General features: G+C 36.2%; 2 protein-coding genes across 2 annotated transcripts; one reads left to right on the plus strand and one right to left on the minus strand.

Moving 5' to 3' along the window:
* Positions 1–4,258: 4,258 nt before the first annotated feature.
* Positions 4,259–35,067, minus strand: LOC145666164 (uncharacterized). The gene is made up of 2 exons (XM_081733244.1): positions 34,566–35,067; positions 4,259–4,386 (listed from the first exon to the last, which is right to left on the minus strand). Exons 1-2 carry the CDS (start codon positions 35,065–35,067, stop codon positions 4,259–4,261), a joined length of 630 nt encoding a protein of 209 aa, XP_081589370.1.
* Positions 35,068–36,374: 1,307 nt separating this feature from the next.
* On the plus strand, positions 36,375–45,916 carry LOC145666166 (uncharacterized). Its single transcript, XM_081733245.1, has 2 exons — positions 36,375–36,876; positions 45,876–45,916. The coding sequence occupies exons 1-2, from the start codon at positions 36,375–36,377 to the stop codon at positions 45,914–45,916; spliced, it is 543 nt and encodes a 180-aa protein (XP_081589371.1).
* The last annotated feature ends 26,173 nt before the right edge of the window (positions 45,917–72,089 follow it).

Genomic DNA, 72,089 nt, shown 5'->3' on the forward strand with positions numbered 1-72,089 from the left:
CACAGACAAAGGATATCCTTTGTCTTGCTTTACACTGTCTTGCAGGTTTGCATTTCCATTCATCTTCCTCCTCACTCTCAGTTTCATTATCTTCCTCTTCTTCATTTTCCTCTTTTTCACTACTATGAGCATATTGCTCGCTGCCATGCTCATTTCTTAAAATATCCTGCTTTTTACATATTGGTGGATTATAGTCCCTATAATGACGAGCAAATTGGAGCAGTTCCTCTTGAATTTGTTCTCTTTCCACTTTGCAATAATGTGGTAGAGTATTGAGAGCTGAATCAGGTAGTTCGTCTAAAGTACTTACCTCATGGAAACGGGTAGGATCCAGCCATGCAATGTCCTTCATGAGACTGTCATTGCAGATAAACCGAGAATGTAATTGCTCAATTGCAGTATCGAAAATAACATTGAAAACATTTATCTGAAACACTTTTGATGGAGAATCTAAAGTTCTTGCCTCATCATGGGAAAACTCGTCTGCTTGAAGAGTTGCTACTGGTATTCTCTCTATTCGGGTCATGAGTCGGGTCGGGTCGACGTTCAACTTGACCCGACCCTCTCGACCTGAGAAGGATTTAGCCGAAACGGCGCATAAGAAAGTTGACCCGAGCCGACCCGTGGCTAGAGCAGCCCTGACCCTAGCGTAGGTGACCTGATCCGACCCGTGTCTCAAGCAGGCTTGACTCGACCCCTGACCCATGAAAGCCTGATCTGACCCGTTTGAAAGCACTACGCGGCAGCAAACAGTTCAGTTAATTTTGAATTCGCCTGTTAAAGTTGTGTAATTTCAAATAAAAATAGCCATAAAAGATAAGCTACAACTGACTGAAATCATCCAAAGACGTGGTGTATACATTATAATTTATAAACATCTTAGACAGAAAAACAAACAAACAAACAAAAAAAAAAATACCTGGCAACTGTCCTGCAGTACTCGAATGAGTCACATCATGCTCATTTGTTTCTTGGGGCTTCACAGATTCACATAGCCTACGTTGTTTTGGGTCAGATGCAGCTTTTTGTAAATCACATCTTCGTTTGTGTTCTCGCTTTTTAGCACCACTTTTATATTTTTTTCTTTAAAGTAATCTTACAATCACTCCTACCATCCGTACTGACACAACCACATCTGTCTTCCACGATAAACGACACGTAACTGGTGTTCCAATAATTGAATTGCTGCTATCGGATTTGCTCTTCGATGTAATATATAAATAAAACACGAGCCGAGGGCAGCAACTTCATAGTAATTGTTTGAGGTTTGTATAAACAATCGTTGATAGTGGCGACTAATTTCTTTTCGCTTTACCGCACTGAAAAAAAAAAAAAAAAACACCGAAGCCTGATCCGATTTCTTTCTTCGAAGCTTGGTCTGAGGACAATGCAGTTCAAAAGCGTTCGGGCTCCACCTCCACTTTCCACAATAACAATATCTACGAAACTATTGTTTCTTTAAAACATCGCCACTCGCCGACTTGTAAAAGGACCGGAGTAGGCAATGGTGTCCAAATCCAGTAACAGCCTGAAATCTACTGTGTTTCTTATATTTAAAAAAGTAGTAGTTAACGTGCTCGTTTTTAACAGCTGCTGTATCACAAACCCCGCAATGTTTTAGGGCCTGATTGTCTCATAGACGGAACATTTTCAAGTCGATAAACGTGAAGAAGAATGAGGTCTGCTCATGAAAGTTTAACTTTATGTCTTTTTTATGCAAAACACAAGTTTGCGGGAGTTACCCTGGTATATTTTTGATGCTGGTAGGTTTAATTGTGCACATCTTTTTAAAATTGGTGGAGGGGGCCCACCTGTTTGGGGGCCCACCCTGCATTTGCAGGTTAGCAGGGTGGGCCAGTCCGCCCCTGTTTCCGAGCCCTCTAATTCTGCAATGACCCGAACAAGAAATGTGTATTGCTATCGGGAAAGAAAAGCTTCCGAAAAGACATAAGAAAAACTTTCTTTACAGTAGAGGTCATTTTGTTGATCTTTGGAAATCCTACTCTTATCTTCTCGTAACACTAAACCATGAGCGAGACATGTCACATGCACAAGTGAGGGATAGAACGTCTTCAGCAACTTCATTGCAGCAACCACGTATGATGCAGCATCTGTACGTACAGGCAAGAAGCTCTTTCTTCTCATCAAGATTGTTGAGGTACAATACTTTTAGTCCATTGTTCACACACAAAGTGCAGTGCCGTAACAAAACTCTTCGGGGCCCCGGTGCAACAGGATATTTGGGGCCCCCACAAACAATATTTTTAAATATATATGCAGGAATACTTTCCTGTAAAGTAATCTTAAGTAATGGAAGAACATAAGATACAAAGGGTATATTTACACACTTCAGCATTTCACAATGTACGATCATTTTACAGATCTTTTAAAGAGCACAGTATCATATCCATTGTGCAAACTAAATGAAATGTCTTTTGAATACTAGTCAAAATGAAGAGGTATTAATCACATAATTTTTTCAAGAGAAAACAAAAAATATAAGAAATGATGTTATTCATAGTGTACCATAGTTATGTTATTTACAGAAAAGAATATCATGATAAAGAAATAGAAAAGGAATTATCAGGGATGTTGCGCAACTGCTGAAACAATTTCAAAATAAATTTATTGTAATGGTTTCAAATATTCAAACATGCAAAGTACCATACCATACAACAAACGTTTAAAGTCGTTTCAAAAAGCTTTCTCTCCTAGCTTTAGCATCAACAACATCTGAAACAATCTTGTCTATGTTTAGTCTTGAAGTTTCTTTTTGTTCTACGTTCAATATATAAGGTAACCAAGAAAGATCTGCCGCTTTTTTTGGAGGTCTGTGCTCAATTGACCCTCACACCGTGAGTTGAATGCGAATGGAGGTCAGTTGTCGGTGAGGGTACGATTATCCAACATACTACCTGGTCTGTGGACATGAGACCTCCACAGATGGTCATAAGGTGTTGTATGCTGTACGAATTCAAACTGGGGTCAAACGCCGCTACAAAAGAGCGGAAAATACGCCAGGCCTTTGGTGAAGGTGTCTTGATTACACAGACAGTGCACCGGTGGTTTAACAAGTTTAAGGACGGTGACGAAATACTGGAAGACGTACTACGTGCCGGAAGACCACCACATGTACAAAATGAAGATCTTCTGGCAGCAATTGAGGCGAACAGTGGCCAGACATGTGAGGAACTGGTACTACGAATCATGTAAGTGGGGAAACCATTTAGCAAAACCCTCCATCAACTTGGGAAGAACTGCAAGTTGGGTCGATGGGTTCCACATGATTTGACTCCGGGCCAGAAGGCAACGAGAGCAGACACCTCTGTTTCTTTGCTGTTTCGTCTGAGGAAGTATCTATTTCTGGACAGGGTGTTGACATGTGATGAGAAGTGGGTCCTGTATGAATCTCCACGGCGCCGTCATCATTCGTTAGCATCCCATGAACCGGTTCCAAAACAGTCAGTCAGTACTGCATCAGAAGGAGGTTATCCTGTGTGTTTGGTGGATTGCTCGCGGCATCGTGCGTCGGGAACTGCTACTATCTGGTCAGAGCATGAATGCAACTGTGTACTGTCAGCAGTTGAGCCGTGTTCAAGAAAAAGTCAAAACTCTGGAGCCAGCACTTCTGAATCGCAAATTGGTATTCCTGATACAGGACAACGCTAAGCCCTACGTGGCTAGAATGACCTGGGGTACCATTCTACGGCTTGGATGGGAAACACTATTGCATCCGCCACACTTCCCAGACATTGCGCCGTCCGATTCTCATCTGTTCGATTCCTTGGACAATCACCTTAGAAGACTCCCTAGTAGAGGTGAAAAATTCACTTGATACCTTCTTCGCTGCACGGCCCACCAAGTTCAACTGTGATTCAATCCATAGCCTTCCAGATCGTTGGCAGGAGGTCGTCGATGCTGATGGCGACTATTTTTGATCTTCGAGGTACGTCTTATGTGACATATCGATGTTCGAAGATGGTGGATGAAAAAGCGACAGAACTTTCTTGGTTACATTTATATAAACATTTGTTAACCTTTGTTCCTTTCTTGTGAGGTACTACTTCTCAAGTAATTTTTTATGAGCTTTAATTTCAAGAACGAGCGAGAGTTCAGCACAAGCCAAACTTACTGGTATTGTTAGAAAAATTACACATATGGCAAGCACATCAGGAAAAGACATAGAATACGCATTTCCCACTGAGAACAAAGCTAACTTATTTCCCGAATTGTTTGAAGGTTACCTATTTCAGCCCTATTATGATCTCTGAATACCAGTACTTTGTATTTGCCATGGAAAGTCTGAGCTTACATCAGTATTATCCTTTGCAGCAAAGTCATATCCAGATTTCTGAAGGTCTTCCTCAGATGCAGCCAACAATGTTGCTGGGGTGAGAAAAGAAAAGCTGTTGGGCATTTCAGTCATTCCGTGAAAACGGGTGCTAAGTTGTGACGCAATCCAATCCAGAATAGGATAAAATACAGTGACACGAAATGTAAATTCTTGCTTGTAAACAACTATAAATTCATTACTGATGCTCCATCATATCCCTACCCTCTACACCGTTGTGTCTCGATTTAGTTTCTAAGTAAAATTTAACGAACGAGATGATCATAGTTCTCGGCACCATGCTTATCTAATCCCTAAAATCCTACGAAACTTTCTTTAATTTCTTATGTTGCTTCTTCATAGTTCACAACAACGTAGCGAAGGATGACACTAACCTTATCAGTATTTGTTATGTCCAATGTTGAATCCACGATTATTAGAAAAAAACTGAGATTTTAGAACATCTTCAAAAATAATGTTTCTGAAATTGCTAGGCAGGATGTTAATGAGTTCGTTCTGAATTGCGGGACTCAGATATTTAACTCCACTTTCCTGTTTATGTAGCACCGTGTTCAAAACCGGATCAAACTCTGCGACTAACTTCGCTGTTTGTAGGAAATTTCCTTCTGCAAACGAATCTTCACAAATTTTTTACCTTCATTTCCTCTCAAAGCTGGTTTCCAGATGTTAAAGAAAGTATTATTTTAATGAGAAACACCAAAAGTTTTCTCCAAAACGTGGAAGGAGAAGATTTCAATTGGTGTTTACAATCGGCTGTTATGTTCTTTTCCGTTTCATCATGAATAAAATGCAAATCAGTGAAATCAGTTTTACTTTCCAACATAACTTCCAATTTGAAAGGAATTCCCAAAACAGAACAAAACTGTTATATCAAAGTTGCAATAGTAAGCTAAATATTACTGAATACTTATATTCTGTTATTTCTTCCACATAAGAAGTAAATAACAGAATATAAGTATTCAGTAATAAGCGGGTTAGCAAGGGCCACTGGGCTTGGATGTCTCCAAAACAGAAAAGAATGCTACCAAAATTGCTAGTAATCTAAAATTTCAGAATGATTATTTTTCATACATAAGAAATGAATTACAGAATATAAGTACCTATTCAATACTGAATAATAAACGGGTTCAGTGGATCCCTAGGCTTGGAGGGCCCAAAAACAGAGAGAATATTACCAAAATTACTCATAATCTAAAATTTCACAATGATTACTTCTTCCACATAAGAAATAAATAACATAATATATCTATTCAGCACCGAGTAATGGGCCCCTAGTGCTTGGGGACCCAAAAAAAAAAAAATATATATATATATATAAATATATATATACGAAATTACTGGCAATCTGAAATTTCACCACAGTGATTATTTCTCATACATAAGAAATGGCCCTATAGGATTGGAGCCCCCCCCCAAAAAAAAAGTTACTAAAATTGCTGGCAATTTTAACATTGACAATGATATTTCTTTTCACACGTAAGAAGTGAATTACAACATAAGTATTCAGTACTGAGTAATAAACGGGTTCAGCGGGGCCTCTAGGCTTGGGGGCCCCCAAAACAGAGAAAGATATTACTAAAATTACTGGCAATATTAAAATTGACAATGATTTTATCACGCTCATAAGAAATGAATAATAAAATATAAGCATTCAGTAAGCCTACTGAGTAATTAACAGGCTCGACGGGGCCCCGGTGCATTGCACCGCTTGCACCGCCTATTGTTACGGCACTGACAAAGTGTGCTACTGCTCCCTGATTGGTTGTTGAAAGTTGTTTGGTGCAAATAAAGTAAATTTTGGATGGTGCCTCAGAGTTTAGTTTTCCGACAACTAAAATACAAATGGATCGTCCTAGGTCGTCAGTGCTTTCATCAAACGATAACCAAATATAAGAATGTCATATGTCATTTCGTATTCTGGGCATTGCTTCGTCATACAGGGGTTGCCCATAGTTCTTGCGTAACGTCGCAAAATAGGCAAAAATAGGATCTAAGGTTCAATTAGGCATTTTTTAGGCAAAATAAAACTTGGTGTTAGTGCTTTAATTTATCATAAAACCTTCATATAAGACTACTTTTCATTCTGAGCTAAGAAAAAAATAAGTTTTTACCTGAAGGTCCGATGTCTACTTATAATCAGACATATATTTTTATAGGATTTTATTACAGACTTCATAAAAAAAATAATCATATTATTACTAGCAGACCTGCCAGTTTTTCATAATGTTAAAGTGTGGTTTAATAAGTATAAAACCTGGAAATTTAAGTTGAGTTGATTTTGAGTTTAACGTCCCGTTCAGCAGCGAGGCTATATGAGACGTGGATCTACTGATTAACGTGGAATCCGAACCATATGAGGTCCCTCCTGGAATCGAACTCGGGTGACCCAACCCTCCTGGAAATTCGAATATTATTGAAAAAGTCTCTCTTTCCCAGTTTGGAGCGGAATTTATGTAAACAGTGAAACACGTATAACCTTGGGCCTCTGTGCTGGTCTACTGGCTAGCGCATGTGTCTTCGATGTACATAGTTTGATTCCCGGTGAAAGGGCATTAAAATTTGAACACAGTATGATGATCCGAATTTCACATTAAGCTGTAGGTCCGCGCTTCATATCCTCAATTCTGAAAAGGGACATTTACTTGAACAAAGAAACAAATGTATTACCTTATTTTTAGTTAAAATTTTAAATATCGAATTCTACAACTTCAGCTTCAGTAAATAATTACACATTGCACGTTCTCTGAATGAATAGTCGGAAGTTTTAACAATATAGAAATAGCAATTCGCCAACGTTTTTTCCCTTTAGGTGCGTACTTTACAATATGTTGGATGTATTCTGAGTTTCATCTTCTTCGCTTCAGGGATTCGGGAGATATTCTATTTCTGGCAAAAAGGAATTGAATATCCCTGTATACATCTCTCAGAATACGTACTACCAAACAAATCGTTCTTATTTCTTGCTTTCGTGACAAAATAAGTTTTCTGTTCACATTGCATTTTTCTATCTATAGTGGTGTATCTTGAGCGTTGGTGAGCAAATTATTATTATTAATGTGCTGAGATGAATATTTCTAGCAACATTTGAATACGGGTTATATTCTTAAATATTATGTGAAATTTTGTCTATAGTCATAAAATCTCCATAATTTGTAAGTAAAATTACATCAAACCGTTTCCAAATTGATTGTTGTTATATCTTTGTTAAACTTTAGCTTATTGTTTGATACGAGGACTACTTGTGAGAAAAGAATGACCAATGAGTGGTCATTCAACATCAATCAGTATTATTTTAATACTAACTAGCTGAACCTGCTCTCGCTACACAGCGCATCATTCGCATATGATCATAATTATGCTTCTCATTCCTCACAATATCTGTACATGTCTCTTTACAGACACAAGTGAAAGACGTGTTGATTAAAAAAAATTCGGTAAGGTGTATCATAAAGGGGAGATTTTATCGATTATTTTTTTTCTCAATATCTCGCACCGTTTGCAAGATTTGAGCCTACTTCCGGTTGGAGTTTCTAAGTCATTCATGACCAGTGTTTTCTTTCTTTTTGCATGCAGTGTGTAATAAGCAAATACATTACATACACAATTAATTATAATGGTAGTTATATATGGTGTTCATTGGGTACAACACTACAAAAATAAAGATTCTTCTTACACTGGAGAAATGGTTATCCTTCTTTTTTCATTGTTATTTGGCCACGAAACAAATGCCTGAGACATATGCAACCCCTATATACAACAATTTGGTGTTGGAATGTATAATGCATAGGATATGATTTTTTAGATTTTTTTTTTTAAATTTCAACGCTTCCAGTGTACCCTTAAAAAGTAATAAAGAAATAATGGCCATATTTTTTTAAACATTCAGTTAGAACTGGACAATCTACGCAAAATTTCCAATCGATCAGTGAAAACGTCATCTTTCTAGAGCCTGTAGTTTCCGAGATCTCATTGTCGAAAGGATTGACCAAAAACGTATAAACGTCCACAACATATAGTTTAAAAGAACTCGGAAGATGGAAGCACAATTCACGTGCATTGATTTTAGAGAAGGCTTATTAAAATACAAAGTCTTTGAACAATAATTTTAAAACATAAACTTTATGAAAAAGATGTATTTAACTAATTTATTTAAAGTACACATACTCAAAATGTTAAGTTTGTCTCTGTTAAATTCAAGCAAAATTGAATAGCTTAAAGAAGATAAAAATTGAGCGCAGGAACTTGGCCAAGAGAGAGAAGCAAAGCTGACTCGAGGCATAAAAAATAAAAGCAAAAACATCCAGTCCTTTTCCTTTTACATGGAGGAAAGTAGACGCCGTGGGAATCGAAATATGTCCTTCAAGGACACTCCTTTTGATTTTATTCATATCGACATATTGCTCTCGTAACTGAGTCAGAAAATTTTAAAACAAGATCAGCGTTACCTCCGGGCATTCTGGGACTTTTTTTTTGTCATCGTTTCAGAAATATATTCAGAGAGAGAAACTCCGTCTGTCTGCATCATCAATATCAGTCGGTGGAAGAAAAGTCACACCGCTTCTATCTTCTCCCTTCAGGCTGTTTAAGATGACGGAACAACTAGCAGAAGAATGAGATAACGCTGTTGTATATTTATTTCAAAATCTTTTCAAGATTCCAGCGTTCTTCAACAATGACAAAGAATATGAATAGTATACAGACAAACATAGATATAGATACAAGTATTGTTTTTAAATTGTACCTAGGTGGACAAAGACTACATTGCAGAAAACCGCAAATAGGTACCTAAGTACCAGTAGCCAAGGGTGCCAATCCCCCTAAAGGCTATGATGCCAATAATTCCTTTTCAAATTAACGAAATATGCACCTCACATTTAATTTTACATTTCTTCATATCACAACACTTTAAATCATTAGAAAAAAAAAGAAAAAAAAAAAAGATCAAGACACTCAAACAAATCACACGAACTTTAAATGTGGTTTATTTCTAAAATTGATAATTAATCTTTGTACACTTTAGGATGTGTCATTTTGTAAGTGAAAAAACAATATATATATATATATATATATATATATATATATATATATATATATATATATATATATATATATATATTTGTAATTTTTTGCAGACTTTGTTTACATCCCGAGTCTCAGTGACGTAAAGGATATATAACATATGGAAGGTACACGAAAAGAAGGGGCTAATAGACATTTTATATTTTAAAATGTTGATGGGCATCTTCTTTCCCTGTACGACTTTGTTTCTTGTGTGTTTTTCTGCAACGAGTCACTTTATTCACAATATTCGTAGTGCATTTAAAAGTACAAACTATCACCAAGACATATTTCATGAAGATGGGTAATATTTAGAAGTAGCACACTTTGATCAATTTTGTAAAAGTAGGCAAAAAATACGATTTTTCAATGTTAATTACTTTTATTTTTAAGACTAGACTTCATAAACTTAAGATAATACTAAAACTACAGACACTAAGATTAATAGGTAGTATTATAGGCAAAATATATGTTTATTAATCAACTTTGAATGACGCAACCCCTTCTTTAGTTCACTAGGTGACGACTTTTCTGTGATGCTCGAGTATTCTCAACAAGAATTTTTGTTGTTCGTCCCTCACTTTAAACTTTTAATATTTTTTTATCAAAGCAATTCTTCTTTTTCCGATGCACATAATTAAAAATTATTTTTATTTTACTTCTTAACCGACTTAATATAAAATTCCCTATGCACCTCGATGTTCACTTTAATCAGTATTTTGCTAATTTATTTTTTACACGTACAATCGCTCACATTAATATTCAGTTTTTATTAGAAGTTGCCAAGAAAAAAAAATTGGATTTGAATAACAAACAGTCAAGTAAACATAAGTTGTAAAGCCAAACATACGTAGATACATATTGAACGCTGAAAGAAAACAATGTGACACAAAATAGTTACATTGTTATAGTCATCGACACCGAAATAGTTACGTTGCGCTGAAACGTAACGATCCCCAATGTTCTAGTCACTGTTGGAATGCGACCTTTCTGCGTAAGCGAGTCAATAATAATTTGCAATTTGCGCTGGATCTATGCAACGATATGAAATAGGCGATTATTTAACTACATCTACATCTCTGGAAAATTAAGAAGTCAGCAGGAGCTAAACTTGGTGAGTAGGGTTCGAGCAGAAGGATCAAAATCTGATTAACGTAAAACTCGCGAACGGGAAATGCTAGATGAGAAGGTGGCCCAGATTCGGTCGCTCTCCATCAAACGTTCTCCGTCTAAAGCTCCATAACGTAGTGAAAAATGCATTTTGAGAAACTGGTTCTAGGGGACAAATTAGCGGTGAGCAAAGTTGAGATATTCGAAAAGTGTAAAAATCATGGCCTTCGTTAAGCTGTAGCTCATTCTTGCCTTCTAGGTTCGTGGAAATGGTAAACTTTCTCACTGCGACAACTACCGCTATTTCTCAGAGTCATACCCTTCGACTCAAGAAAGACTATTTGGTCAAGATAATAATACTAGACGTGAAAGATGGATCGTCAACTTCAAACTTACGAGTGACTTGACACACTTCGAAACAATGTTCCTTCTGTTCATGAGTCAGTAGTCGGGAGAAAACTTGAATGTGACACACTGCATTTCCGATTCCGACATTAGGATTCTCAACATGATCCATTCGAGACATCAATAATGTATGCAATCTCACTGATCGTCCTCTAATGATCCTCATACGCTGCTCATTAACTTGTTCCACATTTGTTCCATGTGATGTTTGAGGGAGGTCGTCAGAATTGTTCGTCGTCTTCACGAGATCTTCTTCCACCTTTGAATATCCTATGTCACTCAAAATATTAGAGGAGGCGCGGTGGCTCAGTGGTAGAGCATTCACCTTCGGTGCTTGGGGTCCCTGGTTCAATCCCAACTCGCACCGTGTGGACTTTGTGGTGGACAAACACCGTGCTCGTGGGTTTTCTCGGGGTTCTCCCACTTTCTTCATTCCAGCATTTCATTATTTCTCACCATCACCGTTCCCTTTAGCCTAGCCAGCTTAACCGTGGGACGTAAAATTTAAAGATATTAAAATATTAGTTTGATTCTATTGCTTCGTTACTGTAACCCTATCATAGCATATTCAGTATCTCGGAAGCCTAATTACCTAGTTTAAGGAAATTCCAACTTCTGTGCATAATGTAATTGCAGACTACCATACAATTGTTCTCACAAAACCAACACTAGAACAATTCTCGATGTGGATTCAACCCCAATGCCTTATCAACGTTATCCAGAGGGGTGTACAATGTCGGACAGAGCATCCTGACAAGGAACGGACATGAACCTGTCATCCGAATATCCGAATCAAACCTAGTCCATTCGATAAACATAAAGGTATGTTCATGAGCAAAAAAATAGGTGTCATGGAAAACGGTGTAATTCCTTGGGCCCATTAACCCTGTTAGTATAAAGAAAATCGTAGACTCGCAGTGAAATAGCTATTGCGTCAATAATGTTATTTGGAAAGTCATTGTTTATAGTTCATTCTCTTTAGCTTGAAACAAGCTTTCCAGAGATGCTGTGTATTGGAATCCATAACGTACTTGAACAGGGAAAATTGGGAGAATGTCGAGAAAATTCCGTCCAGAAATCCGTCCCATCAACTTTGAACCTTCTGTACTGGTCTGGGGAAAAGCACACAACTCAAATGTATTCGAAAAATACTATAGGGAATAAGAAATGACTGTACGAAGTTTTGTATTGATTGGTGGGATAGATATGAGGGAGAAGCTTGTATACCAATAGACGCTTTCCCCTCATATCTATTCTATCTTATCAAGCCATTCGTAAGTATAGAGTTGACGATCCATTCTTCACGTCCAGTATCATTATAGTAGTAATGGGGTCACTTCAGGACACTTTTTGGCCCCTGGGTCCCTGCCTCAGGACCCATGGTTCCTGGCCCGGGGTCAATGACCTAGGGGAACCATGGCCCACTCCCTAAAATTTGGCAGGGGTACATAGGACCACCCCCAAGGACCCATGGTCCCTGGACCGTGTCAATGACCTAGGGGTACTTAGGACCACCCCTCTAGATTTTGGCAGGGGTACATAGGACCACCCCTTAAATTTTGGAAATTGCCAAATCTAAAAATTTGGTATGGTAGCCTAGGATCATAGTATGTACCTCTATCAGTATTGGGGTCTATGTCGTTCCCTTTCATGGGTAAAAAATTGCCAAAAATTTAAATTTCGGAGGATTTTGACATAATTTATCTCCTTTGATGAGGTATTATTATCCTATATGATTATATGGTCGTATACAGGGGTTTATTACCTTTCATAAGACATGGCTATATTGGTGTACACCTTTAAAAATTCGGGAGGTGTACCTTGGCCCACCCCTTAAATTTTGGAAATTGACCAATTTAAACATTTGGTACAATAGTATAGAACCCTAGTATGTATTACTATAAATTCGGGTGGTTCACCTCGTTTCTTTTTTAGGGGTACAAAAATTGCCAAAAATATAAACGTAAGCAATACGTTGTACCATGTGTTTGGTTTTTGACCTAATTTATCTCCTTGGATGTGGTCCTATTACCTTATATAGTTATATGGTAATGTATAGGGGTCCATTACCTATTATTAAGACATAGGTACATTTGTGCACCCCTGGAGGGGTAACTTAAATTTTTGGATTTTTTTTTAATTTAAGCATTCGCTACCATAGTACATGACTTCAACATGTATCATGATAAATTTGGGTGGTCCACCTTGTTCCCTTTCATGGGTAAAAAAAAAATGCCAAAATATAAACGTAAGCAGTACGTTGTACCACGTGTTTGGGTTTTGGCCCAATTTATCCCCTTTGATGTGGTCTTATTATCTTATATGGTTATATGGTCATGTATATAGGTTCATTTCCTATCATAAGACATAGGTACATTTGTGCACCCCTTGAAATTTTTTGGGAATGGTATCTTGGCCCACCCCTTAAGTTTTAGAAATTGCCAAATTTAAACATTTGGTATTGTAGTATAGGATCCTAATATGTATCATGATAAATTTGGGTGGTCCACCTCGTTTCCTTTTAGAGGCCATTTTGTTCCGCTTTAGGGGTGAACATGGATACAGAGGTCCACCTCGTTCCCTTTTAGAGGGCCATTTTGTTCCGCTTTAGGGGTGAACATGGATACCTTCGAATCGTCCCGAGTTTGATTCTTGGAAATGTTGAATTTAACCCTATAATACCCAGAGTGTGATATCATAGAGGCAAAAAAATATGTTTTCAAGTACTTGTGGGAGGACAAAATGACAAAAAGTTCAGCAATAATCCACTAAGTGGTGTTGAGCGTACTGTTACAAATGTGTCACAGTGGGTATTAGCAGCAAAACACCATTGTATCAATATAAAGAAGTAAAATCCCAATGTTACATATATGTAACGCGGGGTATTATAGGGTTAACGTCCCCGCGAAAACGGTGAGAAATGATAGGACGAAACATGAACTTACTTGACTGAGGATTGAAGCAGGGACCTCATACAGTAGAGACAAGCGCTAAGCGACCGTACACGTGTGTTGATTACTATGCAATGGTCCCGAGTTTGATTCTTGGTGCTAGTTTCAGGAAATGTTAACGTCCCTTGAAACGATGATGAGAAATGATAGGAGGAAACATGAACTTACTTCATTGTGGATTGAAGCAGGAACCTCACTCGTTAGAGACAAGCGCTGAGCCGCCGTACTCCATTCAGTACGAATAGTTTCGCGTATGAAAAGAAGACGAGCAGATTATGTTACATTACACATTTCAGTGCGAGCAGTTTACACTAGGTTTATGTTTCAAATAGAAAGATAGAAGATCTGTGTTGTCATCTTTTTACTTCGTGTGCGACTTTGACCTTGAAGAAAACCTTGCTGACTCAGTGCTAAGCATTGGCGTATACACATAATCTTATTGTTTAGTTGGCTGTATTTAGAGATGAATCAGACATTTAAGGATGTTGGTTCGAATGTAGTTGTGTTCGCTGTAACTCAGTGTCTGAGCGATACTTACCGAGATTTTTCCAGTGTTGCCAACACTATCAGAATGAATCGATTCATTTAGTCGGAGCAGTTTCGTGACGAAAAACTGATTTTTGTTTTGTACACAATTTTTTTTTTCTGAAACAGAATTTTGTTTGTACATAAAATTTTTTCTGAAACAGTTTTGTTTTGTACACAAAAAAATTTCTGAAACAGAATTTTGTTTTCGTACACAAAAAATTTTTCTGAAAACATTTTTTTTTCGTACACAAAAATTTTCTGAATCAGTTTTTTGTTTCGTACACAAAAAATTTTCTGAAACAGAATTTTATTTTGTACACAATTTTTTTATTTCGTACACGAAAAAAGTTCTGAAACAAAAATTTAGTTTCATTTTTTTTTTCATAAAACATTTTTTAGAAATTTTATTTTATCGGTAAACTGATTGAGAAAAAAAAGAAATTGAAATCGCAGTACAGGAAAAGAATTTGATTTTAGGATGTGAAATAAAACACAGAATCATGTTTTTGTACATTTATTTTTTAGCAAGTGAAATAGAATACAGAATTTCTTTTTCTTCAAAGGAAGACGTGTCCGTGAGGGGTACAAATTCTGTAAAGAGAAAATAAAACATATGAATATGCATGATAATATTTATTTTGTTTGCTGTGAAAGAAGAAAAAAAACAGATTATTAACATCGAACTAACTGATCAAGAGAGAGTGAGGTGAGAAAAGAAACGCAAATGTGACGTACCTGAATTCCTTTTTTTCTCCACTGGTTTCTGCAAGGTGATGTCATCTGAGTTTGTCTCCGCTCGTGCATCGTTGAAGCATGTCCCGTGCACCGTCTTGATTCTTTGCCATCTTTGAAAGGTGATGTTGGTGGGATTAGGGGAAAAAATGTGGCTGTTATTCTGTTCTGGCTTTTTTATACCCATAGGGCAATGTCTCGTATGTGTCTGGTATTAATCGGCGTTTTTTATAGTTGAAACTGTACTTCTTTTCTTCAGGTTTTGTGACAAGATGATGATCGTGGGTTCTGTAAATTTTGTGCGGCGTGCTAATGGAGATTTTTTCACTCGATTGATTTATGATCATTTGCTCCAGACTATTAAAATTTAACTTTTGACTTGCAGTATAATTGAGTGTGAATCCACAAATTTTGCATACATAACTGGTTGATTTCGTGTCGGGGTCGTAGATTTCCAAGGCGTACTGTTTTGGGCCACCAGACACGAATTTTTTAATGTATGCTTTTGGTCCAATTGATTCCAGTTCATTTGACATTGAACCAAGAAATACTTCTGGTTCTATTGTGGGCTGTGATGGTCGCTGCGTGAATATTACGGAATCTGTATCGAAATATAGTACTCTTTCTTGCAGCAATTCTAAATATTTGTAGAGTTCCAGACGAGCTTGACACGTTGTAAATGCTCCAAGGACAACATTAGCATTGTTATTTTGTACTGGAACATCATCTTCATACTGCCAATAAAGGTATAACAACGAATCATTAACAGGTAAAATTTGGTTGACTTTTATGTCTGGAGCAGTTAATTTCTGATACAGTTCTTTGGGGTCGTTAATGATGGTCGTTTGGCTGAAATTGTCTCTTATGGCGAGTCGTCCCCAGAAGGCATTCAAACAGAGCTTTGCAAGACTACGACGTGATGAATTTGTCATTATATTTGCTGCATCCAAAGTTATGCCTTCCCGTTTTTGTACCATTTGGATATACTGCTGCTTTTCTTCTTCGGTGACGCAATTGGCAGGCCAACCAGAAGCTTCCAGCTTAGATTTCAAAAATGTGTTAATGTATTCGCTGAATAATCCGCCAGTCTTGGTTTCTGGATCATTTACGGTGATGTCATAATCCCAAATTTCGTAAATTTCAATGACTTGATACCCAAGTTCAATGGCTTTTTGAATTTCATAGGACACCCACGTTCCTGTTAGACTTCGTTCACTGTCCGAATGTGTACATTCAGAATCTTGATTTAATGCTGTGGCACAGGCAGCACAAAGTGGAAACAACAACTTCTTATTTGAGCGAAATGGAAGTACTGGATGAAACACATTTCTGCTAGGCAAAATCTTCAACTTGACCAATCCGTTGACAGTTTGAATGTCGGGCATTTCTGGATCTCCCTGTAGATATATTCGTGGATGACCTATTGGATACCGTCCACATTTATTCACATAAGGATACAGGGAAACGATATCCAAGAATTTTATTTCTTCGCATTCATTTTCATTTGCGACGTGATACAATTTAATGGCATTAACACGGCCACCATAGAAACTGTCTCTTGGATTTAATGGTGTCTTATTAGTATAAGGATGTGTGCTTAAAGAAGAGGCCAATGCTGGATTGGATTTTAACACTTGACGAAATTCACATTCCCACATTTCATGTACTTTATATCCCATGGATCGTAATAATTTGATTTTACGCTGTGTTCTCTCGTAGCGATAGTTCATTGTTTCTTCGGAGTTCTCATAAATGGGCTGATCACGGCCTGTAGGGACACATAGAGGACAGCCATGGAATCTACAGCCTTCAAATTCATACACGTGTTCCTCTTTAGTGTCAGGATCTTTGTAGTAGCCGTCCAGATGAAAACCAGCAACATAAACTTCTTTGCCTTTGGCCGCATGTAGAATTGAATGACCCTCTTTTTCCTCCATGTAGGCAAGCCACTGCAAAGCAATCCGTGACTGATTGTTTCTGTGACGGTATCCTCGTGCAGGAAGAATGCTAATAGTATTGGGCTTTAAGAAATTTCGTCGAAATACTAAATTGCACGCACTCGCCAAAGTGATAGCCTCCAGGAAAGGATTGACGTGAGTTTCTTGTTCAAAAGTGGTCATGAAGTACGTTGACGTCCTGGACACAATAGTTCACCAATTCTTCTTGGAAAATAAACGTATCGTTCTGGTGTTCGTTGTACCATGTCATGAATTTTTCTCGTTCATCCACTTTCATTTCATCTGCACCATAATAATGGATGTCCGGTAATTTTCCCACATACGTTTGATTTGCAGCAGTATTAAAAAAGTGTGGAAAATATCCTTTGGTCGCTGGTAAATGAAATGCCTTGGATAATTTACTTAAAGCCATTGGCATGAAATTTAAGGAGTCAATAAACGATAAGTGATTCACTTTCATGCTTAAAATTTTTGCTCCGTTCAAGATCAAGGTAGGTTTCAATTCATGTTCTTCCACTAAAGATTTAAGAATAAAATGACCATCATATCCCTTAAAGTTATGTGCCAAAGATACAATAAGTTTGATGTTGGGTCGTGGTTGACGTAAATACGCAAGAAAGGCATTGATCGGATCATCTTGAAAAATATGTTCCCGCTGTCCACAAACTTCACACGGATGATGTATATCTTCATCTTGAACACAGTTGTAACATACTTGTTGGGCCACCAGTAAATTGGGCTTATGAATAAACGTGTCTTCATCGAAGAAAGTATCCTGTGTGGCTTCGATATCATAGAAGACAATCATAGCTTTCTTGGCATGTAACACTGATGGGACTCCAGGTTTTAATTGAGTCGTATCAGGCTTCATGTAGCATTGGTGGGTAGACGTAACGTGTTTATGGCACACATTACAAAAATAATCTGTACAATCATGTTTTCTTTCCCCTGTATGGACAAACGAATAAATGCGTAGACATTTGGAACACTGTTTCACCATCTTGCATATTGGTTGACCTTTATGGTATGGTACAGTCAGATGATTTGTATAGCATGTTTCACCATAAAATTCACGATTGCATTCTGGACACTGCTTCTCCGTATTGGTTTTACTGCATGGCGGTTTCTGCAAACATTTCTCACACATGGCCGAACTGTTCTTGACGTGTCTATTTCTGTTATTATATTTTTTGTGGCATGCTACACAATAATACACAGTAGAGAAAACGGCCGTTAATGACGTGATGATGTCATAATGAGAATTGATGCACATTAAATTGATTGGAATCTTGTCTTCGCCACCCGGTCCTTCATACAGAATATCTTCTCCGGAAAAGCTGGTGTATACGGTAAGTTTATAATTTGTCAAGTAACGTTGCAATTGTCGCAATTCTTCCACGGATCCCCCATGATCTAAATTCACTGATGATCGAGACAAAAGTTCATGTACGTCTGGAATAACAACAAACTTGCGCTGTTTGCGATATTGATTGTACAGTTTCTGATTTGTATCTTTATATTTCTTTAGGCCAATAGCAATCACAATCGCATAAGCCAAACATTTCTTGTCGGTGTTTTTCACTCGTAAAATGCCTTTCTTGCACTTTAATAATTCGTCGTTTAATAAAAGACCTCGACGCATTCTCCCAAATCCACGGGGCACATCCACATGATGAAAATGTACAATGAACGGTTCGTTCATGAGAAAACTATCGTTACTTTGAAGGATGCGCTCAAAGGAAGCCCATAAAGTCTCCAGTGTCAAATTACTTGCACGCCGAAAAGATAGATAAAACGGTTTGTTCTTCTCATCGTGGGATAAAATCGATAATCCAACCATCGATAAATCGTCGACATTTTCCAATAAGTAATCCAGCATCTGTTGAAAGGAGGGCTGAACCCATTCAACACTATCGGTGCCACTGGTCGGAGCATTAATTTGAATTTCCAGCATTCGTCCTTCAAGATTAAAACGCCGATAATGTCTATTGATTTCTCGCAAGACAGTAAAGCCAGGAGTAGCCATATTCAAATAGGGAAAAAGGTAAGGTAAGCAAAAAGGAATAAGCAAAGAAAACAAATATCTAAAACGAGAGAGAAAAAAAAAGCACGAATTAAAATTGAATTCAGAGATCGATAACACGTTTAATGGTATCAAAATGACTACACGATCAATCCTAAAAGAATTATCATATCTCAAATAGTTCTACTACTGAAACGTTTTATTGTCGTCATACTGGAAATCAAACCCGGACCAACATCAACCTAAGTTTCTGTAGTGATAAAAAGAATGAATGAAATTGTTTTGCTAAGCGTGCTAAGAGAATCATTGTAGTAAGCATTTTTCCTCTGACACTGAACTTTAAAACGTATGACAAACATGAAACGAAAACAAAAATCTCATGCGCTTGCTTTTTTTTTAACCGGTTAGACAAGGAATACTCGAATTCGATTCTCGGCGGGAGATCAGATCCCACATTAAACTGCAAGTCCACGTCTCACGTTGTAGGGAACAAATTCGTGCGTAGTTTCTTTGTTTACGTTAATGATAACTTTCAGAAACTGAGCTAAGTGGTTAGCGTTACGCAACTCTGGCCCGGGTTCAACACCCAGTATGCGCTCAGATTCAACATTAAGCTGTATTCCTAGCCCCACTACTGAAGGGACGCTAAACCAAAATCAACAAATTTCTCGTGCTTACTTCTAATGTGCGGATGTGGCCCGGGTTCAACACCCAGTATGCGCTCAGATTCAACATTAAGCTGTATTCCTAGCACCCCACTAGTGAAGGGACGCTAAACCAAAATCAATAAATTTCTTGTGCTTACTTCTAATGTGCGGGATTCCTAATTCGATCCCCGGTCAAGTAAGTGAGGGTTATTCTTCCATTTGATAAATATTTCATGCTAAAATAAAAAACAGTGATAACAATGTTATCCTCATGCAAAAGCACTCCATTGATATTAAGAAACGCGGTTGATACTTACCTCAAATTCAAGGAACGGAGTAAAGTCACGCTGTCACAAGAGGTACACCTACGTTCATTCAAGATCTTCGTGGAAGTAGGATTTGAAAATGGAATTAAGAATTTTATTTAGGTCTGAAACGGTTCAACTATAAAGTGACAACACTATCAGCCAATCAGAAACGAGGACAAATGAATAAATGACATCACGGAGAACCAATGAAAACACAGCTTTCATCATGTATCATGAGCCAAAACGTGATGTAAGAAACAATTTGATTGGTTGCGACATTATTCACGTTTTTCTCCTTACACATCAATTGTTACGACATCTAGTATCGCAATTTTGATCATGACATCATACCGTTGACTCGTTAGTTTAATACGACATTCAAATTACCACATCTAAAATGTGATTCATTTTCCTTAAACTTTATTGAAAAAATGTAACACTCATCGATATGTTATGAAACTGTCTTTGACATAAATGTAAAGTTGAACTTTAAAAGTCCGTCAGCTGAGAAAAATGCTGATGTAGTATAAGCAGATTCTGCAATTTCACAATAACAAACTTCTATGCTTAACAACGAGCAGAAATGTGTAGTAATGCAACATAATCTGATCATGTTCTTTTTTCATACGCAAAACTGCTCGCACTGAAGTTGACATGGTGGCTCAGCGTTTTTTTTTTCTGATGTGTGAGGTCTCTGCTTCAATCCGCAAGCAAGTAAGTTTAAGATGTTTTCTCATTTCATCGTTTCAAGGGAACGTTAACATTTCCTGAAACTAACACCAAGAATCAAACTCGGGACCATTGCATAGTAATCAACACACGTGTACGATGGCTCAGCGCTTGTCTCTAATGTATGAGGTCTCTGCTTCAATCCTCAGTCAAGTAAGTTCATGTTTCGTCCTATCATTTCTCACCGTTTTCGCGGGGACGTTAAATTCAACATTTCCAAGAATCAAACTCGGGACGATTCGAAGGTATCCATGTTCACCCCTAAAGCGGAACAAAATGGCCCTCTAAAAGGGAACGAGGTGGACCACTGTATCCATGTTCACCCCTAAAGCGGAACAAAATGGCCTCTAAAAGGAAACGAGGTGGACCACCCAAATTTATCATGATACATATTAGGATCCTATACTATAATACCAAATGTTTAAATTTGGCAATTTCTAAAACTTAAGGGGTGGGCCAAGATACCATTCCCAAAAAATTTCAAGGGGTGCATAAATGTACCTATGTCTTATGATAGGAAATGAACCTATATACATGACCATATAACCATATAAGATAATAAGACCACATCAAAGGGGATAAATTGGGACAAAACCCAAACACGTGGTACAACGTACTGCTTACGTTTATATTTTGGCATTTTTTTTTACCTATGAAAGGGAACAAGGTGGACCACCCAAATTTATCATGATACATGTTGAAGTCATGTACTATGGTAGCGAATGCTTAAATTAAAAAAAAATCCAAAAATTTAAGGTGTGGGCAAGTTACCCCTCCAGGGGTGCACAAATGTACCTATGTCTTAATAATAGGTAATGGACCCCTATACATGACCATATAACTATATAAGGTAATAGGACCACATCCAAGGAGATAAATTAGGTCAAAAACCAAACACATGGTACAACGTATTGCTTACGTTTATATTTTTGGCAATTTTTGTACCCCTAAAAAAGAAACGAGGTGAACCACTAGGGTTCTAGGGTTCTATACTATTGTCCCAAATGTTTAAATTGGTCAATTTCCAAAATTTAAGGGGTGGGCCAAGGTACACCACCCGAATTTTTAAAGGTGTACACCAATATAGCCATGTCTTATGAAAGGTAATAAACCCCTGTATACGACCATATAATCATATAGGATAATAATACCTCATCAAAGGAGATAAATTATGTCAAAATCCTCCGAAATTTAAATTTTTGGCAATTTTTTACCCATGAAAGGGAACGACATAGACCCCAATACTGATAGAGGTACATACTATGATCCTAGGCTACCATACCAAATTTTTAGATTTGGCAATTTCCAAAATTTAAGGGGTGGTCCTATGTACCCCTGCCAAAATCTAGAGGGGTGGTCCTAAGTACCCCTAGGTCATTGACACGGTCCAGGGACCATGGGTCCTTGGGGGTGGTCCTATGTACCCCTGCCAAATTTTAGGGGGTGGGCCATGGTACCCCTAGGTCATTGACTCCGGGCCAGGGACCATGGGTCCTGAGGCAGGGACCCAGGGGCCAAAAAGTGTCCTGAAGTGACCCCATTACTACTATTATCTTGATCAAGTAGTCTTTCTTGAGTTTAAAGGTATGATCCTGAGAAAAAGCGGTAGTCCATCTAGAGACCTGTACGGGCCGAATTTTTCGGCCCGAGCCCAATCCAGCCCGAACGCACCTAGGCCCGGCCCAGCCCGGGCCCGAAAAGTTTTTTAGATTTTCGGCCCAAGCCCGGCCCGGCCCGATAAGTTTTTCAAAATTCTTGGCCCAAGCCCGGCCCGGGCCGATAAATTTTAAAAGTTTTTGGCCCGACCCCGGCCCGATAATTTTTTAAAAAAAATAGCTCGAGCCCCAATCTTTCTCAATATTTAGCACTAAATTTGACCTAACCCTCAGAAACATTTTCCAAACTTTGGTTCACAACCTGACGCTTGCCTTCCTAATGGTACCATTGCTTCCTAGAACTTTGCCTGTCACCGAGAGAACGAAAACTCCATTCCCTGTAACAAAAATCTAACCTTATTGATTTTTAGCATAAAGTGAAGATGGCAATATTGTTTAGCGACAGGCAAAACATTCCCACCCCTTCTTTTTATATTTTGAGTTCAGTGAAGATCAAGGCCATAGCTCAATTTACCGCATAATGCCTGCAATCCTCAATAGTGAAAGTGAAACCGCTAAGCAAGCATTAAGTGTAAATAGCTATTGCATTCTTTGTAACATTTTTCACGGACACACTTCTTCAACGTTTGGCTTTATTCCAATTATCGTTTAACGAAAGTCAATAATTATTAAAGAGTTGCAATTGATCGGCCCCAGCCCGGCCCGACCTCAAGAGAAATCAGTGTCTGCCAGCCCAAGCCCAAAGAAATAACAGTATCGGCCCGCCCAAGCCCGGCCCGGCCCAAAGAAATAACAGAGTCGGCCCGCCCAAGCCCATGCAGGTCTCTAAGTCCATCATGGGAAAAGCAAGCCATTAGGGCCATTAAGAGCAAGGATTGGTTTGAAAAGGAATCTAATAATTAATTGAGCAGTCAGAGAGTGCCAGCTCCTCCATAAAATTTTTCCTCTTCCGTGAAAAATCTCTCCCTCCCCGCAAAAATTTTAATGTCGCCATTGGTGTCATTTTTCCCCCTTGTGGGCACCCCTGTCAGTAGCTACACTGAGAAAAAAAGTGTATGTGGTGTACCTAAAAACGTAGGTTATATGTATAAATCCTGTAGTTCTTGGGTTGAGCGTACAGCAAAAGTATAACTGAAAAAGTATACTTTATACGTACATTCCGTATAAGTGTTCCGAATTAAACGTACTCTCCTTACGAACGAAAGATCTGTATATAGGCGGTCAGGATCTCACATACAGATGGACGTATGTAACATATAGCTGACGTTTGTAACATACGTATATGTATGTAATATGCGGAAGACTGTTAGATGTCAGAAATCCTGCAGCGGCATGATGTAACAACTAAGAGGGAAAAGTATGTCGCATATGGATAACGTATGTACCGTACTGATTTCCATACTAAACATAAGGATTCCGTATATTTGTACATCAGATTTTCTCGGATAACAGATTTTTTCAGTGTGTGTGTGTGTGTGTGTGTGTACATAAACAATGAAAATTAATCTTTAATTAATATTCTATTGTTCAAACGGACACAAAAACTAAACAAGTTACCCACTGTGATTATTATTATGCTCACCTCTAGTGCAAGGAGTTCCTGTTATAATCACAGATTACATGAGTTTGTGGTAGACCCATTATGTGTGTGTGTTGTATCGGGGTTTTCCTATTCCTTTCTGTTCCTTTCAACATTCTCGTTCTTCCATTTATCTCTTAATTGTTTACCTTCATTATCCATTCATCCACTTTAGCCTAATTAATAACTATTGGAAGCGAAATTTTCATTATTAGTAGTGATTGTTGAAGGGAGCCATCTTCCTCTCAAAACTAAGGAAGTAAGTATCTAATATACGACAAAAAACATTAAATATTCTACATTGAGTATTTATTAAACACACAAGATTTGAGTGTGTTTAATAAATATTCAGGAGAATATCGCCTGTTTATTTCAACAGTGATATAACTCAAAATTCCTAACTTTTCAGGAGAAGCGTTTGGAAGTTTTGAAACGGGGTGAAAACGACTTGGCGCAAGAATGACACAAGTGCTCTCTAGCGCCCATGTTTGGAATCACATCTGTGAAATTTTTACTAGAGATAGACGTCAAGATAAGCTTTCATTTTCTACCCATAAGTCAATAAGGGCGATTTTTGAGTTATAACACTCTTGAAATAAGCAGGCGGTATATTATATAAAATCGGTCCATTTCAACTGCAAAAAATCGAGGCATAAAAAAGTTCTCAGAAAAAATTAGATTATATTCGACAAAAGTATATTCTTTTATAAAAGTTATGTTATAATTTTTATTTACATCTTCGGAGGGGGAAGGATTAAGTGAATCCTGATATTGACTTAACTGCAAGAGCGGGAATTGTGCCAAATCCTAAGAAACATACACATCATATTGTGTTAAATTCGAACAATATTTACGAAAGTTATCATAGAACATGTTTTATAAATCTGTGTTAGGGAGGAGAAAGTTCAGTCTCTCGTTTTCAATTGATTTTAAATCCAAGTACTGAAAAGGATTGTAAAATCTCAAAAAGCGTATGCAAATGTCATGAAAATGTTTACGTAGTTTATGTTAGAAAATTGTCTTGGATGTAGTACAGACATGTGTAAACTTGATATACGGGATGGATTTTACCCCCTTTTACACTTTACACTTAATGAATTGGAACCTGAAACAATAGGGCTATTTGCAAGTACCAAGTTTCATTAAAATCGGATAACTTTTACGAGAGTTAAAGTGAAACGGGCGGACATGTCAATCGAGTCGAATGGAAGAAGCTCGCTTCAGTATATATATCATTTACAGCTATATATATAAATGTATGTATCACTTACAGCTATACTTATCACTTTCTTTTGTTGAAATTTTACCTGTTTTCACTAGCTTCTCATTCTCTGATTTCCATTCTTGAAAAAGTTTAATTTACGGTACTTCTTCTGAACCTCTTTCCCTAAGAAATCTTTAAAGCCTTTTCTATAATATCTTAGATGTACTTCGTCGTTGTTTTTCTCTTGAATGTTTCTGCGTACTTCTTCAAACTGTGCTTTTCCTTGTGAGATATGGAAGAATATTTTGCAATTTTGACCAGTGCTACACGTTTGTGTGTCAAAGTTATGTGTCAATGTTATAAGTTCCTTATCTTTTGTACGTACTACAACGTTAATCGCAATGATTATTCACCTTAGTCATCAATATTCTGGAACTATGTTTTTTAAGGAGTAGGAAGTATTAAGGATTTTTCATAATCCGAAGTACACTCATGTCCAAATTATTGTCGCATATCTATAAACATGTTGTTTTAGGAATATAATTTGATAACGAATTCGCCCCGTATTTCTTAGAATGTCAGTGTGTATATAATCGACAAAGACATGTATGTGGAAAACTTCATGTCAAAAGAGCAGTAAATAAGAACAATGAAACGAAAATAAAACTTTCTTGTCCATTTAGCAACATATTGTTTTACTTATTCTAATTTTCGTATTTATAATTCTTTTCCTATGAAATTTACCACAAATATACATTTCCCGATTATACACATAGTATCAGTATTTAAAGTACTCTGCAAAATCATTATCAAATTATATTCTTACAAGAAGACAGTTATAGATATGCGACATTCATTTTGGACATGAGTGTACATAACCCTTTTGATACATACTTCAAGTGCCAATTAAGATTAGAATTTGGATGTCTGGGTTTTCCGGGTCTATGATCATGTTAGCCCGTCAGGTATGAGGGACGACGTCCCTCGGCGATCACACTGCCCGGGGAATTGGGAAGGAAGAAAGGAAAGAGGATGGAAAGAAGCGGCCTGGAACCATGCGAGGTACACACGGAAAAGAAAATATTTGACAGTTGACAAATTTTCTTTTACCAATAATTCGGGAACAAGTGAATTAATTTGGATCTTTTTGTTGTTATCCTTAGGATAATTATAACTCAACTACTTGTCAAAGTCGGTACTCTAATAGGTTAATTTATTGTTGAGTTATGAAAAGAAATTTTGTCAACTGAAGAATACTTTCTTTCGTGACTGTACTTCCAAGTATTTGGCTAGTGTGAAAGAGGAAAATCCAGGAAATGTTAATCAGGATGGCTGGCCTAAAAATGTTTTTACACTAATTCGAACCGAGGGACCAATAGTATCAACATGAAGGACGTTAACGATGTTAACAAAATAACTGCATTACTTAATCCAACGCAAGTGATATCGTGTTTCTGATGATTCACAGCAAATAACACTGTTCATATTAAACGTTACATCTATCCGAGGCCTTAGTTGGTATGTACGTTAACAACTTTCATACTAATTGTTCACATAATGCCATAATTTAATTCTATATGATGTAAATAATCTCAGCATGCTGGTTTTGAATAAAGCAACACTTTTAACATATTGCAATATATGACGTTACAATAATGATTATTGTGAGTAAAACTTAATGTTTCTATATAAATGAAAGACCAAAAGGATATTAAGATAAACGAAAAAGTTCATTTTCCTACAAATGTGTCTCAGAACTTCCTATGCCATGCCTTAGCCGTCTTCAGTGACTCTCTTGTGGCTTGCTTTACACGAGTGCTTGACACACATCAACCTCTATTTCTTGGTATCATACGGCAACAATGACTTCGATGACTTCTATCGTGGTGTTCAAAAGTTTTTCTCTGAAGTCGACGGGACATGAGGTGCCACGATTTCTCAATGGAGTTCGTATCAGGTGAGTTCGGTGGCAAACCACAACCAGTTAATGCCCATATCGAAACACCACGTATTAACTACTTGGGCTCTGTGACAGGGAGGGTTATGGTCTTGGAAGATGAAATAATCAAAATGAAAAGTAACCTCTAACAGTTGCCAATAACCTTTGTAATAGTATTGTGATGCATTGTTCGGCAGAAGCGATTCCAGTGCAAATTTCCAGTCTGTCAATACCTCTCGAGGTGAAACAACCCCACACCATAACACTTGCACTGAACTTGTGTGTTGCCAAAACGCAATCACTCTTCAGTTCTTCACCCTTCGTCATCCAGAGCCTGACACCACTATCATTCCCAAAATAATACATGTTTCTATTTGTCAGCACCAGGTACCCTATATGTCACAAAACTGTTTCCTTGCTTTGATGTGTTTTTCTGTAAGCCAAAGCGTTTCCCCTGGACTTTTCTTGGAAATTTCTTCTTTCTTCAGCGACCTGCCCTTGGCTATGTTGGACGCATTGACATTAACATCATCAGAAACAGTTCGAACAATTTTTCTCATGGTAGAAGACTGATCGCTTAATGCTATTGCCTTTATTTTTTCGCAAAACACGTGAACTTATTTTTGGTTTTCTCACACAATTACTCATCAAGGATGACATTACATGATTACTTTGCTTCCTGAGAACTCTTCCTACCATGGTGTGATGCACACGAACTTTTGTAGATATCTGCCGTTGCGAGACGCCCGCTGCTTTGAGAGCTAGTATCATTCCTTGTTTGCGTGGTGACGTATCGCTTATTATTTTTATCCATTTTCTATAATACTGGTAACACTTACTGTGTAAACTTAGTATAATAATGCAAAATATAACTATTTAATAACAGAATAAGTCTCGAACAACTATTTTCGACAAAATTTCCACTTGTAAACAGATTATATCGAACTAATCAAGGATGTTATGGATCTGTCCATGCGTATCTTCATCCTATGAACTCAGTGACGCCGAAAAACAACTGAGCATCGTCTGAGCTGGTACGTCTGATTGGCTACTCTCGTTTCCGCCATGTTTGTTAGCTCGAAACATTGAGATCTTAGTGGCGTGGAGCTGGCAGAGTAGGTGTAGTGGAACTGTGACGTATGGCTTCACGATTTTATTGTATGGGCAGATTCTCTATTTTATAACATCCTTGGACTTATTAGGCACAAAGATATCAGAGCCACCTGTTGGGGGAAAGTAGAATTTAAGACAGCAGCGAAAGTGGAACCAAAAAGCATCAACCAGCACAATGCAACAATTTAAGACTCGATTCGACATTGTAAAGCAGAGTATATTATTATTTTGATATTAAAACATACTCCAATGTCTCTAAATTTCTGCAGTGGTGCAGTTAATTAGTTACAGACTGTATATTAAATAAATCAATCTCATAAATTAATAACGGATTAAACAAATACGATAATACATTACCAAACTTTCTTAATCTGCTCAATAATGTACACAATGATATTCAAAATTTATAATGAATAGTATTCATTAATACAATCGTTATTTAATTCCTTTCTAATCAGTTAAGTTAAACTCATTAATTAGGTAGCGCCAAAAAATATATGTTAAAAGACACTATTATAAATATAATAAGATTGGATATTGAATGCAATATTTGATCTAGACATATCAGAAGATCAAGAGACATCTTTTAAACACATTTGGCTCATGATTTGTTCAATGCACTATCCGAAAAAGGAGGTACTGTAGCTCAGTGGCAGATTGCTTACCACTTACGCGAATTGTCCCTGTTTCAATCCCGGAACACTGATTTGGTGATGTACGTAGGTTGTCTCAAGATTCTCCCGTTTCATCCTACATTCTCATTCCACCAGGTATTTCACAATAATTTCTTTTCATTAATCATCTGTCTGCCTTAGCCCACAGGGGATAATCGTGGAACGTAAATCTTACAAAGATTAAATTTGATTTAATTTTATTCTATACATACCATGGAATTTCATGTTATTTTGTAATCTCATTTGATCACAGTTCATTCGATGAAATAATTGTGAGTTTTTATGACAGGTGAATTGAGGTGTTGCTAGTGTAAGAATCACTAAAATAAAGCGTTAAAAAGTTCTATGTGTGTATATGTGATTACATGATTTTTATACTCTTGTGAGGTCTATAGAACTAAACTATTTCATATCGTATGCATAAAAAAAAAAAAAAATGATGCTTCAGTTACTGAACATCCAGTTGTATGAAAGGACAAGCTAAGAAACTAAGAAGGAACAATTCGGGTTTAGTCTAACCCTTCTTTATTAACGTGGAAATATTTATTCAAATGTTAGAATGGAGGCGGAATAGGCTAACTTGCTTTATTCAGCTTTGCAAACACTTAAACTAAAATTTATTTATTTTACATAAAGGTACATATATAGAAAAAAAGTTCAAATTGGGCAGAACAATACATTGTAGGAAAAAGTGTAATCATTGAAATTCTTGAGAGTTTTGACATTTTTTTTTCATATTGGAGTTATAACTTTAACACACTAGTGACGTTATAACGGCGACGTGTATATATGTTCAGTAATCACAAAATAGAACTAATGACAGTAAAGCACACAGATGTATAGTATTACTAATAAAACTCCAACTGATTAAGCAGTATATATTATATTTTAAGATTATATATTTGTGTTACATTTTCGGCTATGTAAAATAACCTTCTTCAGACACATTATGAGAGAAATATCCAATTTTGACAGCTTATATATAATGTGAATGCAAGACACGCCCACTTTCTCTTTACAAAACGTAAACTTTTCATTGGCTCTAGAAAGTAAATTTTTAATTACTGTAAACGTAAACTTACAGAAGAAATAAAACAGATTGGAAGAAGAAATAAAACAGATTGCAGAAGAGATAAGAGAAGGACAGGAGAGTAGTAGAATGAAAAACACAAAAGAGGTAAAACGTGCCCTAGAACGAGTGGGACACAGAAGAGAGAGAACCATATTGTTCAGTGTTGATGTAAAGGCAATGTTTCCGAGCATCAAGAGGGAGCACGTGTTAAGAACAATAGAAGAAGAAATGGAAAATGGAAAAAGGAGAAGGTGTTGAAGGCCCTAAACCTGATATGGGACAATAGTGCATGTATGATTGGTGGAAAATTGGTGAGAATAAAAGTGGGGCTAAGCATAGGTTCGAGACTAAGTCCGGTACTAGCAGAGATTGTTATGAGCAGGTGGAAACAGAAAGTAAAAGAAGATGGAGGACAAAATCTTATAATGTTTTTTAGATATATAGATGATTACCTTGGAATATGGAAAGGAACTAAGAGACAGTTATAGAAATTTGTTAAAATAATTGAGGACGAAGAAAAAAGGATCCGGCTAGAAATGGAGATAGAAGATGAGAGGAAAATCAACTTCATGGACATGACTGTAGAGAAAATAGGAGGAAAATTGGAAACGAGATGGTACAGGAAAGAATGCGATACCGGGATATACTGCCACAACAGGAGTGGCGTAGACAGAGGAACTAAGAAGAACATGAAAAAGAGAATAGAAATGATAGATAGCAACGAATAAAGAAGGAAAGAAGACATATAAATACTATGCCAGTTATTAAAGGGAAACGGATACAGAGAAGAGAAGATTTAGAAGAAATAAAGAGAGGAAGAAGTAGAGAAAGAAGGAAAAGGATGGCTTGGTATTGAAAGTGTAGGAGAGAAAACAGAGATCCTAAAGAACCTGTTGAGGAAGGAAGGGATTATTAAAACATACAGGAAAGGAGGAAAAAGGATAATAGTCTTAGTGAGAGAGAAAAGAAAGAAGAAAGAAAAGGAGATAAGACCAGAAGAGGAAGGAGTAGTGTACCAGGTTAATTGTAAAGAGTGCGATATGAAGTACATAGGAGAAACAGGAAAGAGATTAGAACAAAGGATAAAACAACATAAAGACGATGCTAGACTAAAAAGAGAAAACAACGCAATATATAAACATATTAAAGAAACGGGAAATGAGATAGATTGGGAAGGAATAAAAGAATTAGAAAGGGAGAAAAGGAGTGTGATAAGAAAGTGGAAAGAAGCCCAGTGAATTAAGAAATATGGGAAGGAGAAGTTGATGAATTGGTCTAGTGGACTTGTAATACAAGAATTATGAGAAAAAAATTATAGACAAAATAGAAAGAAAGAATTAAAAGGATCAACACGAGCTGTTGGAGCAGGTGTACTACAGAGAACAGCAGATGGGCAATAGCGAATAGAAAGTGTAAGTGACAAACACCTAATTGAGAGTTTCATAATAGGTACGCAAAAAGAGAAAGTGACTACAGTAATTTAAAAAAAAAATACTTTTTAGAGCCAATTAGAAGTTTACGTTTTGTAAAGAGAAAGTGGACGTCTCTTGCATTCACATTGTATATAAGCTGTCAAAATTGAATATTTCTCTCATAACGTGTCTGAGGAAGGTTATGTTACATTACCGAAATTGTAACACAACTATATAATCTTAAAATATATATATACTGCTTTGATCAGTTGGAGTTTTATTAGTAACCTTCAATTTTCAAAGCTACAATGAATAATTTACAAGTATAGTATCACTGTTTGTGTCCTCTAAGACAGCAATATTCTTGATGAATATGAAGTTAAAAAATTAACTCTCCTCTCTAAACAATATTGAATTTCCATTGACAACATGGAAAGCACTTATAATTCGTCTTCTTTTTCTGATGACCTATGCCTATTCAGACGTTGTTCATATATTGTATATACACAAATTTGTCAAACACGTATCTTTTGAATCAGCAGTTCCCATTCCCATGACTTGCCTACCATTTTTAAAATATGTTTCCTCCTCCTCAAATATTTCTGTCTTTCCTGCAAACTGTTCTTCCATCTGATTTACTAAGGTTTCACAGTGAATGTTTTATTACTTTTAATAAAATATAACAGGACTTGACACTGCTTTAGAATCCAGAATTAGAGAAAATGCTCGAAGAGATGAATTTACAACTCACTTTCCGAATCAATTACTATCTGCTATGAATAATTATAATCACGTCCATTAGAGAAGGTATGAAGTATATCCAATGCATTATTCTTACGTCAGAATAAGATGAAATTGAAAAATAATTTTAGATTAGTTTAAATATTTCTGTCCCTTCAAAATTACTCAGAAGGAACGGACATGAACGTGTCATCCGGACATCCAAATCAAATCTAGTTAATTCAATAAACATAACAAAGATATGTTCATGAACAAAAAATTAGGTGCCATGGAAAACGGAGTAAGTCCCTGGGGCCCATTAGCACTCTTAATATAAAGAAAATCGAAGACTCTCAGTGAAATAGCTATCGCATCAACACTGTTCATTAGAAAGTCATGGTTTATAGTTCATTCTCTTCAGCATGAAACATGCTTTCCAGAGGTGCTATGTGTTCGGGACCATAACATACCTGAACAAGGGAAACTGGAAGATGTCGGGAAAGTTCCCTCCAAAAATTCCTCCCATCAACTTTGGAGTGGCCCTAGATAAAAGCACAGTATCCAAATGTATCTCGAAAAATATTATGGGAGACAAAAAATGTGTGTAACAAGTTCTGTGTTGATAGACAGAATAGATATGAGGGGAAAATATGTATTGGTATACAAGCTTTTCCCTCATATCTATCAATACAAAACTTCGTATAGTCATTTCTTATTTCCTATAGTATTTTTCGAATACATTTGAGTTGTGTGCTTTTAACCCGGGCCAGTACAGAGGGTTCATAGTTGATGGGACGGATTTCGGGAGGGAATTTTCCCGACATTCTTCCAATTTTTCCTGTTCAAGTACGTTATGGGTTCCGATACATAGCATCTCTGGAAAGCTTGTTTCAAGCTAAAGAGAATGAACTACAAACCATGACTTTTCAATGAACAGTGTTGATGAAATAGCTATTTCACTGAGAGTCTTCGATTTTCTTTATATTAAGAGGTTAATGGGCCCGCCCCAGGGACTTACTCATTTTCATGGCAACTAATTTTTTGTGCATGAACATATCTTTGTTATGTTCATCGAATGGACTAGCTTTGATTTGGATGACAGGTTCATGTCCGTTCCTTGTCAGGATGGGGATAACGTTGATAAGGCATTAGGGTGGTCCTTAGGTATATGGGAAAAATAAATTTTCGAATTTCTTTCCCCGCTCCCTCTATTTATTTTCCTTTGGTAATAGAATGAACAAACTCCATGGCTCTGGATAAGTAGCTTAACAAATAAAACACAGTTCTGACCAGAGCAGAATGAAATATATTAAAAACTATACTTATAATGTGTTACAGTTTCAAGGACCTTAACGTTCTCTTCATCAGACACCAACACTGAGAAAAGACAGGTGACAGCAGATCTTATATACACGAGAAAGTGAAAGGCCACGCTCTTTCTTCTCTCCCATTGGTCGGAGGGAACCAATGAGGATAAAGGCAAATCCGCGCCAACAGAAAAATATAATGAGCCCTTTCACTTTTTCTAACAGTTCATTAAACAGATGACATACAAAGAAAAGTAAATTACAAATAGAAAATATTAAATAAGAAAAATAAATAACTATATATATATATATATATATATATATATATATATATATATATATATATATATATATATATATATATATATATATATATATATATAATTTTTTTAAATAGCCTATATGCACTTTTCTTGCTGCTTTTCTATCACATCCAACAATTTCTCCCATTGCTCGTGTATATTCATACCGCTTGTCCAATTCATTAAGTTCTCCTCTTGTTCTCTCTTTATTCTTCTAGCCTCTTTCCACTTTCTAATAATCTTCCTGTTCTCTCTCTCTAAACCCCTAGCCCCCTCCCAGTCTATTTTATGTCCCGTTTCCTGTACATGTTTGTATATAGCGTTATTATCTCTTTTCAGTCTAACATCATCCTTATGTTGTTTTAATCTGTCCATAAGTCTTTTCCCCGTCTCCCCTATGTATTTCATGTCACACTCACTACACTTCACTTCATATATTACTCCTTCTTCCTGCTCCTCTATATGATTTTCCTTCCTTTTCCTTTTCTTCCTTATGCACTTCAGCAAAGTTTCTCCTCCTTTTCTATAAGTCTTCACACCACCTTTTCTTAATAACTGCTTCAGCACTTCTGTCTTTTCGCCTATGCTCTGAATTCCATACCACTTCTTGTCTTCCTCTTCTTTCCTATCCATATTATCTTCTTTTCTCTTTCTCCTAAACTGCTCTATCCTATATCCATTATTGTTCAATTGTTTGTAGAATTTTTCCAAATCTTTTTTCTTTCCCTCTTCTTCGCTGTTGATGTTGTCTATCTTCCTTTCCATGTTCCTAATGAAATTCTTCTTAGTTGCTTTGTCTACATCACTTCTCCAGTGGCAATAAATACCTGCCCAACACGGTTTCTGATACCAACTGGTAATCACTTTCTCACCTTGCCTCTCTATCTTCATATCCATGAAATTGATAGAGTTATTTTCTTCAATTTCTAATTCTAACCTTATGCCTTTCTCTTCGTCTTCTATACTTTCAACATATTTTTCCAGTTGATTTCTATTCCCTGTCCATATGCCTAAACAATCATCAACATACCTGCAAAAGAACAGTAACTTTCCTCCTGCTTGTTCTGTAACTTTTTTCTCCCACTTGTTCATTACTATTTCCGCTAGAACTGGACTCAGCTTGGATCCAATGCTTAAACCTTCTTTTATCTTCACTAGTCTTTCTCCAATTATGCAATAGCTATTTTCCCACAAAGTCTTAAGCGCTCTTATGACTTTCTCTTTTTTCCACTGACGTATAACTTTCCCTTCCATCTCCTCTTCTATTGCCTTTATGACATAATCCCTTCTTATACTGGTGAACATGGCTTTAACATCTACACTAAACATTAACACCTTCTCCTGATTCACTTAATCTCATCTATCGTCTTCTTCAATTCTTCCGTGTTCTTCACTCTGCATGTGTTTTGACCTTCTCTGATGTCGTCCGTTATTTCTCTTAATTTCTCCTCTAGTGGTTCAAAATAGTTACCTCTGCAGTCCAGTACTGGTCTTAGCTTCACGTCCCTCTTATGTATTTTAGGAAAACCTTTCATGACAGGAATCCTTCCTTTTTCGTTGATCATCTTTTTAATTCCCGCCTTTTTCCCTTCTTGTACTATCTTCTTCAACACTTCATCTTTCATGTCCTTGTTACCGACTTCCTCATATGTCTGATCACATAACTCCCGTAGCTTCTCCTGGTACCATCCATTCAAGAAACTAGTTAAGAAAATTGAAAAAGAAGTGATCTGGGACGTCATAAGGAAAAGAAGTAAGGAAGTGAAAACAAGTGAGAAAGTGTCTAATCAACTTGTGGAACATATAAAGGACGGTGTCAGTATTTTTATGAGAGAATCAGTGATGAGAGATTTAAGAGAATGGGAAAGGCGTTTTGAAGAAAAAGTTAATACCAGATTAACAAACAAAGGAAGATTGTTAGGTTGGAGAGAAGAAAAGGATAATAGGAACAGAGTGGTAGTGATAGGTGACATAGTTTTATCGGAAGAAGAGGAGAAGTGCTTAAGTCTAGGACATAAATTTAAGGTTAAAGAGGAAGAAGTGGACAAGAAGGAATTGGTGTACACAGTAGAACAAGCCATTGTAGACATAAAGGATAAGGACAAGAGAGAGAGAGTAAGGAGAAAAGCATTGTCGATTGTTAGGCAGAATATGAACAAGAAGGAGAGTAATTTGAGGAAAGAAGAGAAGGAAGGACTGAAAAGATTAAGGAAAAGAAAGGATATCGTAGTGGAACAGGCGGACAAAGGAGGCGCGTTGGTAGTAATGGAGAAAGGATGGTACCAGGAGAAGCTACGGGAGTTATGTGATCAGACATATGAGGAAGTCGGTAACAAGGACATGAAAGATGAATTGTTGAAGAAGATAGTACAAGAAGGGAAAAAGGCGGGAATTAAAAAGATGATCAACGAAAAAGGAAGGATTCCTGTCATGAAAGGTTTTCCTAAAATACATAAGAAGGACGTGAAGCTAAGACCAGTACTGGACTGCAGAGGTAACTATTTTGAACCACTAGAGGAGAAATTAAGAGAAATAACGGACGACATCAGAGAAGGTCAAAACACATGCAAAGTGAAGAACACGGAAGAATTGAAGAAGACGATAGATGAGATTAAGTGAATCAGGAGAAGGTGTTAATGTTTAGTGTAGATGTTAAAGCCATGTTCACCAGTATAAGAAGGGATTATGTCATAAAGGCAATAGAAGAGGAGATGGAAGGGAAAGTTATACGTCAGTGGAAAAAAGAGAAAGTCATAAGAGCGCTTAAGACTTTGTGGGAAAATAGCTATTGCATAATTGGAGAAAGACTAGTGAAGATAAAAGAAGGTTTAAGCATTGGATCCAAGCTGAGTCCAGTTCTAGCGGAAATAGTAATGAACAAGTGGGAGAAAAAAGTTACAGAACAAGCAGGAGGAAAGTTACTGTTCTTTTGCAGGTATGTTGATGATTGTTTAGGCATATGGACAGGGAATAGAAATCAACTGGAAAAATATGTTGAAAGTATAGAAGACGAAGAGAAAGGCATAAGGTTAGAATTAGAAATTGAAGAAAATAACTCTATCAATTTCATGGATATGAAGATAGAGAGGCAAGGTGAGAAAGTGATTACCAGTTGGTATCAGAAACCGTGTTGGGCAGGTATTTATTGCCACTGGAGAAGTGATGTAGACAAAGCAACTAAGAAGAATTTCATTAGGAACATGGAAAGGAAGATAGACAACATCAACAGCAAAGAAGAGGGAAAGAAAAAAGATTTGGAAAAATTCTACAAACAATTGAACAATAATGGATATAGGATAGAGCAGTTTAGGAGAAAGAGAAAAGAAGATAATATGGATAGGAAAGAAGAGGAAGACAAGAAGTGGTATGGAATTCAGAGCATAGGCGAAAAGACAGAAGTGCTGAAGCAGTTATTAAGAAAAGGTGGTGTGAAGACTTATAGAAAAGGAGGAGAAACTTTGCTGAAGTGCATAAGGAAGAAAAGGAAAAGGAAGGAAAATCATATAGAGGAGCAGGAAGAAGGAGTAATATATGAATTGAAGTGTAGTGAGTGTGACGTGAAATACATAGGGGAGACGGGGAAAAGACTTATGGACAGATTAAAACAACATAAGGATGATGTTAGACTGAAAAGAGATAATAACGCTATATACAAACATGTACAGGAAACGGGACATAAAATAGACTGGGAGGGGGCTAGGGGTTTAGAGAGAGAGAACAGGAAGATTATTAGAAAGTGGAAAGAGGCTAGAAGAATAAAGAGAGAACAAGAGGAGAACTTAATGAATTGGACAAGCGGTATGAATATACACGAGCAATGGGAGAAATTGTTGGATGTGATAGAAAAGCAGCAAGAAAAGTGCATATAGGCTATTTAAAAAAATTATATATATATATATATATATATATATATATATATATATATATATATAGTTATTTATTTTTCTTATTTAATATTTTCTATTTGTAATTTACTTTTCTTTGTATGTCATCTGTTTAATGAACTGTTAGAAAAAGTGAAAGGGCTCATTATATTTTTCTGTTGGCGCGGATTTGCCTTTATCCTCATTGGTTCCCTCCGACCAATGGGAGAGAAGAAAGGGCGTGGCCTTTCACTTTCTCGTGTATATAAGACCTGCTGTCACCTGTCTTTTCTCAGTGTTGGTGTCTGATGAAGAGGACGTTAGGTCCTTGAAACTGTAACACATTATAAGTATAGTTTTTAATATATTTCATTCTGCTCTGGTCAGAACTGTGTTTTATTTGTTGGTAATAGAAACATCATAAATAAAATTTCACAAAAATCCATCAATGTTAACCCGTGCCGTGCCGCAAAGCAGTGAATTTCTGTAAAAAGAAATCCATTTGCATTTAACGGCACTCGATTTACTATTTGTCAATAAACGTATAATAATTATTACAAATACAAACAGGACAATATAAAGCTTTTCTCTGTAATTCAGAATTGACTGGGTTTCAAATACAGTTTGTTGGTTATAAATCAACAAGGTATGGTACAAGCATCATGATCATCGTCCGTACATATAGTACTTATGGCAATGCACAGTGTTATGAACCACTGTAGGAAAGATATTTGGATATGTTTCTCATGCCACTTGTTCCGTTAGTAAAATTTACATGAGTTAGATATCAATCAGCTAATAAATATATGAAAAATTATAGTGGCTGATATTCCAAAAAAATGGACAGAAAATATATTTGAATTGTAGATCAACTTAATGATAACTTTTACTTTTTACGCAAGGTAGCTTTTCCACACCCTGGAAACAAGTTTCTATTGCCTTTTACAACTTGCAAAAGGAATTGTTTCTGCTCTTTATTTTTAGTTAAAACTGTATTGTGATCTTCCATTAACTTTCCGCTCTTTCCGCTGTGTCATTGGTAACATGCAGCTTATCAACTACTTTTTTCCCGAAAAGAAACACTCCATTTGTCGACCAACAAACCGGATCAATGTCTAGAAAACCTGTAGAAATCCGAAACCTTTCGAAAAAATTCCTATCACAAAATCAGCAATTTCTTTTTCTTCAATATCATCTATTTCACTAGCGTGCAGTTCAAATCGCTTCATTGTTTCATATGAACTGTCACTATTTTTAAAGTTTTCTGCTATTTTGTGTTTTGTTCATTATTGACATTCTCGTCAAAAAATGAAAGTCCTCACATTCCTCTGAGAGGTACCAAAGATGTTAGGAGAACTTAAATAAAGAAACTCTCGAGAAATCAGAATTTATGAGTTTGTACGTTTGAAGGATCTTCAAAAATTGTAAATCTTGATGTGGTGAACGAGATGCACTGGGACAAGTAAACCAAGCTTTTATATACAACATAAACCAAGCTTTTTAGAACAGGAAAAGTGTACACTTGACACAGTCCTTTCCGCTCATTTAACTTAAACTGATTAATAACTAACTCTAAGGCCTATGGAACCCGGAGGTTCAATGCCGCGTTCACAAAAGCTCTCCACTGACTTCTATCCTTAGCCAACTGGATCCAGTTTCTACTTTGTATTCCAATCTCTGCGAGATCCATCTTAATAATGTTCTCCCATCTGCGCCTAGGTCTTCCTAATGGTCTTTTTCCGATTGGTCTTCCAGTCAAGACTTTGGAAGCGTTTCTACTTTCTTCCATTCTAGCTCCATGACCTGCCCACCTAATCCTCCTAGACTTGACGACCCTAACAATGTTGGGCAAACCCTATAAATTATGTAGTTCCTCGTTATGAAGTTTCCGCTGTTCCCCATTCCCGTTCCTCTTGGGTCCGAATATTCTTCTCAGGATCTTGTTCTCAAATACTTTCAGTCTATGTTCTTCCCTCAGAGTAAGCGACCATGTTTCGCAACCATACAGAACAACAGGCATGATTATCGTTTTGTATATTTTAAGCTTCAAATTTCTCGACAGAATTCGCGACGACAAGAGATTTTGAACCAAATTCCCTGCTTTTAGTCGACATTTAATTTCTTCGTGAATATGATTTTCGTCTGTTAATATTGATCCTAAATATTTGAAAGTATCCACTTTATCAAAAGTATTATTTAATATTTTAACGCATCCATAATTTGCCGTATTACGGTCCCGACGCACTTCCATGTATTTAGTTTTCTCTGCATTTACTTCTAAACCCATGTCCCTGCAAGCGTTTAATAAGATCTCTGCATTTCTTTCTATTGTTCTCCTATCATCCCCTATTAAATTTACATCATCAGCATATGCCATAACCTGGTGAATACCGTTCAACTCTAGGCCCTGGTTGCTATATTTGATTTTCCTTATAGCGTATTCCAGAACGAAGTTAAATAATAATGGTGACAACGCACTCCTTGTTTCAGGCCATTTTCGACGTGAAAGCTCGTGGACAAAATTTTCCTACCCGGACTTTACATTGGGATTCATTTAAACATATCTTAATTAATCTAATTAGCTTTCTCGGTATTCCAAATTCTGTAAGAACGATGTATAATGTTTCTCTCCTAACCGAGTCGTACGCCTTTCTAAAATCAATAAATAGTTTATGTACCGGGGTATTGTAATCCCACTTTTTTTCGAATATTTGGCGAATGGTAAATATTTGATTAATATTTGATTGATAGTTGATCGATTTCGTCTAAATCCGCACTGATAATCTCCAATAATTTCATCTACGTATGGGGTCAATCTTGCTAATAGAATATTTGAAAGGGTTTTATAGGATGTTGACAGAAGAGAAATGCCTCGATAATTATTACAGTCACTTTTGTCGCCTTTCTTATGAATTGGAACAATGATTGATTCTTTCCACTCTTGTGGCAATTCTTCCTTGTTCCAGATAAGGAGAATGAGTTTGTGTATCTTGTTCTACAATTTTTCGCCACCAGCTAAAATTAACTCAACCGGAATTTCACCTACACCCGGAGATTTGTGTTTCTTTAATTTCTTTATAGCGGTTTCTACTTCTATTCGGTTGGGTTCTGGAATATACAGTTCTGCGAAGTGTATCTCTTTTTCTCCACGCACATTAGTTTTTGGCTGCGTGTTCAGCGAATCGTCAAAGAAATCTTTCCATCTATTTAAGATGCTATCCGTATCAGTGAGAACTGTACCGTCAGCTTTCTTTAATATATAAGCACGAGGTTGATAGCCTTTCTTAAATTTGCTGACCCCCTTATACATGTCCCGAATGTTTTTATTTTTACTATTATCATCAAGTTCCTTAATTTTAGCTTTCAAAAAGTCGTGTTTCTTTGTTCTAAAAGTTTTAAACTGATTACTAAAGAGAAATACTTTTAAACATCATAAAGCTTTCCGATCCACCTTGCCTGATGTACAGATCCAGGGAAACGGAAAGAAATACCTCCAGGAGGCGTACTTCCTAGAAAAATTACTGTAAGCTCCAAAAGTTCTCTGTAATCTTCTCTGCATTTCCAAATTTTGAACAGCAAAAACTAGCGTATCTTTCTTCATATTGCAAAGAACTGAATTTACACTTCGATCAGAAATTCTTGTAACAAAATTGTTGTGTTGAAATCTCGGCCACTCTTTCTGGAAACCCTTAAAAATTGGCACCTCTGGACCGGAAGAAACTGAAGCACATTCTTCAAATACACACTTTAATACCAATTCAAAAATGTGATGCCTACACGAAAGATATAAAAGATCTTTTTCTAATTCCTCTACAAGAAGAATACAAGCTCCACTGATACGTCCAGTATTAGAAGATGTAGTGTCCCAATACCTCTGCTGTTGCGATTAATATGAGCATGGAGCTCTATCAATCATCAGAATCTACTTACTACCTCATCAGAATCTACTCCTTCCATTGAAATTGTATTTTCTGTTTGGCATACATCTTTATCTTCACCACTTGAATTGATAATCAACTATTCACCCGTTTCGCTTACTTCACAAGTCGTCCTTTTTGCCTTTGAGATATAAGGAATTCCTTGTCCTCTCCTGAATTTGTATTAAGTCTAAAGCATTTGCATGCGCTGTATCAAATAAATCGTCTAACATATCTAAGAAATATGTTTTGTCTCCTTTTCCCTTCACTATTTCCTATACTTGATTTTTGAAACCGATGTCACATTTCGTACAATCCAATGAGTTTATCGATGCTTTGGTGAGTATCCTTGATCGGTATTCTTGCTTTAGACCAAAACATTTTTGTTTCACGAATTGCTAACCGAGCATTCTCTCTTAAAGGTAATTTCGTATTCGTGAAGTACTTGTCTGTTGGACGGTAACTTACAACCCAATATCTGTTCACTCATTTTACCAACGAGATAAATACCACTACGATAACTGATTTCACTAGACACCGAACACATAATGTATGTTCACTTAGTTCATTTAACCACATGTGATGATACGAGACCCACAACGAAACTTCAATTCCCCCCAAAAATAATATATCAAAAGATCACAAATACAATTTGCTAAAATTCAAATATATGTTACAAATAGTCTAAAATTGTTTTATTTACAATAACAGATGTAATTAAAAACAAAGAAGAGAACGATTTAGTTGTAAATAGTCATAACAATAATTGTTTGACATTTATTTATTATTTCCAATTTAATTTTGTTCATAAATCTGCTCCAAATTACAGAAAAACGGGATTAAATAGAAGAATTTAAATTTGTGAATGAATCTATTGAGCAACATAGGAAACTACTGTTTTCTAAATCCTATTCCTTTAAAGATTAAAATGTCTTTGCGGCACCATTTATCGTCGTCATAAACGAACTCAAATTGACAGAGAACACTTCTCTCATTAAAAGGAAAAAGATTAAGTGGTGCGGTCTCAGATATACACAACTTGAGAAATAAGGACCGCCCTAATAAGACATTGTTGTGTCCACATCGAGAATTGTTTTAGTGTTGGTTTTGTGAGCACAATTGTGTGGTAGTCTGCAATTACACCATGGACAAAAGTTGGAATTTCGTTAAACTAGGTAATTAGGCTTCCGAGATACTGAATATGCTACGACAGGCTTACAGTAACGAGGCAATTGAATCGAACTAATATTTCGAGTGACATAGGATTTTCAAAGGTGGAAGAAGATCTCTTGAAGACGACGAACAATTTTGACGACCTCCCTCGAACATCACATGGAACAAATGTGGAACAAGTTAGTGAGCAGTGTATGAGGATCATTAGAGGACGATCAGTCAGATTGCATACATTATTGATGTCTCGAACGGATCAGTGTTGAGAATCGTAATGTCGGAATCGGAAATGTAGTGTGTCACTGTCAAGTTTTCCCCCGACTACTGACTCATGAGCAGAAGGAACATGGCTTCGAAGTGTGTCAGGTCATTCGTAAGTGTGGATTTGACGACCCATCTTTCACGTCCAGTATCATTATCTTGACCAAGTAGTCTTTCTTGAGTCTAAGGATATGACTCTGAGAAAAAGCAGTAGTTGTCGCAGTGAGAAAGTTTACCATTTCCACGAATTTAGAAGGCAAGAATGAGCTACAGCTTAACGAAGGCCATGATTTTTACACTTTTCGAATATCTCGACTTTGCTCACCGCAAATTTGTCCCCTACAATCAGTTTCTCAATATGCATTTTTCACTACGTTATGGAGCTTTAGACGGAGAACGTTTGATCGAAAGCGACTGAATCTGGGACACCTTCTCATCTAGCATTTCCAGTTCGCGAGTTTTAAGATAATCAGAACATTTTGATCCTTCTCCTCGAACCCTACTCACCAAGTTTAGCTCCTGCTGACTTCTTAATTTTCCAGAGATATAGATGTAGTTAAAGAATCGCCTATTTCATATCGTTGCATAGATCCAGCGCAAATTGCAAATTATTATTGACTCGCTTACGCAGAAAGGTCGCATTCCAACAGTGACTAGAACATTGGGGATCGTTACGTTGCTGCGCAACATGACTATTTCGATGAAGATGCCAAATAAACTTAAGTACGTAGCTTTCGTATCGGTCTCTCAAGCCACTGATTGATTAATACTCTGAGACCTTGTATCTACTATCTTAAATTTTTGGTATGTGCTTGTCCAGTCCCAAATTTTCCATCTCACAATTTAGATCACATCTTAATCTTACTTTTAATATATTGGAGTTTTGGATATTGATAGATTTTAAACCAATAGCGTAAGCAGAATTTCTTTAAAAGCTCAAACTCATAAGCTCATATCACTTCAGATTTTTGTATACATATCTTAATAGGATAAATTTTTGTTCTTGCATTATATCTGGTTAAAGGGAAGATTAAAAACCGGAACCCTACATATGTAATAAGGGAAACTGCTGTATACATGTGATACAGCATACAAAGAAAGAATTGAAGGATAGATGCACAAATCAGCGAAGCGCAAAGAGATTTGTATTCCAAGCATTTAGCCTACCTACGCCTATGAAAAATACACCGTACAGCTGCAGCAACATAGATTATGTTCCACTAAAATTACTGAATAGCCTGAATTGAAACAATGATGATTCCGCCAGATTGATAGAGATTAGATCTTCAGTTCGTACTCCTAGGACTTGCCCACGTATTGGTATCAATCTTTTAATTACTTCACTGAGGTAAAAGTTATTACTGTGTTTTTTATTACTGTGTGTGTGTGTGTGTTATTACTGTTATTACTGTTAATTCACACGAAAAAAAATCCGTTATCTGGACAGCGGTATATTGTACAAATATACGGAATCCTCTGTCTTACTGCAGAAATCAGTACGGAGCATGCCTTATTCATATGCTATATAACGCATTGCCCTTAGGTGTTACATCATGCCGTTACAGGATGTCAGACATCTAACAGTTTTCCGTATATCACATGCATATACTTATGTTACATTCGTCAGGTATATTATATAAGTCCATTTGTATGTGAGATTCGGACTGCCAATATTGTTTCATACGGAAAGTACGTACAGATGGAACACTTATACGGAAAGTATTATAAAACATGCGTTTTCAGTTATACGTCTGCTGTACGTAAAGTCCAAAAACTATAGGAATTATACATGTAACCTACGCTTTTAAGTACGCCACCTACATTTTTTCTCATGCATGAGTACTTGTAAACCTCAGAAAATTACTTAATCTTTTGTCTACGAGGGAACAATTTTAAATTTCAAATTATTTAGTGCATCACTACCAAAGAGAATGCTTACTAACATTTTATTTTGGTGACCTTACTTTACCTTTAGGATACTTCACCGGATAAAGTGCGTGTGGACAACACTTGCTAGCATTTTGAACTCTGAGCGCAGAGAGTTTGATGGTTATAAATAGTCCTAGATCTATAGGGATGAGATTTATAGCGATCTATAGCACCTAACTCAAGACAGCATAATACCTGAAATACAAGTATGTTACAGCAAAGTTGACAACATGTTAAAGCTTTTCTGTTGATGAAATTTCGTCACATCCTTGTTGTGTAGTAAGAAGCTTTATTTAAACATCATATATAATACGAGCAAGTCACTATCTATTACGTTGATTGTAAATCACTGTCAGAGGCAGAGGAAATTAAGGGAGAAGAAGAAATTCATAAATATGCGATTTTTCAGAGATGGAGACACAAAACTTCCGCTGAAGAAAGTTTAAGAAGAAGAAGAAAAAATATACATACATAAAAAGAATTGTGAAGACAAGGAATTATGGTTGACAAAAGAGAAACTTAAAAGAAAAAAAAACCTACAAAATCCTGGAAACAGAAAGAAATGAAAGAAAAGGAAAAATGGCTGAAGGTGAAAATAGAAAAATCAATTTGTACCTGTTTTTTTTTTTTCATTCAGAGTCCTGGGGAGGAGGAGTGAGGAGGAGATAGTTAGTTGGATGACAAGAATGTTGTGTGACAGAGAAGAAGGGGAATTCCCCGGAGTGAAATATTGGTTGAAAAGAAACTGAAAGATCACTGGAGCTGGGCTTAAAGGAACAACATAGCGCAGCGGTGCCACACAGCAGGACATTTTATTCTTTAAAGAAATGCTTTCTAGACAGAGAGAGAGAGAGAGAGAGAGAGAGAGTTCTTTATAGACAGAAAACTGCTTCTTTTTCTCCTTTAAATAGCCATTTTTAGAAATGGAAGAATCGAGTAAGTTATTTCTTATGTTGTATTATCTATATAATTTATATTGCTTAGTCTTTCTTTGTAGGTAAATTATGTATTTCGTTTGATGTTTATGGACAATTGTAATACAAGGACACGCAGTAACTCAGCCATATAAAACAAGGAATAAATAAATAGAAAGTTGAAAATAATAGGTGGACCACAAAACTTTTGAAAAGCAATGCTCTATTTTTTAAGTTTTAAAACATTAAGTATACAAAAAGGCATTTGTTTGTAGAATAAGTCTGTAAGGGAGACCGGGGCTGGTTAGCAACAGGGGCTGGTTGACGAATTGCATATAACTCCTCAATTAATTAACGAAATGCACTGGTACTGCTATCATAAAAGAACGACCTATGGATGCTGCTGCCACCTTCATACAGAATTTGTAACTTACTGATAATGGCGTCTATTAGATAAAGAGTGTTTTTACCAGTCTGACGTTTTTTCTTTTTTCATTTCTCTGTTACAACTTCACATAATTGTCACTTCTTGGAATACAGAGATAAGTAATATAGCATTAATTAGATCTGAACTTTGTTTTTATGGATATTCAAACAATAAAACGTAAATGCCAAACAATTGCTGAGTATTTACGACTTTGTTGCACAACATGTGCTTGGGGTTAGTTGGCGTATAGCATTTGGAGCTGGTTGGCAAGTGCGCCAACCACTCTCGTGTGGAATTTTATGTTCTTTTGCTTCTATTGTTACGTTGTTCGTTTCATTGTTATGTTGTTTATAGTTCTATTAAGAGTTTACTCCCATGTTACAGAATAACATGCAAGTATTGGATTACTGTCAAACTTTCGAATCGAGACAAGACTGGATTTGGGCTCTGCTACCTCTGAAATGAAAATGAAAATCATATCCTTCTTGACGTCTCACTGTGTTAGTATGTTGATAGATATTTCGCTAACGATAACTCGCGTAAAATTGACTCAATTTAGTTGAAATTGTTACATATGTTTGTGTTAGTGTCGGCACAAGACCTATGGTTTTTGGTTGAATTCGGACCACTAGGCAACTTCCGGAAATAAGAGCACGTAAATGTTATTAACAATGAAGCAACTGTGTGGGTTACAATACCGATTTTTTTAAAATTAGGCTTATTTAATTTAAAAAACACAAGCATAATTTGTATGTGCTCTTTTGTTACAAAAATATGGGCTTAGCTATTATTTTTTCTTTCTTTGTGAAAAGTAGGAAATAAACTGCGTTTCTCAATAATTCAGTTAAAAATATCTTAGTTTCTCTTAGCTATGTTGTGAGCAGCAAGAAATAAACTGCGTTTCTTGATAATTCCTTTATTTTAATTACATTTTGAAATAATATGAAGAATTAGCCTACATCACATTCTATTAAAATTGATGTGGTTTAATAATCTTGTAGCTTTCGATGTTATGACAACCAAGCTAGAATGAAATAATATATCAGGGCATTTGCGGTACAATGAGAAAACTAGTTTTCTGGGAGATTTGCGGTACTGTTCAAAACTTTCCCTTGGACGGTGGGACATTTGCGGTACACACTCTGAAACATGTGTACATTCTGAAGAAATATGCCGAGATTAGTGTTGCCACGAGACGAGACGAGACGAGACTTCAGGCTGTCTCGTCCCGTCTCGTTTTGTCTCGTGTTGTCTCGTAAAAAATATAGCAGCATACCATGGGAACGAAAGTAAAATGTAGCAGACTGCACCATGCTAATCAAGATACAACTAAGTTGCAAGTATTACCCAGAACACACAAGACAAGAAATGTCACGGTAGCTACACCGTGAAGCCTTCACCTCTAGTGTATGTGGTAGTCGGTTCGATCTCGGTTAGTGCTATGTGAGCTTTGTGATGGACAAACATTGAATGTTTGTGGGGACCGCGGTGGCTCAGTGGTAGAGCGTTCACCTCTGGTGCTTGGGGTCTGGGGTTCGATCCCAGCCCCGCCAAGTGAACTTTGTGGTGGACAAACACCGTGTGCGTGGGTTTTCTCAGGGTTCTCCCGTTTCCTCCCACTTTCTTCATTCCACCATTTCATTCATTACTCATCATCACTGTCTTCTTTAGCCTAACCGGCATAACCGTTTGACGTAAAACTCAAAGATTTCATTTCATTTTTCGAATGTGTGTGTTTTCTCGAAGTTGTGTAGTATCCTACCACTTTCTTCATTCCACTAATTTCCCCATCATCATCCATTCTGCCAAAGTTGCCTAACGGTCTTAAAAATAAATTCAAATAAGCTCACAAGGCAAGGACGAATAGATTAAAAGATAATATATCTCTGTTGTTAGTTGTGTGAGGCTTCTCGACCCTGGCTTTTTTTTTTTTTTTTTTTTTTTACATGCTGAAACATTGAAATTTGTTTCACGAGTTTCAATACACGAATATACAGCAAATTGCTCATAGGTACGTCGAAGATGAAGACACTAATGTCAAATAATGTTTACACGACAAGCAAAGTTCGACGTAAAGGTTTCACCATCCCCGACACTATCGTATACTATCAGCCCACTTGCTTTATAGTATATATATATATATATATATATATATATATATATATATATATATATATATATAGAGAGAGAGAGAGAGAGAGAGAGAGAGAGAGAGAGAGAGATGGAAAGATATATAGATATGTGTGTACACTTTGATTTCATATATTCCAGCCTTTAGGTTTCACAGTGTTAACCCATAACAATCCAAAAACTACTTTTCATTTTAGCATGTTTAGATTTGTTGCAATTATTTTTTTTTAAAAAAAGCTCGGAACCAAATAATTTTATTGAGTAATGGAAAGTATTTGATTGAAATTTTATATGTTACTGCACAGTAAGCTCTACTTAAAGTGCCATAGTAATGGGAGCTGAACGACACATCGGACGAAAGATGCTTGGGGCCAGTCTTTACCTCCATGGTTCAAATCTGTTCCCATAACCGCGGGGTGTGTGCTACTATGTGGTGGTTGCCCCGTTTGTGTAACAAACTCATGACAGTACACCCAGATTAGCTAGTGGCTAAAAAAAGTTGATTTTTGGTTGGCCATTTTGGATTAAAGTTTCTTATATTGTCGTGATCTATTCGCAATCATACAACGTACATCTTCATACCAAGCCGAGCGGTCTGCGGCGATAGACCATGACTTAAGGCCCCGGGTTGAGTCCTGGAAGGGTCATGTGTATGGATTTTAACAGCATTTGTTTCTTCGTATTGTGTCAGGGGGCGAAATCGTACGGGATAAAAGGATTTCAGTCTGAAAAAATTGGAGAGAATATCCTCCCCAGGATACTTTTATGGGAGTAAGGAATTAGTAAAAATATAGGATGTACATTTTATAGCAGGTTTAAAAATATGGTTTCAGTATCCTAGTTCTTTTCTGTTAATTATGTTCTCCAATGTTAGAATTTTGATCATTCTCATGATATTTTCTGCTTTCAACGGAGTTCCATGAATATTATACCAAATGTTCTTTAAACTTATCAAGTTCGAGAGGTTTTATATGCCTGTAAGAAACAATTTCTGAAGATAATTCAGGTCCTAATGAATATTATTCACTAGGAAAGGGAAGTATTCCCGTCCTGTCAACATGGAAACAGAGGGCAATTTCGCACTCTGGTCAGATCAAACATTTCCGCGTAACAAAACGAAGGTCCACCGGTAAAACCTCTTCACTAAAGTGTTATTGTTAGTATCATAAATTTGCTGAAAGCAAACATTTTGAAGAGTTCGTCGATAATATCTTTGCTTTCTTTGTCCTTCGCCCGCCTTCCAAATGAAGAGGTGAATTTTACAACATGACTGCTGTATAATAAGCGAGCGATTGGTAAAATGGTAAAAGTATGTTTTTATTTGTATGTGTGTGTGAGAGAGAGAGAGAGGGAGAGAGAGAGAGGGGGGAGAGAGAGAAGACAAAATTTTAGTTGCAAGATGACATACTTCAATTGCCGTTTTCGGTTCATATAGCAAAAAGAATACCGCCACCAGAGAATAAAGACAAGTGTGGTCTGTTCTGTTTTCTTTCGTCATCTCAGCCAGAACTTTCAACTACAGCCTGTAATGAGTGTAGACCTTACCCAGTTTTCAAATTGAATAGATGGTGCTGGTAGTTCGGTTTCTTGACCTTGTAAAAATCTTCCCTGTCTTTGATTTTGTTTCTCATCATTCCAGCCAGAAATAAAAAAAAAAATAAGAATTCCTCAGTTTACAGCAAGGGGAATTGGGGACAAGACATTAAGGATGATATTCCTGGAAGCTCATGTATCACGATTGTTTCATTCAATAGACAGAGGACACTTTTCTATAAAGACTTTCCAACATGTTTTCTCACAAAGAGGATTTTCCTTTTGCAATCTATATGACTACTGGCAATTTCAATCTTGGCCATTCCCGCCAGCGTTTTCATTTTCGAGACACGAGACGAGACGGGACAAGTAGTCTGTCTCGTCTCGTGTCTCGTCTAAATGGGTTCTGTCCCGTCTCGTGTCTCGTCTCGTTTACGAGACGAGACGAGACGAGACACGAGAAATGTCTCGTCTCGTGGCAACACTAGACGAGACAAACTTCCTGCTAGCAGATAACACCACAGAAGGAAGAAAGTTAATATTTTGCATTGCGAAGGATAGATAGTGTGCAATAGAGCACATTACGTTTTGTTCATGGACGGAACATTAAAATGTTGTAGTCAGCAGTTTGATCATCGGAAGTAAGTTGGAGGAAATACACCTTGTCCTTTTGATCTTCATCCTGGTACTAGCAAGAGATAGTATGTAACTTTCAGTTGCAGTTGAGGTAGTATAATTTTTTGGGTCAGAATAATTTTTGACCGTACTGTGTATTGCTAGGTTTCACTGTATAATTTTCAGTTTATGTACTAAATCCGTTCTGTTTTGTCCAAGTAAAATTAATCCATAAGTTTCAGAATAATTAAGAAAATTATATTTCCAGGAAATAATTTCTTTTATTTATATATTATTTTTCCTTCGTAAATGTTTGAGTATGGACATTTTATCTGGATGATTATAAAAAAAATACATTTTTATTACGATGCAATTCATAGATTAGCAATTGGGTAGAATTTTCTGAATTCTTCCACCAATCCAATATTTGGTAAGATATTTAGACCCCCTTCGTCCCGATGAGATATCCATATTCTGCTAAAATCCGGTTGGGTCCAGTTTTCACTATTTTTTATTCGATTTATATTTTTTACCGCGAAATTTTCTGCGCTGTGATTGGGAACTATATTCTACCTCTGTGTTCTGGCGCGTCTTTACTTCGTTCTTTGTGGCCTATACTTGGTGCAGGAAGCATCGTATTTCAACGAAGCAACAATTTTAATCAATTTCATCAGAAGACCATTATATATGCAGGTAATATCAGTCTAATAGCCATACAAACAGTTGGGAAGCTTATTTGGAATCCTATTTATTGGAATTTCATTGGAAAAAATAAACAGAAACTATGAAAAATGAAGTTGAATGTCAGGATCGCCATGTTTTATTTCGAGGACAGGTTCAGAGTTCCAGTGAATTAATTTTCAAGTTGTGTGATCTTTTTAAACAAGTATCTGGAGATATTGAAATATTTAAAATATTCCCTTTCATCCACGTTTCAGTTAGGTTGCGGTAACCTGTCCTAGACATAGTTTTGTGGGTAGTATATTTGTGGTTTAGGAAGACATGGCGGTGTATGTGGATTTTATGTTAGTAAAGTTAAATATTAAAATGTCAGAGTAAGCTTATGTAGGGACTCCTATTTACTCTTAAATTGACCATAACTTCCAACACGTGCATAAGTTAAATAATTTCGTGAAGGTTCCTTTCTTCTCAGGAAAGGGATCTTCCTTAATCGTTTTGATATGTCCCTCCGGGGTCATAAACAATAATCCTATAATTTAAAAACAGGGATAGTTTTTTCACAAGGGCTACTTGGTCCTAATTATCCCTCCTCTTTTTCAGCATCAGAACTGGTTAAAATGTGATGTTTAGAGAAATGTTTAGTGTAGATACATAGAATTTGAATTTCTGTACTAATATGTATTATATGTGTAGTTTAGTATATTGTAGTTAGATGTAATGCATGTGTAAGAGTGTTTGATAACTTATTTAAGGACAATGTATTGTTGGTTTATTAATCATTCATCTGTTTCGGTCGAACCTGATAGTTAACTCATCCCTAAATTAAAGCCATTATAATATTACACACTTATCTCGTGATATGGAATAGTTTGTCGTAAATAGTGCACAAACCATTTTCCAGTACAAAGTTTATTGTTACCTTATAGCGCCCTCTAATCGCCAGTGAACAGTCGCGCATCTCCAGCCGTTTGTTTATCAACATAGTTTAGAAGATTCGTAAAGTTAAAATTGCTTATTTTTCGTCAATATTCTAAATGATATGATAGCCATAGTCCGTATGTGTAGTTAAATCAATAAAGTACATTACTGGTTACCTATCCTGAAGAGTATTATCCGTTCTGCATTGAAATAATTAAATAGTAAACGAAAATAAACTTTACGTTCGTGCTTAAACACAAGCCAGTATATAGAACACTATCTCCATCGTCAGATCATGGTTTCAAAATTTTCCTTTCTTGCTTTCTGCTAATAATCCCATTGTTGAGTTCGGAATACAAGCAAGTATTTATAATTGAGCACAGCACAGAATTATGAATGATTTTACACAACAATTTACGTGTGAGAAATGTGAATAAAGTAAATAATATTGAATTTTACTTGCGTATATACGGTTATTAGGCTTTGCAGTGTAGATTTAGGGTGTTGTTTACATTGCAAAAAGTGAGTTTTGGTTCATACGAGTTTTCATGTATTAGTTAGTGTTTGAGAATTTCATTTAGTGGTATGTAGATTTTAATGTAATGAATGTGACTGATTTGGACAGTCTTGGGCGTATTTGAAGAATCCGGTGTCTCAAAATGAAACTATGATATGAAATGTGATTAAATATAATTAATAATAATAAGTATATATAAATATTATGTTTGTGTAATTAAATAATAGGACACCTTCGTGTATATGCATGTCCAGTTTATTCTTTTGCCACTATTTAAGATTGAGATTGTTTATATATGCTAGTAATTGCTCGATCAGTGACCTCTACATCAGAAATTCGTATGAAAAGGATTGTTCTGTAAGGATAGGTGCTGATTGCCACGGGTGCTGACTGCCACAGCCAATTATTGGTGCTGACTGCCACGACTGTCGCTGATTGCAAATATGAAGGTGCTGACTGCCACGACGGCGTGCTGACTGCCACGAGCCTGGGAGAAACTGTATTTGGAAAGAGAGGAATTAATCCCTCATACTAAATTTAGTAGGGATTAATTTAGTAATCATCACAGCAAATCTATGTGGCATCCTATAAGTTACAAAGTTGCTCACTAAGTGGAACGACATACACTTGGATGTTTATAAAGGGATGGTCTTTTCTGTTATATGTACAATTTGCACATTTCATTGTTTATATTAATTGTTTTATTGTATTATTTAATGGATATGATGATCTGAAGCCAGCTGACAAGGGAAGTTTGGGAGAAGCACTCGCATGCAGAGAAATAAGATGTCATTTGAAGGACCAATTCATGCTGATTACAACAGGCAATAAAACTCCTGTACGTTGAGAACTATTCGAGATATTCAGCTTGGAAATTTATATGAGAAAATGAGTGGATGCACGTTTCAATGCGTTAAGTATTCTCACCCATGGCGAAGCCTGATGGTTTGAACTTGCTATTGCTTGATCACTGGGGTCCATTCACAGACAAATTTTCCATTACAAGTTGCATGACGGATGGCAAAGACCTAATGGTTGAGAAGATAACAAAGAATTGTACACGATTTGTGCAACCATTTGATGTGTTTTGATTCCGATCAATCAAAGATTATGGTAGGAGATTTGTATACACATAGTATGAATCTACTTCATCTGGACGTTATAATGTACCAACGAAACAATCAAATAAAGTTCGTGTCCATACGAATCACTTCCGATCACCGCGATAATTGGATTGTTTCAGTTTGCGTTCTGCAAGGCAGGTTACGAACAAATTATAGGCCTATAACTTTTGAATCACTTGTCGAATTTGCTTTTTTCTTTGGTTATGCGAACTGTTACCTTGACGGATGCAACACAATTGCACATATAAAATGTTCATGGTGCAAGGGAGTCTTTTTGCCTGCGTCATTTCTTCATCAAACAGAAGAACAACAGTGATCAATTTTCATCTCTAACCTATGATTATTGTGAACAATGTAATGACTAATTGTATCTAACAAACCCGTTAGTTATTGCGAAACACTTTTTTTCTGTTACTTCCGATAGCTTTCAATTCGTATGTCAATATTCTTTACTAATTATGTTGTATTTAACGCGTATAAATGCGTATATCCTAATTTTCTCATATAAATTTCCAAGTTGAAAATCTCGAACCGTTCTCAACCGTACAGGAATTTTATTAGCTTGTTATAATCAGCATGAATTGGGACTTCAAATATCATGCTTAGTTTCTCTGCAGGCGAGTGCTTTCTCCTGAACTTCCCTTGTGAGGTACAGCCAGCAGTGCTTTTTGATGGAACTTTCAAGAGCTGCCCGAAACAATTTGCACAGCTGTACAAAGTTCATGCTGACATAGGGAGTTCAAGTGAGAATACATAAATCGTACCAATTTTGTACGCACCGCTCCCTGACAAAACTGAAAGTACACTAATGTCCAAAATTATTGTCGCATATCTGTAGCTGTCTTCTTATAAGAATATAATTTGATTATTTTGCAGAGTACTTTTAATACTTATATTATGTGTATAATTAGAAAATTTATATTTGTGATAAATTTCATATGAAAAGAATTATAAATACGAAAATCATAATGAGTAAAATAAATGTAACTAAATGGACAAGAAAATTTTATTTTCGTTTCATTGTTCTTATTTACTGCTCTTTTGACATGAAATTTACCACATACGTGTCTTTGCCGATTATACACATACTAACATTATAAGAAATACCGGGCGAATTCGTTATCAAATTATATTACTAGATCAACATATTTATAATCATGTGACAATAATTTTGGACATGAGTGTACATACAGAGACCTGTTTACCTTTGTTAGTGTTGGTCTGAACAACACGATCCTAAGGATCATCTAGTTTCTTTCATGCTTCTTGGCGTCCGGTAATGTTACGTCTAGCAACTTTCTCTCAGGTTCGTGGCAGTCAGCACGCCATCGTGGCAGTCAGCACCTTGATATTGGCAATCAGCGCCATTCGTGGCAATTAGCACCAATAATTGGCTGTGGCAGTCAGCACCCGTGGCAGTCAGCACCCCACCGTTCTGTAAACACGACTGACTACATTTGCACTCAGTAACCTGTTGATTAACCGTAATTATCTAAATTGATCCGAAGAAGCGTCTTAAAGAATCAAAGTGGTAGGACTGTTAATATTTCGTAAATTTTAAACAATTTTTTCGCTTTTACACATTTTAGTAATGCAAGTGAACTTGATCGGTAAATACTTGTACATATTAACTGCCTACCTGGTCTGGCGATGTGAATGGTGTTTATGTAGTAAATGTTTTGGTATAGTTTAAGAGTAACTACAGAACGGTGTAGCTGTTTCGCAATTGGTGCAGTACAAGTATACTTGTCCAACCTATTCGCGTTAGTAGTTGGTTGCTTTTGAGAGTTTTTTTCTTTCCCAACGTTACTTTACTAAGTTGAGTTCCTCACTGTTCATAGAGGTGACTGGATAAATAAGAGTGAATAGTATAGTAGGTTTATTAGAGTAGAGTCTTTTTATTCCCGTACCAGACTTCTAGCGTCCCTATTGTATAACTATTACTGTTTCTATTTTTAAAAGATGATTTGCAACCAGAAGTCCAAGGATAGTGATCTTATGGGAGCTCTAGCAAGAATTTGGCAAACCACTTGCTACTACAAAATTATTTTATTTTTTTAAAAACTTTTTGGCTACCCTATTTAGGATTTTCTTTATTTGCAGACTTTTACACTATTTTCTTCATACTTTAACCTAAACTCTTCTATTTTTTGTATTAGAAATTTCTAAATTAAAAGACCATACCTACCTTCCGGTATTTCCAGGGTCTCCAAGGGCTTGGCCGGACACAGTGAGAAGTGGGATTTTCATAAAGCCCCTGTCTTTGTGAAAATCCCATTCTTTGCACAGACTTGCTCTCGCACTTGGAGATATATCTTAGGCTACGTATTTAGTAGGCCACCTGTTTAGGCATATTAAAATACACATTTGGCTCTGATGTCGACGACTTTTGCATGTTTTAAATTCGACCACTTTATTTGTAGTATTTAGCGTTCTATCTTATTTTCTTTGGCGTGTCTCTGTTTCTTCTCTAGCTATCTTTCTATTCTCTTCTCTAAGTTTTTTTCTTTCAACCTCCCCCGCTTTTTAACTTGACAATTCATTTAACCATTTAGCATATCTGATTTGAACTTAAATATTCAATTGAGATGTTGCAAGATATAGTTCGTGGGTTATTTATTTTCAATTTTTTTTTCAAGGGACCGTTTCCATCTCTAGTCAACCGGCTGTAGTTATGAGTGATTGCCTCGTAGACGATTTAACTTTGCTTCCGTTTCCTCCACCATTTCTAACTAAATGCTTCGAGCTTCACCTTTGTAGTACTCATCGTCTCCATTCTTGTTTCGAGATAGTGCCATAGAGATGAATTTTCTGTGTAAATATATGGGCCCATGAATGGTTGTTAAATTATTAGTTTTTCATCTATGTTGTAAACTCCGAAAATTTTTAATACTATAGATCAGTTCACGTGCTTGCCTATAATGTTTATTATTTCGACATCTTTTAAGGATGTAAGCATGTTTATAGTACCGCGCGGTTATTCATCGTGAGGTCGAATTTATTTCGTTGTACATGATATAGTCGTGCAACCTTAGAATCTTATTGAGCGGGATAATTTGAAATTGTAAGAAAATGACTAAATGTATGTATATTGAATTATAAATACGTAATGGATATAAGTGTGATATTGAAAATAATCGTATAATGTTGAAATACTCCGATCGGTTGTGTTTGTTGCCATAATTTCATAAATTGGACAAATGTAAAACGTAAATTTGGAACATACCGCCCTATGTTTAAATATCATCCTTGGTTTTGTAATGTGATTAACTTATGTGTGCATATTAACATCTTAATATCTCATTAGTCGCATGCTACAAGTAAACAAGGCAGGTTACCGTAACTTGAAACTGCCATCAAGTATATCCTTAATCCCGTGAACCTGGAATCTTCCCATATAGTTGTATCTCAATTCCCTTCTCATGTGGAAATCTTCGAAACCCGAATAGTGTTTCCATCTTAGTGATCGTGGTGCAATGTCTGTAATACCATACCAATTATCCTTCAACTATTACAACAAACCCTTACGAATCCGTGGAATTTTCTTTTTTCGAAATTGTAGGAATATTACTGTAATGTGTGTGTGCAATATGATGTAATATGATGACGACTCAAGTAATATCGATTTGACAAAATAAACTAAGTAATGAGATGAGTGATTTAGTCAAATTGAAGTCAAAGGCAGAAATTTAAGTCTTTCTTAATTTCCGAACGAATATAAATATGTAAATAATAATTATATAACTTGAATATGTGTTTGTAGCAAATAAATAAATATCACGCGATGTGTATAGTCGAATAAAGATTAACTACGTGCATGGACGCCAAATAGGTGAAATATAGAGTAGTAATGGGGACACTTCAGGACACTTTTTGGCCCCTGGGTCCCTGCCTCAGGACCCATGGTCCCTGGCCCGGGTCAATGACCTAGGGGTACATAGGACCACCCCCTCTAAATTTTGGCATGGGTACCTTGGCCCACCCCCTAAATTTTGGCAGGGGTACATAGGACTACCCCCCTTAAATTTTGGAAATTGCCAAATCTAAAAATTTGGTATGGTAGCCTAGGACCATAGTATGTACCTCTATCAGTATTGGGGGCCTATGTCGTTCCCTTTCATGGGTAAAAAATTGCCAAAAATTTAAATTTCGGGGGTTTTTGACCTAATTTGTCCCCTTGGATGAGGTATTATTACCTTATATAGTTATATGGGCGTATACAGGGGTTCATTACCTTTCATAAGATATGGGTACATTAATGCACCCCTTGAAAAATTTGGGAGGGGTACCTTGGCCCACCCCTTAAATTTTAGAAATTGACCAATTTAAACATTTGGTATTATAGTACAGAACCCTAATATGTATTATGATAAATTTGGGTGGTCCACCTCGTTCCCTTTTAGGGGTACAAAATTGTCAAATTTTAGTACAACCACGTGTTTGGTCTTTTGACCCAATTTATCGCCTTGGATGAGGTCCTATTACCTTATATGGTTATTTGGTTATGTATAGGGGTCTATTCCCTATCATAAGACATAGGTACATTTGTGCACCCCGGGAGGGGTACCTTGGCCCACCCCTTAAATCTTGGAAATTGCTCATTTTATATATGTGGTATTATAGTATAGGACCCTAATATATATATTACTATAACCTCGTTCCCTTTTAGGGGTACAAAATTGTCAAAAATATAAACGTAAGCAATACGTTGTACCACGTGTTTGGTTTTTGACCTAATTTATTCCATTGGATGAGGTCCTATTACCTTATATCGTTATATGGTCGTGTATAGGGGTCCATTACCTATCATAAGACATAGGTACATTTGTGCACTCCTTTAAATTTTTGGTAGGGGTACATTGGACCACCCCTTCAGTTTTGGAAATTGCTCAATTTAAACATTTGGTATTATAGTATATGACCCTAATATGTATTATGATAAATTTGGGTGGTCCACCTCGTTCCCTTTAAGGGGTACAAATTCGCCAAATTTTAGTACAACCACGTGGTTGGTTTTTTGGCACAATTTATACCCTTGGATGAGGTCCTATTACCTTATATGGTTATATGGTCATGTATATTGGTCCATTCCCTATCATAAGACATGGGTATAATGATGCACCCCGGGAGGGGTACTTTGGCCCACCCCTTTAATTTTGGAAATTGCCCCTTTTACATGTTTGGTATTATAGTATAGAACCCTAATATATATTACTATAAATTTGGGTGGTTCACCACGTTTCCTTTGATGGGTACGAAATTGCCAAATTTTAGTACAACCACGTGTTTGGTTTTGGCTCAATTTATCCCCTTGGATGAGGTCCTATTACCTTATATGGTTATATGATCATGTATAGGGGTCCATTCCATATCCCCTTAAATTTTGGAAATTTTCCAATTTAAGCATTCGGTATCATAGTACATGACCTCAACATGTATCATGATAAATTTGGGTGGTCCATCTTGTTCCCTTTCATGGGTAAAAAGTACTAAAATATAAACATAAGCAATATGTTGTACCATGCTTTTGGTTTTTATCCCAATTTCTTCCCTTTGATGGTGTTCTATTACCTTATATGGTTATATGGTCATGTATATGGGTTCATTTCCTATCATAAGACATGGGTACATTGACGCACCCTTTAAAATTTTGGGAGGGGGTATCTTGGCTCATCCACTCGGTTTTAGAAATTGTGTAATATAAGCATTTGGTATCATAGTACAGGACTTCAATATGTACCACTATAAATTTGGATGGTCCACATCGTTCCCTTTCATGGGTAAAGAACTACCAAAAATCGAATTTCGGAGGTTATTGACCCCTTTGATAAGGATTTAGCACGTTATATGGTTTATTACCTTTATATGTTTATGTTCCCTTTTAAATTTGGGAATTATCAAATAACAAAATTCGGTAAACGTTTTCTAGGACCCATTGGTGTTCCTCTTATGGCCAAATATTCAAAATTTAAATGTTATTGACCGGCTTTATTATTGAATAAGTACAGGATTTATTACTTTTTTCATAAGACACAGGTGTATTTGTGTACCAATCTTAAATTTTGGGAGGGGGTACAGTTCTTATTGTCGTATCAATAATTGGTAATTGGATAGTATCTCATTCATTGGGTAAATCATTGTCAAATATGAGTATGATCACGTGATCTGTTATTAACCTATGACGGGATTAGGAGTCCAGGACATTGGTACATTAAAACTTTGTAGTATAATTTGAGAATTGTCAAATGAAATTACGTCATTGGTTTTGATTATTCACTCCAAATGTAAACGTAAGCAAGACGTTGTACCACGTGATTGTCCTTGATGAGGTAGTGTACAGGGATTCATTTCCTTTGTTGTGGTACTTCTTAAGTTTGAGTACACACACTTCTAGAAAACAGTTGGTTCTACTCAGGTAAACAATTGACGGACATTATTGACCTTATTGAACATATGATTAACTCTAAGACTTAGGTGTATCAAGAGAAGTATTCTTTAAATTTGGGAATGGTGATAAACAGAATTTTAACATAAGGCGCGAAATTTGAAACAATACATTGAACTTTAGTCACAGCTCATAGTCTAAGATCATTGGTGGTGATTGATTTGACCTTGAGCTTTAGAAATCTGATAGCTAACCTTATTGAATCTTATGACTCAGAGACGAAAGGCAATACATGCTACAACAGTTTGAAATTTAATCATAAGGTGATGTAATCTGACACTAGCAAAGTTATTGTTAATGCAATTTGATTGGCTGATCACTATCTTTCGTGCAATCTGATTGGTTGATCACTATCTTTCGTGCAATCTGATTGGTTGATGAGTTTCAAATCTTTGCTGTATTCAGTTTTTAAGTTTTGTTTTACATTTAAAAATCTTGGTTTCGTTCAACATTTTGCACTCACTGATAAATATGATCAAAACCGTTTATTTGTTAATCGAATAGTTAAAAACCGGATAAAGTTTGACGGTTAACCGTGAAACGTAAAAATTTTTAGTTTGAATTTTTTTTTGCTTGAAACATTTTGTTTGAAAATTCTTGCTTTCAAATTTTTTGCTTGAATTTTTTGTTTCAGAATTTTGTTTGAAATTTTTTTTGACAACTTTTGTTTCAAAATTTTTTGTTTAAAATTTTTTTCGTTTCCAAATTTTGTTTAAAATTTTTGTTTGAAATTTTTCGTTTCCAAATTTTTCGTTTGAAATTTTTTGTTTGAATTTTTTTTTCGTTTCAAAATTTTGTTTGAATTTCTTTCGTTTGAATTTTTTTTTCGTTTCAAAATTTTGTTTCAAAGATTTTTGTTTGAAATTTTGGTTTGACATTTTTAAAATTTGTGCACTCATTAGTAAAGAACCGGAACTGTTTAGAACTAAAACCTCTGGCAACATTGTGGTGCAATAGTACACATCAGAATATGGGGTTGTACTTGAAATGAAAAAACACAATTCATTGAAATGGATCATTTTATTACACTCCACATACATCCATACCAGATAGTGGTTCTGGATATTGTCGATACAATGTATTTTGAACTTCTTGCACTAGTTTGTCTTTAGCATATAATTTTAATTCGAATTGAAGTCTTTTAAGGTCTATTGCAATATCAATTGGTGGAAACTCAATGTCCATTTGATCACAAATAAACTGTTTATCAATACAGTTATGCACCCACGAACGATGTTGACAACCATCACAATATCTAGATACATGTTGTACAATATGCATAACACATTTTTCAAAATAGTACTTTTTCAGGAATATACTAGTTTTGTTGCACACTTCCACTGCATGTTTCACACACTGGAATACGTTTATAAATTTGTTCCATTCTGTTTCCGTTAGATACACCATGTTGCGAGGGACATGGAATGTACTCTTCTTACGTAACAGCACCATCTTCTCTTCGAGGACTGTACGCAGCACCACTTCATGATTTGAGCCTAATGATTTGACTATGGTCACATTTAGCTCATCATGAAAATAATCGTTCATTTGGTCGATTCGTGAACGTAATATTTACATTCTTCACAGGTCAGTTGTACACCAAATTGTTCTGCTTTGCCCAATCGAATCACTGGTTCAAATGTTCTAGCACTGATACCAATCATCACATGTTTTGTTTGAAATATATTTATTGGATAATAGCTTGCGAAGATGAACTCTTTATCGTTAGAAGTACACATCTTTCCTGCTGAAACGCACTTGCTCAAATGATTTCATGGGCTAACACTGTATTGGTTGATTTATAGAACTACGGCTGACGTCATTGAAAAGGAATGTGCTGACGCTTGAATACATGGTTTCATCACAGTTGCTGACGTCATGCTGACCAACCACATTCATACAACTATGTCTGATGTGCTGACGTTTGAATTCATGATTTCATCACAATTGCTGACCAATCTGGCTGTGTACTAAATTCAAATTGATGACTTCGACCCAAGAATCCTTTGTAACATAAAGATACAGATCCAGTATTTAAGAAACGTAACAGTTCTTCTTGTTTTGATGCTTCCATGGGTAAATATCTTACTGGTAAAATTATATTCTTATCATTTTCAAGCTTCACTACGATTCTTAATCCAAATTTTGTAGGGATTTTTTCGCTAGCTAAGATTCTATAAGGTACATTCTGTTGTAAATCAGTAATCTTGGTAAATGATTTCATCACATCACGTGTGTTTAGAAACTGCAGACAAGTAGCCATGATGACGTTATCATGAATACTAACTCGAACGATACTTATATATGATGCAAAACTGATGACGTTGCGTTATCATGTTCTGACGTGTACTATTGCATCACAATGTTGCCAGAGGTTTTGTTCTAAACAGTTTCGGTTCTTTACTACTGAGTGCACAAACTTTTAAAAAATTCAAACCAAAATTTCAAACAAAAATCTTTGAAACAAAATTTTGAAACGAAAAAAAATTTCAAACGAAAGAAATTCAAACAAAATTTTGAAACGAAAAAAAAATTCAAACAAAAAATTTCAAACGAAAAATTTGGAAACGAAAAATTTTAAACAAAATTTGGAAACGAAAAAAATTTTAAAAAAATTTTGAAACAAAAGTTGTCAAAAAAAAATTCAAACAAAATTCTGAAACAAAAAATTCAAGCAAAAAATTTGAAAGCAAGAATTTTCAAACAAAACGTTTCAAGCAAAAAAATTCAAACTAAAAATTTTTACGTTTCACGGTTAACCGTCAAACTTTATCCGGTTTTTAACTATTCGATTAACAAATAAACGGTTTTGATCATATTTATCAGTGAGTGCAAAATGTTGAACGAAACCAAGATTTTTAAATGTAAAACAAAACTTAAAAACTGAATACAGCAAAAATTTGAAACTCATCAACCAATCAGATTGCACGAAAGATAGTGATCAACCAATCAGATTGCACGAAAGATAGTGATCAGCCAATCAAATTGCATTAACAATAACTTTGCTAGTGTCAGATTACATCACCTTATGATTAAATTTCAAACTGTTGTAGCATGTATTGCCTTTCGTCTCTGAGTCATAAGATTCAATAAGGTTAGCTATCAGATTTCTAAAGCTCAAGGTCAAATCAATCACCACCAATGATCTTAGACTATGAGCTGTGACTAAAGTTCAATGTATTGTTTCAAATTTCGCGCCTTATGTTAAAATTCTGTTTATCACCATTCCCAAATTTAAAGAATACTTCTCTTGATACACCTAAGTCTTAGAGTTAATCATATGTTCAATAAGGTCAATAATGTCCGTCAATTGTTTACCTGAGTAGAACCAACTGTTTTCTAGAAGTGTGTGTACTCAAACTTAAGAAGTACCACAACAAAGGAAATGAATCCCAGTACACTACCTCATCAAGGACAATCACGTGGTACAACGTCTTGCTTACGTTTATATTTGGAGTGAATAATCAAAACCAATGACGTAATTTCATTTGACAATTCTCAAATTATACTACAAAGTTTTAATGTACCAATGTCCTGGACTCCTAATCCCATCATAGGTTAATAACAGATCACGTGATCATACTCATATTTGACAATGATTTACCCAATGAATGAGATACTATCCAATTACCAATTATTGATACGACAATAAGAACTGTACCCCCTCCCAAAATTTAAGATTGGTACACAAATACACCTGTGTCTTATGAAAAAAGTAATAAATCCTGTACTTATTCAATAATAAAGCCGGTCAATAACATTTAAATTTTGAATATTTGGCCATAAGAGGAACACCAATGGGTCCTAGAAAACGTTTACCGAATTTTGTTATTTGATAATTCCCAAATTTAAAAGGGAACATAAACATATAAAGGTAATAAACCATATAACGTGCTAAATCCTTATCAAAGGGGTCAATAACCTCCGAAATTCGATTTTTGGTAGTTCTTTACCCATGAAAGGGAACGATGTGGACCATCCAAATTTATAGTGGTACATATTGAAGTCCTGTACTATGATACCAAATGCTTATATTACACAATTTCTAAAACCGAGTGGATGAGCCAAGATACCCCCTCCCAAAATTTTAAAGGGTGCGTCAATGTACCCATGTCTTATGATAGGAAATGAACCCATATACATGACCATATAACCATATAAGGTAATAGAACCCCATCAAAGGGAAGAAATTGGGCCAAAAACCAAACGCATGGTACAACATATTGCTTATGTTTATATTTTAGTAATCTTTACCCATGAAAGGGAACAAGATGGACCACCCAAATTTATCATGATACATGTTGAGGTCATGTACTATGATACCGAATGCTTAAATTGGAAAATTTCCAAAATTTAAGGGGATATGGAATGGACCCCTATACATGATCATATAACCATATAAGGTAATAGGACCTCATCCAAGGGGATAAATTGAGCCAAAACCAAACACGTGGTTGTACTAAAATTTGGCAATTTCGTACCCATCAAAGGAAACGTGGTGAACCACCCAAATTTATAGTAATATATATTAGGGTTCTATACTATAATACCAAACATGTAAAAGGGGCAATTTCCAAAATTAAAGGGGTGGGCCAAAGTACCCCTCCCGGGGTGCATCATTATACCCATGTCTTATGATAGGGAATGGACCAATATACATGACCATATAACCATATAAGGTAATAGGACCTCATCCAAGGGTATAAATTGTGCCAAAAAACCAACCACGTGGTTGTACTGAAATTTGGCGAATTTGTACCCCTTGAAGGGAACGAGGTGGACCACCCAAATTTATCATAATACATATTAGGGTCCTATACTATAATACCAAATGTTTAAATTGAGCAATTTCTAAAATTGAAGGGGTGGTCCAATGTACCCCTACCAAAAATTTAAAGGAGTGCACAAATGTACCTATGTCTTATGATAGGTAATGGACCCCTATACACGACCATATAACGATATAAGGTAATAGGACCTCATCCAATGGAATAAATTAGGTCAAAAACCAAACACGTGGTACAACGTATTGCTTACGTTTATATTTTTGACAATTTTGTACCCCTAAAAGGGAACGAGGTTATAGTAATATATATATTAGGGTCCTATACTATAATACCACATATATAAAATGAGCAATTTCCAAGATTTAAGGGGTGGGCCAAGGTACCCCTCCCGGGGTGCACAAATGTACCTATGTCTTATGATAGGGAATAGACCCCTATGCATAACCAAATAACCATATAAGGTAATAGGACCTCATCCAAGGCGATAAATTGGGTCAAAAGACCAAACACGTGGTTGTACTAAAATTTGACAATTTTGTACCCCTAAAAGGGAACGAGGTGGACCACCCAAATTTATCATAATACATATTAGGGTCCTATACTATAATACCAAATGTTTAAATTGTGCAATTTCCAAAATTTAAGGGGTGGGCCAAGGTACCCCTCCCAAATTTTCAATGGGTGCATTAATATACCCATGTCTTATGAAAAGTAATGGACCCCTGTATACGCTCATACAACCATATAAGGTAATAGGGCCTCATCCAAGGGGTTAAATTAGGTCGAAAACCAAACACGTGGTACAACGTATTGCTTACGTTTATATTTTTGGCAATTTGGTACCCCTAAAAGGGAATGAGGTGGACCACCCAAATTTATCATAATACATATTAGGGTCCTATACTATAATACCCAATGTTGAAATTGGGCAAGTTCTAAAATTTAAGGGGTGGGCCAAGGTACCCCTCCCAAATTTTTCAAGGGGTGCATTAATATACCCATGTCTTATGAAAGGTAATGAACCCCTGTATACGCCCATATAACTATATAAGGTAATAACACCTCATCCAAGGGGATAAATTAGGTCAAAAACCCCCGAAATTTGAATTTTTGGCAATTTTTTACCCATAAAAGGGAACGACATAGGCCCCCCAGTACTGGTAGAGGTTCATACTATGGTCCTGGGCTACCATACCAAATTTTTAGATTTGGCAATTTCCAAAATTTAAGGGGGGTGGTCCTATGTACCCCTGCCAAAATTTAGGGGGTGGGCCATGGTACCCCTGCCAAAATTTAGAGGGGGTGGTCCTATGTACCCCTAGGTCATTGACCCGGGCCAGGGACCATGGGTCCTGAGGCAGGGACCCAGGGGCCAAAAAGTGTCCTGAAGTGTCCCCATTACTACTTATAGGCACGTGAAATAAAAAAAAATATCCGAAACGACGAGAAAAGGACTCGTTTGACAAAATTTTTTAAAAGAAAAAAAGCCTCTTAATATACGAGATACGATTTAATGTTACCAATGTTTAATCTGTAGTTTTCTTTCCAATTTTGAATTTAGATTGACATAATTTAACATTTTATGTAGAATAATATATCCATATGTATACTTATTTGCATGTAACTAATATCTTCCTTGTTTTTATTCTTAATATGTGTAATAAATGTTACCAAACTCTAGCTAGTTGATAGTTTCCTTCAAAGCAAATCTTAACCTATTTACCAATACATTGTCCGATATGTGTGTGCACTCATCGATGTGTGTGTGCACTGGAATGATAACTTTAGCTTTAAGTAGTGAATTCTGAAGTCAATATAAAAAAATAATATTTATTCTGTATGTATATTACTATAACATACGTATATCTGATTTATGGCCGAGGTCATGAAGGTAACTAATCCCAAAGTAATCCAAATCGGCTCTGAAAGGCAAGCCGAAACAACATAATAAGCTGGGGATAATGACAGTTTCTTTGAAATTTCAAGAACTCCGATTTGTGGAAAATATGTGTATCATTTGGAATTTTTTCTTTCCTTGGCTAACTCAGACGTCGTGTTTGACTTTCACTACGTAAAATCAGTCACTGGATGAAAGTTACTCAATGCTCAGAAATAACAAATATTAAATGATTAAATTAGTACTTCTCATCATCTGGGCTGGTCAGAGTAACTCCAAGTTGTGCAGTTACCTGGATGCAGGTCAGAGTAGTATGAGGGAACATGTGTCTCATCAGGAACAATTCAGAGTTAGTTCTCGAGTAATAGAATTCGGATATGAAGCACCTTCTAATGTCTATTTAAGCTTCCTTATTATATTTCCATAATTATCCCCTACTTCTTATTTCTATTTTATTTTCTTTCTCTTCGTCTGCATTAACCATAGACTATCCAACATCCCTTTCCTGCAACGTTTTCTTCAGTTTTCAATCTATCTCCACCATAATAGGTTTTTCTTAGAAAACCTTTCTAACCTTCTTTCTTCCTTCTATGCTCCTTCTTCTTCTCCTTCTTCCCTTTCTATCTTCCTTTTGACTTACTATATCCCTTTCTCAGTATTTCCTATTTTAAAATAACACTGAAGAGAAGTTGTGACTGGGAGTTGTCGCTATAGGCGCGGTCAATCAATTCAATTAGATTTCTCTTCGGAAGTCCTATATTAAATAACCAGTAAAGAAATATGTGTAGAACAGCAAAATAAAAAAAATATTTTAGTTTATTTAGTAATCTGACATATTGAATATCAAGTTGGCGACAACCTGAAGTGTCACTTCTCTTTCCCAATCACGACCATTATTATTATTATTATTATTATTATTATTATTATTATTATTATTATTATTATTATTAACTATGGCCTATGCAACCCGGAGGTTCAATGCCGCGTTCACAAAAACTCCCCACTGACTTCTATTCTTAGCCAACTGGATGCAGTTCCTACTTTGTATTCCTATTTCTGCGAGATCCATCTTAATATTGTTCTCCCATCTACGCCTAAGTCTTCCTAATGCTCATTTTCCGATTGGTCTTCCAGTCAAGACTTTGAAAGCGTTTCTACTTTCTTCTATTCTAGGTACATGACCCACCCACCTAAGCCTCCTAGACTTGACGACCCTAACAATGTTGGGTAAACCATATAAATTATGTAGTTTCTCGTTATGAAGTTTCCGCTGTTCACCATTCCCGTTCCTCTTGGGTCCGAATGTTCGTCTCAGTATCTTGTTCTCAAATACTTTCAGTCTATGTTCTTATATTAATTATATATTGTATATTATTATCCTATGGATTAAAACGTATACAAATGCCAACTCAGGGGAGGGGACGATTGCCGCACTCAGGAGTTCCAAATGACGTCATTGGCTACACCCAAGGTTATGAATCTCGTAAAGCTCTTGAATTGTTTTTTAAAAAATGTACTTTTGTTGAAATGGAAGTCTATTTATCGAAGAGGAAACAGATCCGTCTTACTAAAATTTTTGAATTCCTGGCGTCTTCCGCGTCTTGATTATGCTGTGAGCAGTGACGACGCCAGAGGGGGGCAAGGGGGGCGAGCGCCTCCCTAGTAGCTACTTCTGCCCCCTGATTGCCATCTAGACTGCCCCCCCAGACTCCTACAATCTTTAAACATTCTACATATAGTATTTTATATCAGTATCATAACCAATCTCATTGTCAAATTGTAGTCTACTTTCCATGCATTTACTATGTGGCAGATTAGTCCTCAAGCTTTCTTCTTTGAGCGTCTGGGTATGCACGCATATTTCTGTTTTTTAATTAGCCCCTTTTGAGGTAAATTTTAGTTCTACTTCTTTCTTACGATGTTCAATTATTGTGCCTAGCGAACAATAAGTTTTAGTAGATTTGGTCGGCTTGGTTTCTTCTCATTGGATCAATTTCGATTGGAAACAAAAGAAAGGTAAAACCATTCACGTAACTTATTTGTATTTAGGTTTGAAGTTTGAAGTTTTCAGTTTCATATTTTGTTTTATTTAAAGGTTCTATACTTCTTTTTCCTGAAACATTATTCTCGGCTTTCTATATTCAGAGGACGTGCTTATAACAGCTTAGTTTGCAACTACCAGGGCTTAACGTTTTGAAAGAGATAAAAAAAAGTTGTGTTTTCTCTTCCTGCAAATGATGATAATAAATTTATGGAATGAAATTGATTCCCAATAAAACGTATTGTCAGAGTGCTGATCTTTAGTTAGAAATTGCTTTATACTAGTGCTCCCTTACTTATTTTGTTTCAAAGTACTGACGTGACGTCTACCATATTGACTAGGAACTGCTGAAAAGTTCGTAGCCCAACCCAGAAGCAGTGCACGTGGAATGGCGAAGTTTTACTTCTTCTACACTTCCCCCGAGAGTCAATATACTACTTTGTACAGTGCTCCAGTTTTTGTAGAAAAGTTAAAAAATCTGAAGATTCCTCGCACCACTGTTCGTAGTTCTACCCCTATCAAATCTAAAATGGCGTCTTTTCAAGTGTTATTTAAGTTTCGGAAATAAGTACACGTAATAGTTAGACGGAGCTAAATCTACGGAATAAGAATGATGATCTAGGCATTGAAATCTTAGATTATGCAATGTCAGTTGTGTTCGCAGGGGCTTTATGGACAGGTATATTCTCCTGAAGGAACATAATTCTTTTCTTTTCACTTTCCGCGGCGGTGAACTTTGAATTTTTCTTTCAGTTTTGTAAGTAATGTAGAGATTCTGGATTAAATATCTGACCGTTGCGGAGGTAGTCTATGAGTACCACTTCATACTTATCCCGGAAGAATGTTACAAACAGTTTCTCAACCTACTTCTGTGTCTTGAAGTTCTTGGGCGATGAAGAACGGAGTGCTATTACTCCATTGACTGTTGTTTCGATTCAGGATCATAAAGGTACAACCATATTTCATCTATGGTTACTATTCGTGTGCGAAATTGATCAGCATTACGGTCAAATTGGAAGAAGACTTCTCTTAATGCCGTCACTCTTATTCTCCTGGCATTTTTTGGGAATCCATTATGCCGAGAATTTGAGCATACCGAAGCCATTCTGAATTATGCTACCAACGCGTTCGAAAGAAATGCCCTGAATCTCTGACACAAGTTTTGCTGAGAAGGTAAAAATTGAGAAAGCAGGGTGCAGCCAGACCTCAGACTATAACTATATACTCAGACTAGTTTACTATACACTTTAAAAACTATATAAATAATAGCTTAAAATATTTTTGTCACTCAAAAACTAAGGTGGCCTAGGCCCTCCGGCCCAGGGCTATATCCACTACTGACTGAAATGCTGCAAGAATAATGTCACAAATTGCATCCATGATTTCGGGAAGAGTCGTCGCTTTTATTCATCCTGGATGTAAAGCATAATTTGTTGAGAAATCTCCACGTTTGTACTAAGCCCTTTACCACTGTATATAACGGAGGAGAGTCCAGTGGTGTTTCAATGATTTCCTAATTAATTTACTTTGTTATAACAGTTAGGATCTGGATGTTCGTGAAATTATCTGTTTGAGCACACATAATCACTTCAGAGGCCTGAGAAACAATAAGAATTTCATTATTAATATGAAAATTTGTATTTGTACATACAGAGATATGTTTTCTAAACTACGGTTTCATTTTTCTACCTAGTACCTACACTCCTTCTGGATTGGACTGCGACATTTTCAGCAGCTCCTCGTAAACTCTCTCTCTCTCTCTCTCTCTCTCTCTCTCTCTCTATATATATATATATATATATATATATATAGAGAGAGAGAGAGATAGAGACGTAGTATATAGTACTAGACGAATGTGTTACTTGTAGCATACGCGAAAATAATTCAATTTATGTTTAGGCTTCAAAAGTTGCATTGAAAAATATTTCATGTACAGACATTACTTATTTGTTAGTTACAAATTTTACTTGAAATATGTTTAATTTGTAATCATATAGGTCTAATGTGAAAACAGCAACGAAATACACAATGTAATGTAAAATAAGTCAAACGTAATAAATATGTCATTTTTGGTATGGCAAATAGCCGCCCCCCCCCGAAAATGTATCTGCCCCTCCTTTGCCCCCCTAAGAACTTAAAGCTGGCGTCGTCACTGGCTGTGAGTAAACTAATATGCACCTCTGTGAGTTCTTAGTAAAATTGTGTAGACTATGTTGTAAAATATATATATATATATATATATATATATATATATATATATATATATATATATATATATATATATATATATATATATATATATAGATATAGATATAGATATAGATATATAGATAGATAGATATTCATTTAATCTTCTCTCGTGATTCACCTTAAAATAACCATATCATGTTGCTAATTTCTGTACACTATTTATAAGAATATTCAAGTGTAGGGGGTGTGTCTAATTTACTGACCAGAACATTTTCTTCGCCACCGCCAAAACTATGAGAGCCACCAACTCGAAATTTTCACCAAATATGCCCCTCAACACCCCCAATACATCCACCAAATTTCATTCAGATATCTCAATATTTACTATATATCTATATCAAAAAATTGTTAAAATTTTGGTATAACTTGGCCACCGCCAAAACTATGATGGCCACCAACTTCAAATTTTCACCAAATATGCCCCTCAACACCCCCAATACACCCAGCAAATTTCATTCAGATATCTCAATATTTACTATATATCTATATCAAAAAATTGTTAAAATTTTGGTATAAGTTGGCCACCGCCAAAACTATGATGGCCACCAACTTCAAATTTTCACCAAATAAGCCCCTCAACAGCCCCAATATATCCAGCAAATTTCATTCAGATATCTCAATATTTACTATATATCTATATCAAAAAAATCGTTAAAATTTTGGTATAACTTGGCCACCGCCAAAACTATGAAAGCCACCAACTTCAAATTTTCACCAAATGTGCCCCTCAGCACTCCCAATATATCCACCAAATATCAATGAGATATCTCAATATTTACTATATATCTATATCAAAAATTGTTAAAATTTTGGTATAACTTGGCCACCGCCAAAACTATAAGAGCAACCAACTTGAAATTTTCACCAAATATGCCCCTTAACACCCCCGATACATCCACCAAACTTCATTCAGATATCTCAATATTTACTAT

Source organism: Thermobia domestica, chromosome 12 (genome assembly GCF_964235325.1).
Source record: "Thermobia domestica chromosome 12, izTheDome1.hap1.1, whole genome shotgun sequence".
Classification (NCBI taxonomy): Eukaryota; Metazoa; Arthropoda; class Insecta; order Zygentoma; family Lepismatidae; genus Thermobia; species Thermobia domestica.

Bases quoted from the DNA above. Each gene is read 5' to 3' on its own strand.
- LOC145666164 (XM_081733244.1), bottom strand. From the start codon at position 35,067: ATGTTTAGTGTAGATGTTAAAGCCATGTTCACCAGTATAAGAAGGGAT. The intron at 4,387-34,565 runs GTATTTATTGCC...TTCTCACCCCAG, and splicing joins TCAGAAACCGTGTTGGGCAG to CAACATTGTTGGCTGCATCT.
- LOC145666166 (XM_081733245.1), top strand. From the start codon at position 36,375: ATGTTTAGTGTAGATGTTAAAGCCATGTTCACCAGTATAAGAAGGGAT. The intron at 36,877-45,875 runs GTATTTATTGCC...CTTTCTTTGTAG, and splicing joins TCAGAAACCGTGTTGGGCAG to GTAAATTATGTATTTCGTTT.